We start from the raw sequence: 61,047 nt of genomic DNA, 5'->3' as shown, positions 1-61,047 counted from the left end.
CTTCCTACTACTCGTTCCTACTGTGTTCAGAATTTGGTGTTCACACTCACCACTACCAGCCAGGTCAACATTTTCACCGCATAGGATGACCTTAAATAGGCTACTAGAGAAAACAGGTGTTGCTACCAGAAAGTTGACATGAATCACTGTCTTTCTTTCAACCTTTATTTGAAACATGTCACACAAGTCACATTAGAATAATCTTTTACTCTATCTTGACACCAACGTGAAAAGCTGGAGTTTGTTATGATTAGTCGAGTTGCCCTATTTTTCATTCTGACGCCGCCTTACCAGAATGACGTTCAGAGGTGAAAGTTGAAACATTATATGAAGGGAGGGGTCCACAGATCCCTTTGTACAAACAGACAGCATCAAACATCGGGTCACTTTTCATTGGAATAATTCTCCACGTTCTCTTAACAGAAGGATGGAATTAAGCGTCATTTTGTCACAGATCGAAAATGAGAATGAGAACGATGAAGAAATAGAGAGGCTTTTACATGAATACAACACAGAGGTAACGTGATATTGTCGCCCTGCCATAGCCTGCTCGGCTAACCGCTAGCAAAACATCTCCTGTATAACCGAGCTGCATTCGATTTGCAGCAGCAACATTATGTGATTAGTCCTTAACAGCTTAGGGCATACCGCGGTTTAAACTCTTTAACATTGTTAACGTTACCGACGTTCTCGTAAGACGTTGCAAATTCTGGCAACCTAATGTCAAGTTAGCTTGCACGCTAGGTTAAGAAATTGCAGGAAGTAACATTAATGTAGTCAGTCAGTGTAGAATGACAGTTCGCCTTAGCATGGATGGAGGTATGATTTTAAGTTTATGTGTAGATAACGTTAAACGACTGGCATTAGACCGCAGTTATGGTTATATGGACATTGACACTGAAACATTGCATTTGTGATCAAACCGATAAGTAACGTTACAGTGTGTGGTATCGCTTTTAGCATGCTAACAGTCCACTAGCATCGTCACATTGCAGTCTTCGCTAAATGTTGCACAGTGGCACAAGTTAAATCGCCAAGACGTAACATATAGGCTACAGGAACAGCTCCAGGACCAGTTGTCTTTCCGAGTATCACTTTGTGTTCAAGTGTTATTGTGCAAGGTGGGTTCCCTAGAGAGTGTCTGCCAAACCACCATCATGACCTCAATAGCTGTACTGTACTTGCTGGACCAGAGGAAATGGGAAATTTCAAGTGTTTTTCTCTATCTTGATACAGGCTGATGTTTGTCAACTTCATAGAAGTGAGGCAAGCCAAGCCACTCCAGGGTTTGGAACATAGCCAATAATGCTCAAAGTTTGACGTCAATGGTGACGATGATTAGGGAGAGTAGGGGGTTTTCCTGGACCAAAAACACTAGATCATCATTTTGAAGTGTAGTTATAGACACCGTAAGTAAAAATTTTGTCTTTTGTGTATAACAAGCTTCTTTTTATTTTTCAGAACTGTCGCACATTTAGTTTTGATAAGAAGGAAGAGGATGCACGTATAGTAAGTCCACACTTTCTTCAAATATTCAAACCAATTTTGTGTAAAACGCTTAAACCATGATCCACTGGCCTGGTGCCCTGGAAACGTATTGAAAACATAAATGTAGGTCTCGAATTTGTGCTCACTTTCTCCATGTTTCTCTCTCTTTCTCTAGCGGCTGTGCCGGGCTCTGCTGGGGGTCCTGGGTCGGGTGGCACAGCCCAGGTGCCAAAGCACGTGTCTGGAGACGCTGCGCATCCTCTCTCGGGACAAGCGCGTGCTGGGGCCAGTGAGCACCCGCGAGGGCATCCTAACCCTTGCAGCGCTGGCACGAGTTGGCCCCGACGCGCCCCGGGGCACCGGCGGAGAGCAGCAGGACGAGGACGAGGAGGAGCGCGTGGTGGTGGAGGCGCTCAAGTGCCTGTGTAATGTGGTGTTCAACAGCACACAGGCTCAGCAGGTGGGCGCGGACGTGCAGCTGGCGCAGGGCCTCTGTGCCAGTCTGCACGCGGCCGGGGCAGGGGCGGCGCCGCACGAGGTGGGCCTCTTCTCGCTGCGCCTGCTCTTCCTGCTGTCGGCGCTGCGCTCGGACGTGCGGAGCGTCCTCCGCAAGGAGCCGCGCGCCTTGGCGCTGCTCACCGACGTGCTGGAGCGCGCCCTGGATGTGCACTGGGCCGGGCCCTACAAGGTGGCCCCGCTGGATCCCCAGGCACCCCCCATCCCCTCACAGGAGAATGAGCGAGCCATGGAGGCCCTCAAGGCCCTCTTCAACATCACCCTGTCCGACTCCAGTGATGAGGTGAGCATTGAGTGTGAATTCACCTCAGTTGGCACATCTCCTACATCTGTTTCCTTTGAAAACCTTTGCCATAGTCCTGTATGAGTGATGATCAGACCTTTGTTGATGAAAGATCATTATTTCCATCTCTGTGTTCAGTCAGTGTCCGTATATGTTCAAAGTCAAGTGTGGTCATCCATCTGCCATCACCAGTCAGTAAGAGAGAAATCGTTGCAGCTGTGTCTTGAGAACCTCTGTGTGCAAGGTGTTGGGACCCCCCCAAAAACCCCCCCCCCCCCCCCCCCCCCCCGACCACTGCACGTAGAAGTTTGACTCAGCTGTGGTGAACCTGTGTCATCCAGCCTGTGCCGATCTGCCATCAGCAGCCCATTTTCCCAGTGTGAAATCAAATGGCCCAGAAGCTCGTTAATCACCTGGCAACCTGCGGACTTCAACCTGCGGCTTCTGATTAACGTCGGTGGCGACGGTGTCGGGCAACACTGCGCCTTGCACTCGGCTCCTCAGCAGATCAGCGCTCCAAGCGCGCTTAATCAGGGATCAGCCTGAGAGGTTTAAGGCTGAGTTGATCTCTTATCCGGCCCCTCTGAAGCTCATCCCTCACCTTCAGATGAGGATCAGGCCAGGGCCTGGTTATAGAAGAAAGGCGTTAGTTAGGAAAACAGCCGGGTGTGTTAGTGAAAGGTGTTAGTGAAACAGCTGGGTGTGTTAGTGAAACAGCCAGGTGTCTTCCTCATTATTGCTAATCTGCTGTGTCTCCTGTGTCAGCTTCACATGGTCTTCACATTGGTGTCCTCTGTAATAGTAATAGTAATACCTTACTATCACCTTACTAAATGGGATTGATCATTTTTAATGGGTATCACTTGCCCTCTAGCCACTTGGTGCCCACAGAGCAGGATCACCGAATCATTGATAATTTGATAATTGATAATTTGTCTGCTTTGGTTTGCATAACAAGTGCAGTTAGGGTCTATGATATTTTCTATTGAGCCGATAGCATTTTCTACTGCCTGTAGTTTCAGGCCGTAGTTGTCATGCCTGAGCTCCCTTTCTCCAGCCATGCCTCTCACTCAGTTGGCCTGGCCCCTAGAGGAAGTGAACGGGAGTCCTTCCAATCCCAGAAAATACCACATCGCTCTTTTCAGGAGTCATAAATTCCTGTTGTGTGTCGAAGGTCACAGGCACAGGCCTCACACCTCTCCTCCCATGCCAGCTAGTTGACTACCCTGCACCCCAAGCCAGATACACACGACTGTGCACCTTAGATTGGTGTTCTCACTAGGACACTATGTTTAGGCAGGTTCAGATGCTGATATTCAGGTTTGAGCGATTTCTGATAATTTTTTTTTTATCATATTGTTATGTTTGCATAATAATTTATTTGATTGCTAATCGACTCTCATCATTGTCATCATAATTGTTGTTACCTTGCCCTCACATGCTTGATGAAAAGTACCCTACACACCTACGTTGTTTACAATTTCAAATACATTTTCCTCGAAATTTCCCCCAAACTTGAAGATTTTGTGTATCGTCACCAAAAATTCCTACAATACTCACTGATTGGCCCATTATTTGGCCAGAATGGAGTCTTTGCGACTTAACAGTGGTACGTGAGCGCAGGGTAAGCTTGAGTGTGTTGGGTGCCCACGGCGATGGCGTGTTGGTGACCCTGCTGACTCTCTCAGTCTCTGACCGGTCAGGACGCTGAGCACCAGTTGCGACTCCTGGTGGCCATCATGAGACACCTGCTGCTGCTGCGCACCCACACGGAGGAGACGACTGAAGAGGCACACAGGTGGGTGGCCTGAACGCTCCTCTCACCCCCTCTCTTCTCTTCCTCCCTTCGTTCTCTCCTCTCCTCTGTTCTTTTTTCTTCCCCCGTCTCTTCTTACGTCTTACTCTTTCTTTCCATCTCTCTTTCATGCTCCCTTCTTCTCCCATGCTCAACTTCCTCTTGTTTCCTCTCCTTGACTCCAGTTCATTCTCACTAGTAGCACTTCATGTCATTTTGACTCTCACTCTTGTTACACTGCTTTCTCATCTCCTCCACCCCCTCCTCATGTCCAGCGACACCCCCCCCCCCTCTCCTCTGTCCTCTCCTCTGCCCCCTGTCCTCTCCTCTCCCCTCTGTCCTCTCTCCACAACTAGTTCTCCTCAGCTGCCCTCACATGATGCATTAGTGAAGTTTAGTGAAGACTTTCCCTCCCACATTCAAAGAGATGTCCTCCCCACAATGTTCTCTCATGTTCTAGTGTGTTGGGATTCTGTTCTGCTGCTTGTGATGGTTGTTGTGATGTTGTAATGTAACAATGTGTAGCAGCAGGTGTAGAGTAATGCTATTGACTTCACACAGACTGAAGTGAGACTGAATGTTCAGTTTGCACAAATCTATCTTCTGCTCACTTTAATGTTTACCTCTCCTATGACGGACTTTGTTTTTTTTGTTTGAATAAAAGCACAGTATGGTGTTATCTGTACGGTCCCCAACCCCCTGGTGGTGACGTATCCATCGTCATAACAAAGTGATTTGTCCTCATTTGACTCAATACTGTATTAATAAGAGGCATTTGACTTTTTCCCTTGTGGTGAAAGTTATTTGTATCTGTTAGCCTTTGACGCACACACCAGCTTGTGGTTGTGGTTTTGGGGGTTTCACTCCTTGCCCTTGTGTGAGCTTGTGCATATTAACCAATCAGTGGGTGCTTTGATTTCCATGCTGACACTAAACAACCACCCAAAGGCCCAAGCCGAGTTGACCATTAATTAATCTATGCCAGTTGATGTCATAGTGGTCTGACAGAGGTCATAGGGGTTTCATACAGTGTGTAGGGATGGGGGGGGGGGGGGGGGTCAACATTCCAGCGGTACCAAGCACAGAAGAAAGGCTGAAGCGTGTGGTGGGCGTGAGTGACAGTCTGTCACCCAGTGCTGATTAATGACCCCTGTGTGCCCCATCATGAGGCACGTCGCGGTCTCCTCCGTGCTCTCCCCCACGCTCTGGCCAGCTGACGTAGGCTGGTGTTTTGTGGCACCCCCTTAACCCCCCTCCCATCCCTACCTCTCTAGAATGTCCTCAGTCCACAAAGCAAACCCCCCCCCCGCCCCCGTCCGGGTCTCCCAGTTGGGAGACAGAATGTGCTGAGATGGACCCTGGCCAGGTCAGGGCTCTGGCCTGCTTTGTCCTCCTGATGGACCCCACTGCTGTCTAGCTGGGGATCTGCTTTTGTTTTGGACGCCTTGTAAGCGGCGCCTGGTGAGCGAGTGAGTGTAGAGGCATGACATTCTTTTTTTCTCTCTCTTTTCTTTTGGTCTGACGTCAGAGATGTGCACCACAGCTGCTGGGTGTAGCCACCACTGTGTGCCTAATGCAAATATATGTTTGCCCTTTGCATGCTGGGCCAGCTAAGAGATTTACATGACTTTTGCCACAGTGTGCATTTGTGAGAAGTCATTGAGAGCATCGTCATTAAGAAGTCATTAAGTTGTGTTTATAATTACCACCCATTCTGGTACGGCAGCACACAGAAACGTCTGATTCTGCCATCACGTTGTGTTTGGATTGTGTGAAGACTGCGATGTAGAAAGTTCTTCCACAATCTCAAGGTATTTCATGACATCCAGTGTGAGATGAGATCTAAGCAGGCGAATGCTGCTTCATATCAGTCCTGCATAGTGGACATCCAGCTACACTGGCTGCCCGCATCAAATTCAAGGCTCTAACGCTTGCCTACAAAGTAGTCTCCGGTTCTGCTTCCACCTACTTGAATGCCCTCATACAGACGTACGCTACCTCCAGACCGCTGCGCTCCTCAGACAAACGACGTCTAGCTCTACCACCGGTACGCTCAGGCCAATCCAAACTTTTCTCATCTGTTGTTCCTCGTTGGTGGAACACACTGCCAGTTCCTACAAGGGCAGGGACATCCCTCCATTTTCAAAAAACTCCTGAAGACCCAGCTCTTTAGAGAACATCTCCTCTCATAGCACCACTTACAACAAGTCTTGCTGATGCTAGCACTTACCAGCCGTCTTGAACTGACACTCAACTGTTTAAAAACAGCACTCACTGATGCACTTACTGTACTCTACCGTTTTTAAATTGTCCTAAAATTGTTGAGAGAATTGCTTTAAAACTTAACTGTTACCATGTTGTTAGTCGCTTTGGTTAAAAATGCGTCAGCCAAATGTAATGTAATGTAATGTAACATGAGGGATTAACATCACACTGATCCTGTGCTGTAGTAGTTTTGCACTGGAGCGCCTGGAAGCTTCATAATGCTCCTCTGTTGTCCTCATGACAGCCATGCTGTTAACCTTCTGAGCAACATTCCCTCGTCGTGCCTGGACGTCCTCATCGACATTCCCGTGCAGCTCGGACAGGAGGAGGATGGCGGGAAGAACATGGCCGCCATTCAGGTGCTACTGGACTTCATGGAGAAGCGCGTTGACCGGGTAAGACGCTATGATGACTGCAGTGAGTTGTGCTACAGGTCCCCCGACCCCTTCCTGTCATGTTTCTGAGACTCAGGAGTTTCTCTCTGCACACAGGGCTCCAACTACAAAGAGGGCCTGACGCCAGTGCTCAGCCTGCTGGCGGAAAGTTCCAGATACCACCGAGAAATCCGCAGATACATCAAGGCCAGGGTAAGGATGGGAGGGTCCAAAAAGCACTCATGTAGGAAACTAAACACGGTTTTCTCATACACTGCTGGAGAAGGGTCCCACCTGTACCTGAGGTATAGCTGCAGCCTTCAAAGACAGCAGTATAGATGAAGAAAAGTGACTGAATTAATGCAATAAGAAGCAACAACTTAAGGTCCCCTAAGATATTTTCTGCAAATCTGTGTCAATTAGGAACAGATAGACATGCTATATTGACTTTCATGGGCCATGTTTTGCCGTGTCACAATCCCATTGTTACAGTTACAGTTGGCGTCTGCAAGGTGATTGGTGGTGACTGTGTGTGTGTGTGTGTGTGTGTGTGTGTGTGTGTGTGTTGTGTGTTGTGTGTTGTGTGTTGTGTGTGTGTGTGTGTGTGTGTGTGTGTGTGTGTGTGTGTGTGTGTGTGTGTGTGTGTGTGTGTGTGTGTGTGTGTGTGTGTGTGTGTGTGTGTGTGTGTGTGTGTGTGTGTGTGTGTGTGGTGGGGTTGGTCCGCAGGTGCTGCCTCCGCTGAAGGATGTGTCGAGCCGGCCGGAGGTGGGCACCACCATCCGCAACAAGCTGGTGCGTCTGATGACCCACGTGGACATGGGCGTGAAGCAGAGCGCCGCCGAGTTCCTCTTCGTCCTCTGCAAAGAGAGCGGTAAGAGAGAGGGATGAAGGGAGAGAGGGAGAGAAGAGGGGATGGTGGGATGATTGATGGAGGGGAAAAGGAGAGAGCAAGTATATGATACCAGAAGGTGGAGGGGGACAACAGGATGGAGAGAGAGAGAGAGAGAGAGATAGAGAGAGATAGAGAGATGGACAACAGATGCAGACAGAAGATGGGGAGAGAGATGGAGCTATGTTTTGCTAAAGAAATCAGGAGGTTGGCATGTGCACTTTTGAAGTGGCAGTGAAAGAGAAGAGTTCACTGTTTGAGTTACACAGACTGTAGAACTAATCTAGTCCACATTTCATGCATCGTTTATTTGAGAGAGTGAAGACACACTGCACATAATGTTCCCATAAACTCTAGAGCTGTAGATAATCGTGTGTGTGTTTTGTGTGTGTGTGTGTGTGTGTGCGTGTGTGTGTGCGTGCGTGCGGGGCCCTGTATGAAGTGGATAACTTGGTGAAGTACACAGGCTATGGCAGTGCTGCAGGCTTGCTGCTGTCTCGCGGGCTGTTGGCGGGAGGCCGAGGGGAGACTCAGTACTCAGAAGACGAAGACTCTGACACGGACGAGTACAAGGAGGCCAAACCATAGTAAGTGTTTCCATGTGAGTAAAGTGGACAAAAATAATGAAAAGATAATTTGTTTTCTTTTGGCAGTGAACTTCAAACAGTTCATGTAACCCAAAATAAAGTGTTCAAACGGTTTAAACATTAGTCATTAGAGTATAAGGTCACCTCCTGTAGAATGGAGCCAAGGTTCTCGGCTGAATGTCCAAGTGGTGCTTAAATGTTCACCAGTCAACATTCCAGCCCCCTCTCTTAATATGATAAACACCCCCTAAAACGGCTGGACGATTAAGACAGCTGGTCCATCCTTTGCTGTGCTGGTGTTTATTCAGTACTGTGTATTCCAATTGGAAACAAAGTCTTGTGATGTCTTCTGGCTGACTGTCTGCCGGTTGCTGTCTAACCCACTCCTCCTCCTCTTCGTCTTCCTCCTCCTCCTCCTCCTCCTCAGCATCAACCCCATCACGGGCCACGTAGAGGAGCTGGGGGCCAACCCCATGGATGAGATGACCGAGGAGCAAAAGGAGTACGAGGCCCAGAAGCTCGTCAACATGATCGACCAGCTGTCCAGGTAATGTCCCCGCCACCTGAAAACATCACCAGAGGACTGCGTAGCCAGGTGGGGTTGGGGTCAAAACTGTGTCAGTGTCACGGTCAGTTCATTTGATGTAGCTTGAAACATCTCGGAAGAGCTGTGGGGGGTCATTCACACCCTATGTTGTGCAGATGTATGTAAGCATGGTTTTGATATGCTCCCACTGACTCAGTTTGCTGTTGACAGTCAGAGGATGGAAGCGTTCTGAGTCAGTGAGTACAAATCCACCATCAGGTTCCTGTAGGCGTGCAGCCTCTCCAACATCAGTCTTGCACTGACCCCTGCTCCCCTCAAAGACAGTCAAGATTCTGAGAGCTGTCCTTTCTGTTGTGACCGTTCTTGTCTGTGCACACACACACACACACACACACACACACACACAGGTGAGGAGACGCAGGCCTGCGCTGAGAGAGACGGAGCAAGCGAGTGCTCCCTGTCAACGGTTTCATTAGAGCAGGAATCTGCAGCGCCGGCTGCCGTCTCATTCAGGCCGCTTGCTCTCGTTAGCCGCCGCCACGCTAATTATCGGCTAATTGGCTGCTGGGGAGTGGTGGCCGGCCCGGCGGCATTATGGGCTACATTCAGCGCCTAATCACATACGTGTCCTCTTTCACACTGGCCTCCATTCAGCACACACGGGCCCAAACATCGGCCCATTGGAGCAGGGCTCGAGTGAGACATAGGCTCAATTAAGGTGTGTGTGTGTGTGTCTCTCTCTCTCTGTGTCTCTGTTTGTGTCTGTGTGTGCGTGTGGTGTAGTTGTAATGAGGAGCGTGTGCCCAGAAGAGGCAGATTCCTCTCAGCGAAAGATCATCTCCTTCCTTTCACCTTGTCTATTCTTTGCCACTGTGAAAGAGTTGTTAGAGGGAGGTAGAGGATGGGGCTGGGGGGAGGGGGGGGGGGGGGAGAGACAGAGAGAGAGAGAAAGAGTGTGAGGTTGAGAAGGAGAGAGATAGAGAGATGAGGCTGCTAACAGAGCTCCTCGCTGTGGGCTCTTGGGTGATGGTCAAGGCCCTCAAAGAATGTGCTTCCCCCTGCTGCTTAACTCGCCGTCCAATTAGCACTGACTCCCAACAAACCATTGAGAGACACACACACACACACACACACACACACACACACACACACACACCAACAAACCCTTGAGACACACACACACTTACACACACAGAGAATCACTTTCTAGAGCGGTGTCAAGGAGTCTTGTTTTGTCTGCGGTTGGTGGTTTTTGCTCATGGAGGTTGTTATCTGTCCCTCATCTCCTGACCCTCCTTCCACCACTCTGAGTGCTGGATAGATCCTAGAAAGGCATTCAGTAAAGAGGAGTTGACCAAACTGTGCTTGTGTGTCTTTCAAATCTGAGCAGTTGGTCTACTATGCTAAGCAGGGTTGTGCAAAATTCGAATTGCTTCCTGTTTGCTACCTCAATTGAAATGCAAGTGAAATACAAGAATTGAATTGGAATTTAAGAGCCAGTTTCAGTTCTGGAATTTTGCACAACCCTGATGCTAAGATGCTCTGGACATAAATGAGTGGTCAGAGAAATCAATTTGACAACCGTCAGTATTGCAGAAAGTGCAGTTGAGAGGCATATACTGTAAGCAACTAATCGGAAAGGGTACCAAAATATTGCCTTGTTTTGAACAACCGTTTTCAGTCAGTTACTGCACACGCTAGTATTGAAGTAAATACTTGTAAGGAAGTTGGCAGTTACTTGAAACCGCCTGAAGGTGTTGACATGCTTAACATGATCCCTAGACACAGGCCCGAGATTTCCTCAGTAAAAGTGCATCAGCATCAGCAAATTACAAGTGTATTTGTATCCTGGGTCCCTGTGTGCGGCCTGCAAATAAATGCAAACGAGCCTCTCTTTGGTGATGCTTTGGATTGGATAATGCACAGATAAATCATCTTAGGGAGTGCTTTGATTGGATAATGCTGGACTGAATCATCTGAGGGTGCGCAGGAGCCACCCGGTGCAGATCTAATTGGATTAGCGGCGAGGGGAGGCCCAGCCTTTGAGGAGATTAGAATGGGCACTGATCCCGTAATTAAACTGATGGGGGGAGGAGAGGTGTGTGTGTGTGGGGGTGTTAGAAGGATAGTGAGGGATTGGCCGTCTCCTGGAAAAAAAGGTTAGGTGTGTGTGTGTGAGAGTGTGCGCATGAACGCAGGGGTGGACAGGAGAAGCAAAGCTGTTTAACACTGCGCTTGGCTAGGCCTCTTCAGAGAGAGAGAGAGAGAGAGAGTGGAGGCTTGAGTGGGCAGTGTGCAGTGGCCACGCGGTGGGCAGCTGGAGCTGGCCGAGAGAATAAGTAGCCCAGGCAGTCCAGACACAAAGGCCCAGGAGCTCCATGAGCTAAAGGGATGATGTTAGCGTTCCCCTCAGACTTGTTTACTCCCCTCCTAGCTGGACAATCGGCATGCTCTTTGGATTAAGCATTCTCCAAATTAGAAACTCGTCCGTAAACATACTTCAGTCCAACTTCCAAAAGTCCAGAACCTTCCAAGGTGGTGAAGCCATCAAACAATAGTGTCTGGCACTAATGAGGTATTGGAGGGCTGATGATTGCTCAAATGACGCATTTAGACAAACAAATGTCCTTACTGAAGTCACTCCTTAGAAAAAGGAAAACAAAAACCAGTAAAAGCACACTGTTTGCTGGTCGGTCGTGATGTAGTTGCACAGCTGCGATCCACTCTTGTGTTCTTCTGTTCCTTAATGAAAAATGCTAAACGCTGGATTTTGATTTGCTTTGGGACCGTTGGCTGGTTATTTTGTTGATAAGACGTCTGGCTTAAGGCTAACAGTCACTTCCCAAAGTATGTCTTTGTCCTTTCATCCGAGCCTCCACCACAAGCGGTGGAGTCAAGTTCTGTCAATTTTGGCCCTCGGAGAAAGAACATTGGCTGCTTCTCAAACGTCTCATGTGATATCATGGGTAGCAAGTTGGCCATTGTCTGTCTATGTCAGATATGTCTCTGACATTTTTTTTTTAAATGGGAAAGGTCAAAGGTACTCATCTGGTCTTGAATGTATTTTCGTTATTGGTGTTGGCTGATTACAAAGGCAGCATGCAGTTTACACACTTATATGTTTTTTTCCCCAAAGGAAACTTTTCCTGGAAACCAATCATTGTCTTGGTGAATGTTGTGAGTGTGTGGTAGTAATATTCAGGACAATAGTGTATCCAGATAGCAATCTCTGAAACATTATGAAGTTTTGATCTAAAACTGGTGAGCTGCCCAGGTGAACCATCCAGACATCACAAACAGCCTATTTTTCACTAACAAAAGCTTACCTACAGTATATGCTAAATGTTGTCGTTTAAAAATATAGTTGACGGTCATGCTGTGAAGGACTTTCCTTACACTTACATAGAACAAAGCCTGTACAGCTAGTAGAAATAACAGGGCTATAACATGGCTATATTCCATCAAAATAAATTTGAGGATGATACCAAAAGTAGACTGAATTATATTCGCACAGGGAAACATTACTATTATACGTTATTATATTGTACATGCTGTCTGACTGTCTACGGCTCTGTGCGGCGTGTTCTCTGTGCAGGCAGCAGCTGATCAAGCCCATGGGCGTGAGGAAGGACGGCACACTGGCGCCCCTCGAGGAGACCGTAAGGGCCTGCGCTGACAACAGCAGTGACTCAGACTCAGACTGACCGCTGCCTCACCCCTCACTCCGTCTTCCTGTCTCACACTTCTGCTGCGCCACTGCCTGCATGGCCCCCGCCTGCCTGCCACACACACACACGTGCGCACACACACTCAGGCAGGCTCACACCTTATCCAGGCTGCACACACAGAAGGAGCAGACTCATCTCTCTCAAGTTGATATCAGTCACATTTAAATCAAAGCTCTCGCCCTTTTTTTGCCAAGTTGTCAATACTGAGCTGGCTTAACTGATGGGAAACAAAACCCAACCAACAGAAACAGCCAGCAGCACCTCACAGCTGACAAGTCAGGATTTGACCAAAGACTAGAGTACTGAACTAGAAGAGGAGAGAAATCAGTCTGCTTTACACTACTATGTACTATGAGTACTATGGTTACATTCCCAAAACAAGTTGTAAACACAAGCTTTCTGTACATGACATGTGTCTGAACATATATCAGTGTTGGTTTATGTATGGCTTATTCAGGATTTGCGTATTGAAGACTTACATAGGAATTGTTATTAAAGATGTATTGGGCACTGTGCCTTTTTAATGCCTGGTGGGTGTAGTGAAGACTGATTGTTGGAGCCATAGAGAACGATTTGTGGCTCAAGCTTGTTTTTTCCCCCTCTCTTTTGTTCCACACTTCAAACCAGAAAATGCATGGTGTTGGAATCCAACTTTCTTGTATGATTTTGTTGTTAATAGTGGGCTGTTAAACAAAAATTTCCATAACAATTGATCGTTTTATGATAAAAGCATCAAATGGTAGGAAACCCTAATCAGACAAAACCCATATTTGTTGGCCATTTTGAAAAAGAAAAAGAAAAAAGTGGCTGAATTTGAAGCACCTATAGTTTTGGATCTGATCGGACCTCATTTAATGTCTATGGATCAGAATCCCTTTGTGCGTTTTTGTACCAACTATGATGCTTTTATCAACATACCTGCAAACTAGTGGCTTTTCGGCGACATTCACGTTTTTTATTTTATTTGTGAGACTGATTCAGATTTCATGCGAGAGTGATAGGGAGAGAAGGAGACAAGACAGACAGATAATTGACAGGCATGGTTGGCTTTTCTTTGTGCTATTTTTGCAGACCTACCTATCAGTTGTTTCTGAGGGCGGGCTTTATCTCTCACTTTCTGTTACGCATAGCCTGCCTGCAGCACTTTATGCCCCATGCTGCACTAAAGTGTATCTGACTATAGACTCGAGGTAAAACATCTGATTGTTAGGCTACTTTTCTTCTGCCCTCGCTGGGAATCTAGTCCTAAATTCTTCAGCCTCGTGCTTAACAAGTCAAAGTAGCATTCCCGCAGCTGGACGTTTTCAATTCCTTTGCAAAATAAAAATAATCTGCACTAAGTGCGATTGTGAATTTACCTCGGCCTATTAGTTTAATTTTGTCCTGGAAAGGTACTGCTTGTTCATGAGTTATTTAATTTCAGTTAGCATTATATTTCCCATGTGTCGCTGATGGTTGAGTTCTCAGGGAGCGCAGACCTTTCCAAGGCCAAATGTAGCTATTTGCAACAAATCTGAAAGTGGACATAGCAAAATATTTCGAGCTGCTCAATGATAGGTGTTTTATTTGATTTTCTTTGTAGCATACAGACCATAATTCTTGATTATTAGCGCAGAAAGACACCGACATGACATAACATCTTCACAAAAGGAATATCAAATAATAATGTATTGAAAAGAGATAATTATAGACCTGACATGATAGAATAAAGACCAGAAATCGTTCTCGTTAATATGAATGACGACGTCCACAAATAAACTATAACGATAACATGAAGAACGATATCGTTGGGGATCACTTTCAGAGCGATTTTCACAACGATAAAATGCCTATAGCCAATCAGAACCCATCGAATTTTAGCCGTCACATTCATTAACACAAGGAGATACTTTGTTTATCGTTGTTCAGTGTGAACGCTTTTATCGTTATGGTTATAGTTATCGTTATCGTTCTTGGTGTGTGAATGGGCCTTTAGGCTTTAAAACAGATTGGCAACATTGGTGTGTTTTTTTTCTTTTGGATGCATAGCTGCTGAAGGCCAACGTGATAGGCCTACATTTATTTTCCTGATTTGAGGTAGTACTCAAGAAATGTCTTCAATGGTGGCAGGTCTGAAAATGTATTCTCCATAATCAAGATATTTATTAGGCTAAGCATAGCCTTAATTAAAAAAACAGTTGGTAGGCCTACTGTAGGCCTATGCCGTTTTAATCTGTAAAAATGTCAAATGCATACTTAAATGTTGCTTACTGCACGTTTATTATAATTTAATAATAATATTCAATATGCATTATTGAATGCTTCGAATATCTACCTATGGGTATGTAATGTTAATGTTGGCTTTTCCCGTTATTTTCTTCTCAGAGTACAGCAGAATGCTTTGTTTACGTGTTAAAATCTAAAAAAGAATCTTCAACATGGATTTAGTTCCAAATATGTCACCTTTTTCAGCCCTTCTGAGTTTGCAGGTATGTATCATAAAGTGACAATTGTTTATGCTAAACTGCCCCACTAAATTAGCTGTATTCCAACGTATGGTACATATTTTGCCCCTTCTGTTTTTTGAATACCTTATTGTACAGCCTATCTCAGTTAGGAGACCTAGTTTCTTTTCTAAAGCTCTCCTGCGGTGAACTGTTAAACTGATGTAGACTGGTCTGAATGGTGAATGAATAGCCTTTCTCTCCCAAGAGTATTACTTGTTGCTCTGATGTGGTGCCCAGGTGACTGATGAAGTCTGGTCTTGGAACTGTAATGAGCTAGCTAGTAGGGTCCTGGAAAATAAGTTATCCTGCAAGGATGTTGGCATTTCTGACCATATATGAGCACATCTTTATTGAAAAGAACAGAAGCTATTGTTTGTGTGTGTGTATATTTTGTATATAATTGCAAATGAGTTAATGCCTCACCTTAGACTTGCATCATGTACACAGCCACTAGAGATGACATATTCAAGAGAAGAAAAAAAAAAATCAAAAACCATCCACCAGTCTCCTAAAGAATTTGCTCTTCTGGTCAGTCTTTATGACAATCCGTTTTGTCCCTTCTCTCTTTTTTTGTGAGACTGCTGGTCTTAGCACCCAGGTGCCCCTCTGCCCCTATAACTCCCCCAGTGGAAGTGACCATTCCTCCCCCAGACGGACTCTTCACTGGGCCTACTTGATCTCGCTCCCTCCCTTCTCCAGGGAGCTCTGAATGTCCTCTGTATAAATGTGTATGTGGGTGCTTTTGTAATTATTTTTCTCTCTTAAAATGTACTCTAATTCTACACAACCTGAAATGATTTTTTTTTTATACGTATATTGTTTGCTAAACCGACAATGAAGAAACTAGAGAATAAATGACATTTCTGTGACTTTTGTGCTCAGTTGTTTGTTAAGAGACTACAGAACTGTTAAAAGACCATTAGTACTACTTCCCTAATGCCTTTGTACACTGCATGCTCTATTTCTGGTGTTCTAAGTAGAGGTGTTCTTTTTTTGTGTTGTTTCTGCTCTTGCTCTGTTTGACAGGTATGTAGATAACAAGAGTGCATTCACCAAATGGAGAAACATCCCACTTCCACTTTATTTATTCCACTTTATGTTATCAAATGAAAAGTAGCCCTTCCCTTTGACTACCCTTTTGAATAATGCTCAAATGTCAACTCTATGCTCAAATGTTAAGAACACAATTTATTTTCACATACCACACAAAAGCAAATGTTATTACAAACCTACGTCCCATGACTAGCCCCATACCATTGTATCGGTAAATTCAATTGCTGGTGGGATTCTTTCACACAATTTTACATTTATGAAGACAGGTCACTGCTCTAAAAGTAGCTTCTATTGTGCAGTATTGTATTACGCAAACAACATGACACACATTCACAGTTCTCATGAAAACTTTATTTCTTTTTATTAAACTGTGAAACTTCAATACAAATACATAACATACACAACATAAAGACTGCTACTCGTGCTTGTATACCTTTAACAGCTGAATCATTACACTTGTAAAAATTGTACATGCAAAAGTTTTACAGTGATTTAAGCAGCTTGTCCATAAATGTAGACACAGAGTGAAGGGATGGAGAAGCCACTGTTTTCGGAGGAGTTCTGTCCAGCCCAACCCATGTCTAAATGCAGTGTACCACTGGAATGCACAGCGAGGCCACTTAGTGTGTTTTTAACCCTAAAACTCTACAGAATACTATGTACACACAAAATTGAATAATTGCATTCTTTAATGACAAACCATGCAAAAAAGTCTCCTCTCTAAAAACACACACACACACACCACACACACACAGCAGGATATTGGGGTTCTTTGTTGCACTGTGGAGACATTTATTAGCGTAGGAGGGAACCCCTCTGCCTGGCCTCCTCAGTGCCCCTGTAAGGAGTGTGCGCACACACATACACACATTCAGGGGCTCTTGCCCCCCATACTAATTTAGCATGGTTTGCTCAGAGCTGGATTTAGCTCCCCATTTCAGCCTCTCCCCAAGTCAAACTCAACACACAACCCCACACACACACACACAAAACCCCAATGTCTCACAGGAGGAGAAATGGCTTAAGCCCAAAAGAGAAAAGTTGGTCTCTGTGTGGATGGATGCGGTTCATTATTGCAATGGCTTAGCAAACACATGGAAGAAACTAAGTGAACACATGACTTACAATAAAAACAGATAAAAAACCGCTGGACTCTGACAACATAAAGAGTAGATTGAACAATGCTAAGTAAGTGCCATGTTTTTGTTTACCTTCCAAACATGTTATCATTTTCCTTCCCCGCATGTCACGCTCCAGAACCTTTTGTGACAGCAGAGATGTGGAGGGATATCAGCAACACACATGTGATAAGAACTACGCACACAAAACAGGACACTGGATGAAAACTGGCGTGTGTATCTGTGTGTATGCATTTATGTGTGTTTATATGTGTATGTGGCGTGCGTGCGTGTGTTTGTTAGTTACTAGGCCCAGAGGACTCCGTACTCATACTGTCCGTCTCGGAGGCGTCGGACTCCTCGCTGCCCGAGCGGGCCCCACTGGAGGTTTTGGGCCATCTGCCGGGGGGGCCGTCCACTTCTCTCCTCCCCTGCGCTGCCTGCTGCTCCATGGCATTGGTCACCCGCTGGGGAGCACACTGCAAGAGAGGGGTCAGGGGTCATAAGTGAATCACTGTGGTTCTGGACCTGTAGGTGGACTAAGGGCCAATCTCAATTCTCTATTTTACCCCTTCCCCTTAGTTTTGCGCGTGCACGTGAGACGAAGGGCTATCTCAATTCTCATTTCGATCGAGGGGTAGGGATAAGGGCAAGGGGTAGATACCCCTTTTAAACCAAGCAAGATCGGGAGCTTACTTGAAACCGAGGGGTAAGAGAAATACCCAACATACACCGCTCACACCGGAAAAACAAGCACACCGAGATTCATTGACATGAAATGTTGGCATTAATAAGGATTATAAAATTAAAATTGTAATTGTTTTATGTTGCATTCAATCTTGTGACCATATATTGAAGGTCCTATTCTTCATGAGGAAGTTTTCAAAAATCGCTGTTTTGTGAATGTTAACAGCACATCATCATTTGCGGGAATGTCTCGCATTTTACATATTTCCATGTCTGATATAGCCTACCCCGCGAATTGGCAGCATACCATGTCAGAAATGTAAGTCCAACAGCAGCTAAATTCGCTGAACTTTTTTACCGCTCGTCTGATATGAATGCTGCATAGGCCTACTGCTGCCGACTCCTCGCATAGGCTATAGAAATATTACTTTCATTCTCTCTTCAAGTCAGTGCCCCCCCCTTTTCAGTTGCGATGCTGGATGCTGGCTGTTTCACCATTCAGTTGGATACAATTAGCATTTCAGGGCAACTTCGTTTTGTTGTAGCAGCTGTATGTTACATTTGAGCATGTCTTTACAGATCGGCAGTATTAATTCTCCATTCTATTAGCGGAGAAGGGTCATCATGGCATGCAATACTATAAGAGCAAGTCAGGCAGTGGATGGGGACATACCCGGTTCTCCTGACTCCACATGAGCTCCTGGATCTCCTGGTGCCAGCCCAGGACCTGGGCCAGCTTGCTGACCGACTCGCTCAGATCTCCGAGCTCCATGTAGTCTCCCCGGCGCAGCGGCCGGCGCTCAAATGGCCCCACCGCGTTCCGGTTCAGCAGCAGCCGCGGCACTGTCGAACGCACCGTATTCACCAGGCTGGCAAACGGCTCAATCTACACACACAATGACACAGGAGTCATTCTCTCATAGATTAGTCATGCATATGTGTGACTAAAGCACCACTTATAGTATGATCTAATTTAACACTTAGAACGGGAGATTCGAAGTCTGTTCTGTTACTAACACTGAAGGAAGTTAAAGACCTGGTCTGCTGTAAAAGCGTTGTTTTAGCCATGTTGCTTTCAATTTTAATTGCACTCAGAATCACTTTCTATTTCCAAATTGCATCCTTGGATATGAATAACAGTACTGCTGCCTGTGGTGCCAGTACACAAGCAGTCTCGGTAAATATGAAGAACAATTTCTGAACTTCCAAACCCTCACCTGTAAAGACGTGCCCATGATCATGAGGAGGTCCGCCTTGGGGAAGTCGGTGGTGTGCTGGAAGTACTTTTGTGGCAGATCCTCCCCAAAGAACACAACGTCAGGTTTAACCGTGGCCTGGCAAAATGAGCACGTTGGGACGCTGCCACACATGATGGCTCTCTGGAAATGAGGAGTGTAGAGAGATCAGCATCCGCAGTAACGTATGAAGTGTTTCAGTGCATGCGCTAGTTCCCACGGGCTGAAGGCCAGGGAGGACGTACCTTGGCCTCCTCCGATGGATACGGCGTGTAGCACAAATGGCACGACGCCGTGTCGAAACTGCCATGGGCCTCCACAAGCTTGTCCTCTGGGATGCCACACACTACGGACACACATCATTAGGCATAATTATACACCAACATTAGCTTATTTGTTGCACATGCCTGCATTGCGAATCAAACTGAATTGTGGGTGAAATGCACTGTATGATTTCTGCAGTGCACAGTAACGTCTTCAGACCCCCTATTGGAATTCCTCCCCAAGGCTAATCAGCCTAAAGGGCCACAGTCTAGAGCAGCGGTTCCCAAACTTATTTTCCTGCATACCACCACCTACATCCTGACTCGGCTCACATACCCCCACCAACCGACGACACATAAAAACGTAACACATTCTATTGACGCATTTCAGGCATCATGTGTAATTAGCCGCACTACATGATAACAAATAGCAAAATCAAAATGTGCAACTGGTCTATGAGCTCTCACACTAAAAAAAACAGTGTGGAAAACAAAATTATGAAACACAAAGAACAAAGAGAACATATGCTTAAGATAAAAAAAAATTTAACACCATTTTTAATCCGACATTGCCTTTTCATCTCTCGTACCCCCTAGTAGAAGCTCGCGTACCACAGTTTGGGAACCGCTGGTCTAGACAACAGGACTGTAAAGGAGTAGATTTGGGTCCCACTCACTGCGCTCCAGGCCGTCGATGTTCTGTGTGTACAGGCGCAGCAGCAGGCCCTTCTGGTGCAGCATGTGGAGGAAGTAGTGCACGTAGTTGGGCCGGTGGTGGCCAGGGTACAGCTCCTTAGCCAGGGAGAAGAAGGGCCGCGGGTCATTGGAGAAGTAGTCGATGTTGAAGATGGCCTCTGGGTAAGGGATGTCATACTTTTCCAAGTTGGCGTACAGACCAGTCCCAGGTGTCCTGCAGGAACATGGGACACAAGGATGTTTCAGACGTTGGCAAGTGCTTTTCATCACGTTTCTATACCAGACAGAATAAATAACCAACCACTAGTCCGACAAACCAAAGTTTAATTTAAGCAAACCCCACCTGATTTCGGAAATCAGAAGGATACTCAATATATACCCAGTACTGGGATTAACCACAATATTACACTTTCCATTTAGCTGTCAACTACACTGAGAACCAGCTGGATTCTAGCACTCCAGGACTAACCAATAGCATTATTTAACTATGATGAGTAATATAATACATTGATTCACTCGTTTAAATCAGTGATCAGTTCCCCCACCTGAAGTCTGGGATCCCGCTGGCAGTGCTGATACCAGCCCCTGCGACCACCACTATGTTCTTCAGTCGGCCAAGCTTGATGAGACGGGCTATGGTGCCCAGGCCACTTTTTGGGGCTGAGGGAGGGACTGAGAGGGAGGCTTCGGGGTGGGCGCCAACGTCTGCTAGAATGCCACTGGTACCCGTTTTGGAGGGTCTCCCTCGGCTGAAACAAAACGCCAGAGATCGCATGGTCACTACTGACACTCATCTCTGCAGAGGTGGCAACGGACTTCATCAGGCAAAGGTCTTAGCGGGATTAACAAAGAAAATGTTAGATAATAAACAACAATATCTCATGGTATGCCTTATGTCTATTATATTAGACAACATAGATGTCTGACAATTCTAATAATGGACACTAGAGTGCCAGGGGATCCTCACCGAGCTACTGAGGCCTGCTGTTCACTGACACTCATCAAGCTGAGGTCCTGAACGAGGCCCGTGTCTGACTGTCTGCCACCTGGGTGGGCCTGGGGGCCTGAGCTGGTTCCAGAGGCCTGGGGCTGGAGTAAGTCTGCCTGCCTGGAATGGGTGGAGGAACTGCGGGTGACTCTGCTGAGAGCAGGCTGGGTGGATCTCTTGTCTCTGGATGACTTGGCCTTGCTCATATCTCCACCTGTTGGTACATTAGGAATACTGTGTACATTAGTGTCTATATACTTATAAAATACAATTCACGGATAAATGTATTGATTCACACTAGTGCAACAGTTCTTATTTCCATTGCTATGGAAAACATTACAAATGTTATATAATTCTTCTGAACAGGCAAATAAATAATAGAACACCTCTGCTCATGAATGCCTCTGAAACACACTGATTAATAAATAATGTTTCCAAAAATGAACGGATTCAAAGACCAAAATGATCATTCATAATTCAAGCTGTGCTGTGTATTCTCAAAACCATATCATTCAGTAATTCTCAGATCCTTTAAAATATTCTGTAATAGCTCCTAATTTTCTTTTTCTCAGCATGTCTGATTGACTCCCCTTTCATTATTTGCAGGCCTCCTTGGATCACTCAGCCGTTTCCCACCCTTTTCTTCTCCCGCCGCCTCCTCCTCCCCCATCCCTGAGCCCCGTCAGCCATATTTAAAAGCACTTACATTAAAATCATTGGGCCACTTCTTTGTGTCCTGTGGCTTTAGTCTGTGAGAAGCTGCGATGTTTTAAAACTGTCACCGAACAAACAAAAGCTAATGGTTGCAATATATTAGCGTTTGCGCAGACCCCCCCCCCCCCCCCTCACAGTCCCCTCCACACCCCACCCTGGCCACCTCCTCTTGGCCAGCTATGCTAATACTGCCCACAGCTGTGGCAGCTTTATGACCCAAAGGTGGTGGAGGGGGGTGAGGGCACGCTAGACTGACTGTGTGTCAACAAACCCAGCTGGAGCAGAAAGGAGGAAGCCCCCGAGATGGCCCCTGAAAAAGCAAAGGAGAAGTTGAGAGAAGAGAGGGAGGGAAAGGGAAGGAGAGAGAGATAGATAGAGAGAGAAAGTGAGGGAGGGAGGGAGAGAACAAGCAATGAAAAGGAAGAAGAAGAAGAAGATAGCGTGGGGGTGGGGAGTGAAGGATATAGCAGCAGAGTTCAATAAGAAAAGGGTGACAGTTGAGGAGGAGGAAAGAGGAGGGAAGTGGAGAGGCCTGGGCAGGCGAGAGCAGAAGAGAGGAGAGGATCAGGGAGAAGAGAGAGAGAGAGGGACAGGGAGTGAAGACAGAGAGAAAAGAGTAAGTGGGGCAGAGAGAGGGGAGAAGATAATGTTGTTCCACAGGGTTTCAAAGACTTCCGTCTACTGAATGCGAGAGAAAGAACACAGAAAAAAAAAAGAGAGAGAATTCTACAAGAAATGGAAGGAAAGAGTGGTGGAGGACTGAAAGACACTGAGCAACATAAGGAGGAGGGACCTGTGTGTGTAGAGGACAGACTCCCATAAAAACCCAGGCCAGCCCAGTGGCATATCAGGCCTATAAGCCATTCCCCTCAGAGCAGTTCCTCTTCAGCATGGAGCCCTGGGAGGCCAGTGGGGAGGAGTAGGGCCATAAAACCATTTAGAGACAGGCACCAGAGACGGCTTCCCATGGGCCTTAAACATGTACATTACGGTCACAACACTTTCAGAGAATATGGGATCAGGATCTTGATCACGACAATGTGCTATGTCCTGCTTGCTGCTTCTTAAGTGACAGGTAGGCAAATCTTTTAGTTCTGTATTGGTAAGTCGATTAAAAAATTGATTAGATTCTTCATTGACACTGGGCTTGAAGTCATGTAGCACTATTAAAAGATCATGGGGGGGGGGGGGGGTGAGTTGGGGGAGTTGTGCTCTTTGTGTCATCACTACTCTCAGGCACACTGCTGGGAACTGCCTATAAATCACAGCCTAGCTTATTAAGGCCTGGGCTGCCATGGGGGGGCCACGGCCCCACACTCACCCCTCCACCACACAACAACATGGGCATGGATCACAGATAAATACCACCTTGGTTCAGATGGACACCTGTGCTCAGTCTGTCTATATGGCATCACACACACACACACACACACACACACACACACACACACACACACACACACACACACACACACACACACACACACACACACACACACACACACACACACACACACACACACACACACACACACACACACACACACACACACACACACACACACACACAATATTGTGTACAAGATATTTGAACACACACAAACAACACACACACAAGATTCCACTTGTGGACAAATGATGGGACTCCCTGAGCCTGTTGTGATTGGAGATGATAAATTAAGTAATACAGACCCCTGGTCAACCAGGCAGGTTAATTACACACATTACTCACTGGCCCGCAAAGGCCAGCAGCTAAACCCCAATCATCTTCACACCACCACTGCTCACCCAGAAAGTGGGAGAACCTGGTTCTGTGAGGAATTTAATACAGGTGAATGCTGATCTGGATTGTTGGCTTTTCCAAAAACAACCTGTGGGCTGTAGATGGAGTTGAGTCTGAGGTTGTGACGGGGTGATGGGGGTGAGCTGGCCCTTGTCTGCTACTAAACAGAGACTTCACCAAATCTGCTGTGTAGACAGGGAAAAACCAACATGGTCACCGTGGGTTACAGAAACCATGGTGGCGGTGATGGTTGTTGGAGGAGGGGCAAAGCAACAGTGTGTGGGCAATGGAATGAGGGGCCGCTGGTCAGCTGGATCCTCCCCATCAGCACAGCTTAGCTTTCCCATTAGCAGCAATTAGCTGTGCTCAAGGCCACAGTCTCAAAGCTGGGAACGACGGCATGCTCTCAAAATTACATCAACAGACCAGTCAGATCAGTGAGAAGTCTCTTTTGAGGCAAATTCTAAGAAACTGAGTTTGTAAGTGTAACATTGCATCATGGGAAATCTGTGCAGTTAGTGTGAGGGTTGAGAGGGCCCTGGTCCGAGTCATTATTACCCAATCAGGATTGTCTAAGAGCCCTTTCCTCCTCATGGCATATCTTCAACTTCCCCTTAGCCCTCTCCGCCAGCCTAGAGTCCACCTCCACACCCACTACGTCCTCCCTCAGACCACCAGGAGTGCCACTGGCCCCTCTGGGGGGAGGCTACTGTAATCTAATTAGAGCTGCCTCACAATGCCGCGTGCCGCCTCACTGCTCTCCGTAGCCCACACCCACCACACACACACACACACACACACACACAGAAAGCTGCTTTAATCCCTTTGTGTGACATCTTTTCCAGCCAAACATCCCTCCCCGACCACAGACCCTCTCCAGCCAGCCAACCAACCGGGCCCAGATAGCTGACGGACGAAAGGGAGCCCAGCCTCGACCAGGCCTCTCAGCACTGCCTCCCGACTGGGGAGGGTGAGCAGCCAGACACCCTGCTGAGACCCAAGGCTCACGGGCCAAACAAAAGTGACGACGGACTCTCCAGCACTGATGCGACTGATGGAAAAAGACAAAGAATAAATAAATAAAGAGATGAAAGGAGGGGAGAAGAGTGGATGTTAACCATCTTTCTGCCCTCTCGCTCGTTTGTTCTAAGCGTACTCGGCTTTTGGACCGGCAGTACTCAGTGGGCCAGCCGTTCTTTGATCTCTGCTGCCCCCTGTGCAAGTTCTGGGCTCAGCATGCTGGTCGTCAAGGAGACCACTTCAGCACTTGTGGAGAGCCCAAAGGCCTGTTCCTCTGTCTCCTCCCCTCTACTAATGACATATCACTTAGTGTGGCATCTTTGTTGGATACAATTGATACAATGCAACTAATTTGTGATGAATATATTGTTTGTTCAAAGGGAAAGTGTGTGTGTGTGTGTGTGAGAGTCAGAGAGAGAGAACACATAGGCCTACTGCTGTTGCCAACAGCAACTAATAACTGTCCCCACAGTTGCTTCTCCCACACACATAGGGATTTATGTGTCCTCTGTTGTTTGGTGTGGAAAAGAGAAATGTTTGTTTAGGTTCAGGGGTCCTTTCAAGAATGGTAATCTCCGATTAAGACACATACAGCTATAAAAATAGATATTTTAAATGGCTTCAATGATGTTATCAACTAATGGTGTAAGAGAAATGTGAGATCAGTAGCATCTACAGATTTTTCAAACTTAAGATTTAAATGCAAAGTAGCAAAAATGTTGATACTATTAAATAGATTATAACATTATCACAATTTGTTCTGAGTGATGCATTATAATGACCTATCCTTTCAACAACCTGAGCCAGCTGCCTTGTAAAAAGATTATATATGGCCAGATACAATAGTTATCACACATGTAGTGGTACTAAACTTGCACTGAAGTGGAATTATACTGCTCCCTTGTGGGGAACATAGCACTATGATTCAGCTGAAATCCTACACTTGAGTTCTACAGAGACACAAATGTATTTGCTATCCCTACTCTGTGCAAAATCATATGTGGTGCGTAGCCTATTTGTTGAGATGACAGGAGTGGCAACCCAATGGGTCTGCCTTTTCAATGAACAGGCTATCCCTTTTCTGAAAAAAGACACTTAAAGGATACTCAATGCATAACGGGTCACTTCTCTGAACGCTATACCAAAGGTATGTAGTGCAATACCAGACATTCTGAAAATGGAGTGTGAAAATGGCTACATGGTTGCATTCTTCCTATTATGAGCGAGTGTACCATTGTCATGTGTGTGTCAAGTGTGTCATTATAATAAAGTGTTATACTTTAAAGTGTATAATAAACTGTTAACATAGTGTTGCTTTAAGTGGGCCCCAAGGCAACCCCAAAAGGGGACGGAGGGAGAAATAGGAAGGTAATACTGTTACGGATCAGGCAATGTTGTTAAAAAAAGAAATAAACACAGCACTATGGGAGGAAACTATAGACACAATACTGTCTCCTTCAAAACCATTAGAAAAAGTCTAGCCTATATTTGCTGTGTTCCATCAGTTGGTGTGTTGAATGAACCAGATAACTAAAAATGTAGTGAAGCATAGTAGGCATAGGCTTTAATTAACACAGAGCATGATTTGATACCTTACCTATAGTCAAACAAACCCTTCTATTCTTTCACACAAACATACGTAGGCGTGTTGGGGAGGTAACCAGGTACGCTATGCTATTGGAGGTGCAAACAAATGCCGAATCGCCATTGAGATCACATAGAAAGGAGCTGGCTCAAGGGTTGTACAAGTATTTTATCATGTTTATTTGTATAATGAAAGCATCGTTTTACATCCAGAGGGGTATTTCACAAAACCTAGATAGGGGGTTAAGATGGGATTTTTAGGTTATCCTGGATGAATTTAGCCTTGACTTGGTTTCACAAAAGAGATGGCACATAAGTTACCATGGGGATTTATTCTCTGCACCTAGCCTGGTCCCGTTAGTTAATTCTAATGGTAATTATGTCGTCTTATTGGTTCAGCTAGCTGTCATTCACATCAGACCTGCTAAGTGCTAATTTTTAAGGAGCTTTATTCCATTTATAAACTATTTGCTAAATGTATTTGCTCGCAAAACAAAACAGATTGTCTGCCTACTACCATATGGTTATTATTTTAATTGTGATAGCCTTATAATTATTAACATAGGCCTAGGTACTCATGTTTGCTTATTTTATCGATAGACGTTTGATGAATAGCCTACTGTAGTTGACTGGAAGTGGGGGGGCAAGTTTTCGAAGGTATTTTCAACTATAATATTAAGGTATATCATACTATGTTGTGCATCTTTGCAGTGACAAGCGCTTTCTTAATGACGTTGCGTACCGACACAAGGAAACTCTCACACGTGGGTTCATGGGTAAATTTGCATTCAGTTGGTCTACCACGCCTCCTGCTGTTTTACAGAAATAGCCATGATTCCCCATTCCAAAACGGACAACTTTACTTCATTGTTAGGGCTGAGCTACACCAGGCGCGTAACTGAAGCGTTCCGTTCGCGTTGCGTCTGTTGCAACATTAGCTTCCATTATAATCAATGGAAGGAGCTACATCAGACGTGACAGTGGGGCGTACGTTCGGAAAAAATAGACCATTCATCTAAAATGGATTTTACGCGTCGCGAACGGAACGCTTCAGTTACGCGCCTGATGTAGCTCATACCTTAGTCTATATCAAAAGCGGTTGTTCACAGTGTGAATGACGCTATTTTCAGCGTTTTTTTTATTCCAACCGTGGGCACTTTGGAGCAGAAACGAGAACGCGCACACATCCTGAATTAGGCCTAGGCCTACTTACACCTGGCTTCCTACTCATCCTGGCTTGGCATTAGTGAAACGAGTTGAGCTAGGATGACCAGACAACGCTATGTCAAACCTCGCTTTATCACTTATCTTGGATGTCTTAATTCTGCCTTTGTGAAATACCCCTCTGGTGTGTTCACTTCTGGCTCCTTGGCATTTTGGTAAAGACGAGATATTTGACGTCTCTAGAACACTAAACGTAGGTGCTAATGTTGAGTTACTCCCGTCTCCATTTTTTGACGTTTATTATGGAGTTACAAAATATTTTTCTGCGCTCAAATTGTGCTATTCCTCGCTCATAAAAGTGGAACAAATGTAACTCCATAGTTTATCGCCTATGAAATATTAGGCTAATAGTCTATTCAAAGTAGGTGCCTGTTTAAAATCAACCAAAACTCCGATATTGTTTGCACCTCCAAGTGGTCTGTGACGTAAGCTTGTGTAAAAGAATTTAACTTTTTCTTTAGCCAGAAACATTCAACCAAAAGATGCAGTTAGTCTCTCAATTAGTCACCTAATCACAAACCATATGCCACACATACTGATCATTCTACGAGATATGCATGCAAAATAACACTACCGAGTAAACAAATAGAACATTCAGTGACGGGAATATTCATACTGCCACCCTCTGGTCTCGCCGTATTTTACAGATGGATCGATAACAAAGCTACATTTTAAACGGTTCTCAATAACTGTACAGAGGTTGTTCAGTTAACAGTTGGCCCAGTCTATGTCATGTAGCTTAGGTCGCCCAATTGGCAGAAAACCCGTAGGGCTAGGCATGGTGCTATCCCATAAATTGCAGACCCCATCCCTTGCAATTATATCTTAGGTCCTCTTTATTAGCGATTGTTAGAGTAAAAACTGTAAGGGAGCAAATATATCATCATTAGTATGAAAGTCTATAAAGATACCTTCATTAGTATGAAAGTCTATGTTCTCGCAGAACTGCCTTTTTTCGCAGTTATCTACGGCATGAATTGATACAGGACACATTCTTTGGAAGTGCAGTCTACCAAATTCGCGTTCTTTTCACAGCATCCATAATCTGTAAAACGTGATGGTTTGGAGAGCGACAAAGTGGCGACATAGCCAGTACGTAGGCTACTACAAAGTAACCTAGGCTACGACAGTATTAAAAGATGATCGTTCACCTTACCTGCTACTACTTCAGGGACCCTGGATGTTGATAAAGTGCAACCGGGAGTGTCTCCGCTCAGCGAAGCAGGGCACTTGTGTTTTTACATCAAATATCGGATTGTGGCGCTTTCAGCAGTCACCACAGTGTTACTCCGCACACGAACATGACCAGATATTAAAAAGATACATTAAATCAGTTTCTATGTTAGCTTGTATCTCAGAGCAACATGTTACAGCCTCTAGCAGAGAGGAAGTACGTCACTTTGTCACTTTAGTGCGGGAAAATTCTTCCGTTCTTCTCGGTTGTCAACAGAATTCACCCAAGCCTACAGCAGCTGGTAGGCTGGTAGCCTACTCTCACTGATCCCGCCAAAATCTGCTGTCAGTCACTAACCTTGTCAGTGATTTATAGCCTAGTATCAATAATTAGGCCACCAAACAGAGTAGCCTAGCTGTCAATAGTGTGGCCTGGCTTGAACTAATTTGAACAACAACGAACCACCTGATCCAAAGCCGCTCCTCCACTCCCAGTAAGTAGCTAAGTTAGGCAGCTAGGCTATAATGATAGAATTAATTTCATGTTCCAGACTCTTGTAGGTTTTTGAACATTCTAAGTTCCGCAACAATTGAAGGTTCTAAAATTCTATGTTGAATTCAATGAACCCAGAGCCATAGAGAGAATTCTCTCTATGGCTCTGAATGAACCCAGATATTCTTTAGAACGTTCATTTCTTAACATTCCCGTCACACCGGTGTGACGGTACTCCTTTAAGGGAACATGTATTCAATTATTTTATAAATTAATCTAGGCTTGGTATGTCTTGTCATAATGTCAGCCCAAAACAGATTGTTGAAGTATTTGTTAAAAACTGATATCCCATTTACACAAGGCAATGCCAGTCTCAGGTCTTGGCTTTTGGAAATGATCTTTCCGTGCTTTGGCATTGGCACACCTTTTTTTTTGGAAGTTTCTCTCAGACTCCAGTGGGATTTTCCATTCTTAGATTATATCCTATCCTATCCTATCCTTATTTCCTTGAAAATGTCATCAGGTCAAGGAAAGATTGAAGAAGAATTCAGACTTTGGAAAAGACTAGAGCTAAGAGATTCTGATTCCACTTCACAGTTTTCCTAAAGCGACTCCCTGTGTTTTCTTTGAGTTATCCTCTTTGCCCCAGTTTTGGGTTGTCCTCTTTGCCTCAGGTTTTCACTCAGGATTGCTCATATTTTTCTGCAACCATCTGTTCATCTAGCCTGACAAGTCTCCCAGTTGCTTTTGCAGAACCCATAGACTGTATAGACTGTACAGTCTATGGAAGAACCTCCCCACAGTACAGTGCTGCCACCCTGTTGATTGCCTGGGACAGTATCAGTTGGCCGATGATGTCTGATTTCCTCAACACACATGCCACTGCGAATATCGGCCAAATAGTTAAATCTTCATCTTTGTTTCATCAAATAAAGGATTTAGCTCCTTGTGGTATGAGAGTCGTTCAGGTGCTTTTTTGTGGCAAACACAGTCATTACCTTTAAGGAATGTCTTCTGTTTGGCTGCAGCTCTACTAAAAGGCCTGGTTATGGTGGTCCTTCTGTAAGGTTCTTACATCTTCACAAAGGCACTGTTATTTCTTTCATAGTTGGCCTTGCGGTTACCTGTCTGGCCAAAGCTCTTCATCCCTGGCCTCATCAATCACTAAGGCTGGTTGGCCAGTTCTAAGCAGACTGATGTGTGCCTTTTCGTGAAACTCGATTGAGCACAGGAGGAACACATGACAGAAAGGCTACTTCAGTAAAGTTCTCCATATGCAGTTTTCACAAATTCAGAGAAATGTTATATTTACAGCACTCTCACCCCTTTTTAACCCTCTAATGGTTTGGCTAGGGCAGAGGTTCTCAAACTTTTTTCGCGATTCCCCACTTTGGAGGTGGGGAATTTTCAAGCCCCACCTGACCCCATCACCAAGCAAAATGGTAACGTTTAAAATATTATTGTCACATTTTGGTTCCACATTAAATATCTGGATCTGATGGTGCTTTAATTTATATGTAGGCCTGTTTATGACACCTATGTTTGGCTGTCACTGTATGATCTTCCTTGTCAAAAAAGAAAGGCATGAATGTAGATAGCTGTTATTATTATTTTGTCTGTTTGTCAGAGGCTAATTTGTTATGATGTTTTAAGATTAGATAAGAAGATAAGATAAGAAAATACTTTATTCACCCCTCAGGAATTTTGACTGTCACAACAACACTGTCCTGTGCATGAAAAATATGTAAAAGTCATTACATTGGCGAAGAGGTGAGGAGTTAAGTAGTTTGATGGCCACTGGAAGGACTTCTGTGTCTCCTTCAGAGGAACATTTGGGGGAAATTAGCATGCCACTAAAGGTACTCCAGCTCAAAAAGTCTATCATTTAAGGGATGAGAGGTGGTTTACAGGATGCTCATCAGCTTTTGGGCTTGTCATATGGGAAAACCTTGGTGTCAGCTCCCATCTAGTGGCTAGACTTTCACAAACACAATGTGTACGACTATTCTGTTAACTTACTCATCATACAGTGCACATTCTTACATTGAAAAATACATAATCCATCCATGCCATGCCTATGTCCGTCAAAAGTTTGGAATAACCTAATTGACTGACCTAACTAACTAACTTGTTTGTGATTTTTAATAATAGTTTTGCATGGTAGGAAATGTATTGAAATTCTGTTTGAGGGTCCCCACCACAGATTTGGTCCCCCCCAATGTTGACATCATGAATACGGCCTTGTTATAGCATATGACATATATGTATAACATGATTCAACATTTTAGAACAAAAAAGGATATGTCCATGTGTTCAAATGGTGCAGGAGTTCACCCCATTTACAAGCATGGCTGGTCTGACCAGAACATGGTCTGACCAGAACATGTTGAGGTTCCCTCTGTGGTCTTTGGTTGCTCGTTCGAAAAAGATGAAAAGCAACATGTTGCCTGTTATTTGAAGTGTGATTGTTGGCCTATCTATCTCTAAGTAGCATAAGCTAATGACTTTATTAAAATGTTTTTTTTTTTTAAATGTCACATTTAGTTTAACACCGTGTTGTCCAATGAACCATAGGCTGTTGAGACACAGGCGTTGACGCTAAACTTGTCGATGTGTAGGTAGCACCGGACTGACTGTAAAACGTCACTTCCTTTCTATCTTCGGGTACACGTTCAAAGGCGCAAAGTGGGACGCCACGTAGCCTACACATTACGCAGATCAAACTTTGGAAGAAAAATTCTCTGGGAAGACTTTCTCAGGTGACCTTTGTATCTGAAAGTTTTACAAAGATTGGATACATTTAAGGGGAGGGGAGATTAGCACTGATAGTTGTTAAAAGTTGTTCCAGCGGAAGACAAGGACCACGTCAGTCGAGCACAAAAGTTTTCGGATACAGTGGTAAGTAAATGCCTTTAAACTGCGAATTTCTACTGCAATCATTTTGCATCTGGAAAATCAAAATTGACCGAAGTGCTTTGATGAGATGGTTCTACGAGTGCTTCCGTGTCATCGAAAGCGCTCAACGCAAGCCTTCACACATTTTTGTTTTTATCAATGTTGCCGCCCTCTTATCGTGTTCTTTTCTTTAACGAGGATATTGGGGACATAGTAACCTAATGCACTAACGAACATAATGTTATTTCTTAGAAAGCGGGCCTGTGTAGGCCAGCATCATGCACAAATCCCAAGTGTGATTTTAAGCTGGGAAAGTTTTTCTACAAGCTCATGTTGTAGGCCTGTGCCATCGTTGCCTACGTAAGTAACGTGTCACTCTCACATCACCAGCATTTGCACTTTTGTCCATTGATCCCACTTAAACAAACGCGATGATAAGTATTTTTTTTTCTATCGCCAAGTTCTTTTTACCATGTAGACGGGTGTTTACCTAAGTCTTGCCACGTCATTTATGTTAAATGAAAGGCCACCAGGTGTATTTTGTTGGAATAGTCAAGACGATGTTTTGTCAGCAACATGTATGAAGTTGTCAGTGGGCTTTTAATCAGAAAAATGTTACATGCCAATATGACACGTCAATATCAGCTTCTCTTCTCTAGCTGTGATTCCGCTAGCCTCTGGCGATGTCACCACTATCTACGGGTTTGCTACGTGCAGTTAGTCATTCTTCTCTAATATTTCAAGTCTTCAACTGGAGTCCATACAAATCTGTAGGCCTAGTTGAGGTCTTCGGAGTAAACTAAATGACAAACTCCTCATATACTACTGAACCTATTCATGGAGTTTCATTATTAAATCACACATTATGAACTAATATTACTACTTAATATTTTCTATAGGAGCAGAATGTATTCAGGCGTGCTCCTGGTGACTTATAGTTAGTCCTAGTCATACCAAACCTGTCATTATTGTAGTGTTTTTAAAACACAAGAGGTATTATATTTATACACGTGTGGAGAACAAACTGGTCCACCTTGTTTGTGTTTGAGCATAGAGCACACCCTGGGCTTCTGTCCCAGCCTTGCCTCAGGGTGGAAAACCCAGGGCTTGACTCACCTTATTCCTGACCTTTCTTTGAAACACTCTCAGGTCACAGTAAAAAGCACAGTAAAAACCTTTTCATAATTTCAAGATGGTGTAAAATCCTGGTTTCAGGCATTTTCATGTAACTTACATGGTCGCTGTTTATTTGCAGAAGGAACATGAGCCAAACATCTGAACAGCAGCAGCAGCAGGATGAAGCTTACCTCCAAGGTGAACCTGGCGGTAAGTGTTGGTGTTTGGGACGATCTGATCTACTTTGCCAAAGGTTTGCTCTTATAGTTGGGGTGGTTCATTTGATGTGAAACATGGACCTCTAAATGTACAATGGATAGCTCCAACAAGAAGTGAAATGATTTATTCCGTTATATAATTTCTGTCTGTTGTTTAAACTGAAGGGCAGGCTTATAGCCTATCCAAGGCTATTCCACCCTTCCAAGTGGAACAGGAGAAGGTTGTGTGTTCAATCCCAGGAAGTACCAGCATGGTGCCCCTGAGCAAGGCACGTAACCCTGAGTTGCTCCAGGCAGACTGTTTGTACAGTTAGTTCACTGTATGTTCTGATTATGAGTATCATTTGAATGGCAGATAATGTAAAAATAAAGTAATGGTAATGTTTTCAGTGCAGACACCGATCACCATCAATAAAGGTGCTAATTAGCTGATGATTGGAGCTTACACTTATTTGCAATGAATACAATGACATTGCTTATCAAACATCCTATAGTTGTTCATACTGATTGGTCAGAACTGATTCCTTTTTTAGTCCTGTGCTCAGCCAATTAGTGTTGTAAACCTGTGGTCAAATAGCCAGTTTGTTATTTACCAGCAAGTGGTCAAATAGTCACAAATGATCAAGAAACAGGCTATAAAAGATGAGACATGATGCAGAGTTGCCACATGGTGGTGCTCCTTAGTTGCCTTGGGATTGTCAGTGGCCCACAGACATGTCTCTGCCTGTAACTTGTGGATAGCCATGTCATCAGAGGAATGACAGCTATGTGTGTCATCTTGGTTTGTTGAATTTTGGGTTTTGAACCACATTGCAAAAAGGTTGTAGAGTTCCCCTTGTTTTTTTGAAAAGAATGTGCTTTGGGATTGGTGGACTCACATTGGCAAGATTGTCTGCTGTTAGTGCAGTCCACAAAGCTTTTACAAGAATTTGGATATCCAGGTTGTGTTGTTTCATCAAGGTCTGCAGCATGATGGTGACTCCATTACCAATCAGAGACTGAAAACAGAATGATTTTCATTTCGCTTTGTTCTGAGCAAAAACATTCTTTTTTCGTTCCTATTCCAGTGTTCCAAGGCCACTCCTCTAAACAGTAACCGGTTAGAACAGTTAGTAAGGTTCCTTTAACAATTACATTGCTTATACAAATTGATTTATGGCAGGTGGCACAATAGCATTTAAGATTTTTTTTGTGCCCAACAGCCTTTTGATTCCGTGAGGGAAATTAGGTCTCTGCATTTAACCCAATCCTCTCTCTCTCTCTCTCTCTCTCATGTTCCGTTCATTCCCCAGATGCCACTAAGGACCACCCTCAGCCCCAGGCTGGCATGTTCTCGCGTGTAGCTGGCGGGTTATTCAGCGTCACCAAGGGTGCTGTCGGAGCAACGGTGGGAGGTGTTGCCTGGATCGGCGGCAAGAGCCTGGATCTGACCAAGACTGCGGTCACCTCTGTGGCAGCCGTCCCAGCCATGGGGGTGGGGCTCGTCAAAGGGGGTGTGTCTGCAGTTGCTGGGGGTGTGAGTGCCGTCGGCTCTGCTGTTGCCAGCAAAGTTCCTGGCGGAGGAGGGAAGAAGAAGGACAAGTCCGATTGAGCTGCCTGGCCATGGGCGGTGGAAAGGAGAATTTTGAGGAAACTGCAGGGCTTTGCTGTTTTGTTTTGTGGTGGGGTTTCCAATGACCTGGACCATGAGTGTGTGTGTGTGCACCTCAACTCCCAACACCATGTCTTTGTATAGGGGTCTTCTGTCCTACAGTGCAGGGGCCCCCTGTATTTGCCTGTAATAACCATCACCACAGACTGTTGGAGCATTACATTGAATGCTGTTTTATTTTAAGCCAAAGGGTTCTTTGGAAACAGTGCCATCTTCCAAACATTATTGTAAACAAGTATTGAATGAGCCTTTTGTTGTTGTTGTGGTTGTTGTGGTGGTTGAAGGTGATGATCTGCATCATTTCATTTGTGTGAAGAGTATCATACATATATATTTTTGGTCTCTCTCTTGATGTACGTTCTGTGGACTCCAGCTCAGCTGTCTCATGCCGTTGGCGTGTGCTCCAGGTGAGGGGTGGATCTCTGAAATCAGACCCAACTTTGCGCATCGCTCTTGGGAGCGAACTTGGGAGGCGGTTGCCAGGTGGGAGGTGATGGCCGCTCTCCATCTTCCTGATTGATTCTGTTGCGGAGATTGCTGACGGGGTGTCTGCCCGGCTCCCACGGAGTGCCCTGCTGCCCGCTCCCTCAGGGTGGGCAACCCCTCCGCGTGTCACCGCTCAAGTGCTGACAGACGGTGTCAAACTCTTGCCTTTTGTTGGCTCTTCTCTATAGCCACATTCACAGACATTCTGTACTAATGAATGAGTACTCCTTACTGTTTTCTTCCTACCAGAAATTGAGAAAAAGATTTTGGTCAGACAGTCCCTGTGCGAATGAGACTGTTATAAGTAGCCATGCTGAATATCTCCTTGTCCCCTGGGCTCTTGAACACAGCATTATGTTTGCTTAGACACTTAGACGTTACACAAGGGAGAGCTCTGTGCAAATTGTACTAATATTCTTGGCAGAGATGATAACAAGTTGGAAGTTCTGTAGTGACCTAAATGCTTTTCCAGTTAAATTAAGGATGAGACTGAGAAATATCAGAGCCTGGTCTTTGTCTGGATTCTATAAATAATTGTACACTTTTAAAAAAGCCGAAGAACATGATCGTTTAATCACATGAATCAAGAATACTGTTGTTGGCAGTTGAAATTACATATATTTTCATAATTTGAACACTGCCGGCAACACATTTGTATTTTGCTAGGAATTATATTTGGTTATATTTGGGTTTTTTTTTCCCCTCTGCATTTTGATGCCTGTATTCTTAAACCTTGAAGCATCTTCTTACAGTGGGAAAGAAATGACCTTTCAGTGAAGAAGAGGGATGTGTCTGATTGTGTACAGTGAAAGGAGGAGTGCACAGCCAATGGAAGCCGCTGTCCTCTGCAGCTGATGTACAACAGGGCTTTCATATGAAAATGTGAAAGGTGAAATCCCACGAAATATTGCTCCAGTGCCTGAGTGAAATAAAACATTGTAAAATGAAGCACACTATGTCAGCCTGTTTATCGTTGTCTTACATTTATCTTTTAGTCTTGTTTTATTTATCCCTTTATCTTTTATCAGATTTTTATTGGATGTGATTAATCCCAGATGATTTCTTGAGTGTTGTATTTAGAGGAATAATCTGCCTTGATGTAAATTACACCATTGGAACCAATGAAATGAGTCCGAAAAAAGGAGGCTCTGTCTTCCTTTTGTTTGTTTTTATGTTGGTTGGGAACCCTCAGTAAATAGTGGTGAGCGCACTGCGTGAGGCAGGGCTTGGTGCAGTAGCGGAGGAGGAGCGGGAGGTGTGGCAGTGTGCTGCTGATGGATGCCCGAGCTCCGGCGGGGCTACAGGCTTCAGTCACTCTCCATCAGCCTGAGCAGCACAAGGTCGGCCCCGGCCACTGGTGTCCAGGGGACGGGGTCCGCTTCAGTCTGTCACCTCCTGGAACAGCCTCATCCCTCACGCTGTCCGCAGCTGCGCTGCTCCAGGGGACATGGGACTCGGGCACAGGTGCTGGACGCATTGAGTGGAAGGATTGGTCGGCCACCTCGGTCAGGGGGTTCCAAACAACATTCTGACCTTTTATTTCTTAACCTTTATCAGTATCAGTGGCCATATCGAGAACCCCATCTATGGAAGAAATGTTTTTTGGGAGTGAGTGTGTGTGTGTCACCGTGTGTGTACGGTGGAGAGGGGTACAATTGTAATTGACGTACTTTTGTTCATTCACACTGAAGTGAACATGTCTAGTATTGATTGAGTTTGACAATGAGTGTAAGATTGGGGTACCTTGAGCAAGCACACTCAATGCAATCGCCCCATTCTTTGTCATTATCCGGAGGCCTTTTCATCTCCGCTTTGTGGCTGAGTGTGAGTCAGACAGCCATTAAGCCATTGGAAAACATTACCACACTACACTGACTCCCCTAGCACTCTGCTCTGCGCTGTTGCTTTGCACAGATGATGTGATTAAACAGCATGGCTGGCTATAGCTCGACTATGAGGTATTTTCCTCTATAAGTGGTTCCACTCACCAAATGCTGTATCTGGATCCTGGAGAAGAGAGAAGTTTGTTTCACCTGAGGACTACGGTAATGCTGTTCTTATTTTAGCAACAGGTACAGGATAGATATTTTTATTTGAGCAATTGGTACACGGCAGCTCTTTGCTCTGTATGGGTAAGATCATTATTCTGTGTAATAATGCTCTTACCCAAGTCATTTACATTAATCAGAAAGCCTCTTCTCTTGTTTGAATCTTGCCAGTGTAGACATCCCAAAGATGGATGAAAATAATGTGAATGCCAAATTGGCAAGGGCACACGTAATAAGGAGGAGGAAAAGACAGACTCCCAAGGTCCTCTGGAACAGTTAGTCCTCCAAATCTGCACCACACTGCGGCCAGAACGGTTCTGGAGTCAGTAGTTAGCTATGTCCAGCTGATTGACTGCCACAATCTCTGTAAACCTTCAGAGGGATTAGTAATGAGGCTACGACTCCATAGGGTTTAAGCTATTACTCTCTCTAAAGGGGTTACACGTCACACAGAAAAGCTCAACTAATAAATGCACAGAACACAGTAGCATGTTTAGAATTGGTCAGCTTTTCTAGCGGACTTATTGGCAAAAGTAGACATGCATGTCACAAGAACACACATTTATTAATGCAACTGGATGATTGTTAGAGTCCTCACAGGAGTTAAGAATGAAGGTCACATTGACTCTATCATGCCCCTACAGAGCATTGATTGCTGAAATTCAAATGAAGGTTGATACGCATAGCTTAATAATCATAAATAATCCATTACTGCCTGCGCTTCATAACACCATCTCCATAAGCCCAGGATGGTCACTATAAATACAGGTGCATGCAATTATATGTGTTCAAACATAGACACACACTCACATGGGGCAATTAGTTTCAGGTGCATTTTACATTCATGTCCTTGAGTTGGAGCAGTCTTGAGTTGTAAGAGCTTGTAACTGTTTGTCCTCCCATGTGGAAATGAGCTAGATGTTCTTTTGCGGGTGTGCGAATCACATTGCACTGGCAGCAAGCCCTTTGATTTTCAGTCAAGCTTGAGGGGAAGAAATGGCCCTACACAATACTGTTGCATTAGAAGGCAACACGTGGAAAGAAAATAGGAAAAATCTCATCTCTACTGGCCTGGGCACCACACAGAGCATAGGAAATGCCAAAACTGCACCAATGGACAAACAGAATGAGTGTTTTATTGTGTCGAAGCCTAATCATGACTGAACAGAAAGCCATATTCACTGAGCTAAAAGGATCCAATCTCGGTACCTACAGTCAACAGTCCCTAGATGTAGAAACAAAGATATGAACAAATCCTTGTTTTCTCCACTCAAATGGAAATGGGATTAAGACAGTGACGGAGGAGAGAGTTCAGAGGTGCAGCAGCAATATTCTTCAACAGCCCTCATAAATCCAAAACAACAAAGTCTTTTTTTTACTTTCTGCCTTCCTCCTACGAACCCATAAAAGATTCTGATGCTCACAACCCTCCTCTGACCTTGTTGTTATAAATGATCTGTACAGATGTGTGCGCACATCTGGACAGATATTTTATTAACTTTTTCAACAATCACAGACACATACAGTGGGCATCTAACCAGAAATATCAACCGTCTTCCACTGATATGACCAAGTGCCATCACACAAATGTTGTGCTGATTGGCAGGGTTCATTATGACACTTACGAAAATGCAGTCAGAAAAAAAGAGCAAGGTTGGGCTGTATTAGAAATGATCCCTCAAAATGTCACCATAACCTCTGGAAGTATCAGCTCCTCACTGAAAGTGGTGCTGTGTACCACCCTGTACCATCTGGTGTTCTTATGCTGTCTATGCGACCAGCCAGCCCCCGCCAGAACCCATGCCCAGAACTGGCTGGCATCATTACCTATCTGTTGCAATTCTCAGTGGATAATGAAGTCCAACTCTGTGCTCTGTAAGTCAAGAGAAAGACATCTCTCAACATTTAAAAAAATATATATTTTCAATAACTTTCAATAGTTGCTCACAAACCGATGAGCCAGTTCCTGGTGCTCATGTCCTGTACAAAAGGTACAGCTGCAGCATTTAAAGCTAATAATGAAAAACAAATACAGCCAACATTCTGAGGAGATCATCCCAACATTCCAGCTCAGTGATAACTCTTAGGTGCTTAGGTCATGCTGAGGTAAGGTGTAAGGTACCTAAAAGGACATGAAACTGACTAAGTCATATCCACACTGGTTTTGCAGCCCATTGAAACTGACATTGGCTAAGATTTATTTTAAGAAATATCATGTTATAAAAGGGCATATAAAATAAAGTAATGTATATGAACTCTTCACAAAAAGGTACACCAGTTCACAGACTGCATAAATTTGATCTTTCCTGGAAATACACAGTGCATACAAAAGACATTCAAATAAAGCAAGATCACACTAGCCCAGTGTTTCTCAAACTTTTTCAGACCAAGGACCACTTAACCAATAAATAAAAAAAAAAACTCACGGACCACCTAGCTAAAAAAAAGAGTAGACCTATTTCAAGTATATTACACAATAGGCCTACCTACAGAACCACTTTGCTTATTTTTTTTTTGCGGTGGTAATTGTGTCAGAGGATTCATATGATTTAAACTGGCGTAGCTTACATAGGCAGTGTTGCAGAACTGTTTGAATTTACAAGTTGGTTTCTTCTTTCTGACCATATCAGTGTTATGCTAATGCCCACATACAGACAAAGAGTGAAAGCAAACAAACCGGTTCACAAGCAGGTAAAAGTGTGGCCTGAGGGAGCCTCTGATGCTCTTCAAGACTGCTTTGACACAACAGACTGGGAAATCTTTAAAGGCCGTGTTGCAGGGTTCATTTTCCAACGAATTTGCACAATTTGCTTGTTGATAATAAACATTTAAACTGTTATCCATTGTATTTGATGTTGTTGGATATCACAAAACGGAATATAATAAGAAAAAGCAGCTACTATTTCACAGCGTTTGAAGTGATTCTCCTTTGCCCCACAATGCATTGCATTACGTCACCTTGGGGAGACTACAGACCAAAGCCCACCTTGAGACCCTTGAGAGTAACGAGAGAGGAGTAAAGAGAGACGAGTAAGGGATTGTTCAGCAGTAGATAGCGCAGATTATAGATAAATAGATAGGCTATAGATAGCCTAGATATGTATATAGACAGGTAGATAGAAAGCTAGATAGATCATGTCATATGCTGGTCACAGGGGAGCTCCTCGAGCAGCGGCCAAAATGCACTCGCTTCCCTAGTTACTGCAGCTCTCCACCACAGTTTCCATCGGGACGGCACAGCCCACACAAGCACCTGCAAAACTGCGACTTGCCCATATTATCTCCCTCTTTGGTAAGCCATACCCTGACGATGTCAATGGCAATCAATCACGAGCAGTAGTTTTCGAAAATATTCATGCTGAAGACACGACCAGCCTAATTGGCGGCGGCTAGAAGCTAAGTAACTGGGGTGGCTCACAGGTGGGACTAAAAAGTTAGCCCAGCTAGCTATCATGATGCTTCATATTCTGATCTTCTGACTAAGTTTTCCCGGTAGCCTACTTATCCTACTTATCTGAACTAACGACATGATCACTATCACTAGATATAAAGAAAATGTTGACTTTCATTCGGTGCTGTTCACTGACAGTAACAAAAAAAGTGTCGTAATGTTATAAGCATAATACATTGAACTGAATAGGTGCATTAAATGTAGCCTCATAACGAGGCCTCTCAAATTCAGAAAATTGCATTAAACTAAAATCAGAAGACATTGTTATCTTTGTTAGACCATAGGGTCGTTTTCATATAAATGCTGTAACGAAATTCGAAGTGTAAATATACAAACGTTATGTTGAAAGTGTAACCGCAACCGTTTCCCATAGGAATGAATGTAAAACATACCCTCCAAAACGAGACCTCCCGAAATTCAGAAAAATTACTAAATTGATATCAGGCACCGTTATTACCATTGGTAGATCATAGGGTAGCTGTGATATAAATGCTGTGACGAAATTCGAAGTGTAAATATACAAACTTTATGTTGAAAGTGTAACCGAGATCTCCATTGAAATGCATTGAAATGAATGAAGCGCAGATCAAGTAGTCCCCAAAGTGACGTCATCACCGAATTGCGTACAAAAAACCTGCTAATGCTAAAAACAACAAAAACTGGCATTTAACACCATTTGGAGACATTTTTAAAAATGATATACATAGATTGAGTGCTTTATGTACCCATTAATCAACAGTGGTGGTTAACCTGCAACACAGGCTTTAAGCAGGCAGCCTCTTACAACAACCAGACAGACATAGAGGAGTATACAGACACTGTAACCTCTTACATCACCAAGTGCATTAATGATGTGACCCACACAAAAGACATCATCACTCGGGCTAACTGGAAGCCATGGCTGACAGGGGATGTCCTCAGGCTGCTGAGGGCCAGAGACAAAGCCTACAGAGCTGGGGATGAAGCTGGCATGAGAACAGCGAGAGCCAACCTGTCCCGTGGCATCAAGGAAGCAAAGAAGGAATACACTCACAAGATAACCACTCACATCAAAGACAGCAGGAACGCACAAAGCCTATGGCAGGGCATTCAGGCCATCACGGACTACGAGCCCGCGCCACAGAGCTTTGAGAGCAACATCCCTCTGCTCAACAATCTGAACCGCTTCTTTGCTCGCTTTGAAGCACAAAACAGCACTTGCCCACAGAAGACCCCTCCCCCTCCACACGAGCAGCCCCTGTGCCTCTCTGCCGACAGCGTGAAAAGGACACTTGCTGCTATCAACACCCGAAAGGCAGCAGGCCCAGACAACATCCCAGGTCGTGCGCTGAAGGACTGCACTGAGGAGCTTAAGGATGTCTTCACAGACATCTTTAACACTTCCCTGAAGCAAGCCATCGTCCCATCATGTTTCAAAGCTGCCACCATCATACCTGTGCCGAAGAAAACTGCTCCATCCTGCTTCAATGACTACCGCCCCGTGGCACTGACACCCATCATCATGAAGTGCTTTGAGCAACTTGTCATGTCACACATCAAATCCATTCTCCCCCCCCCCACCCTGGACCCCTTCCAGTTTGCATACCGAGCCAAACGGTCCACAGAGGATGCAATCTGCTCTGCCCTCCACCCAGCCCTCACCCACCTGGAAAAAAGAGACTCATATGTGAGATTGCTGTTTATAGACTTCAGTTCTGCATTCAACACCATAATACCACAATAACTCATCTGCAAACTTGACAAACTGGGACTCAGTATCTACCTCTGCAACTGGCTACTGGACTTCCTCTGTCAGAGGCCTCAAGTAGTACGTGTTGGCAATAATATCTCAAGCAGCATCACACTGAGCACGGGGGCCCCTCAAGGTTGCGTGCTCAGTCCGCTGCTCTTCACCCTGCTGACGCATGACTGCACTGCAACCTACAGCAACAACCACATAGTGAAATTTGCTGACGACACAACTCTGGTAGGTCTCATCACCAAGGGCGACGAGAGTCAATACAGGTTGGAGGTCGACCTTCTGACCACGTGGTGCATGGACAACAACCTCCTGCTGAACGTCAGCAAGACCAAGGAGATTGTTGTTGACTTCCGGAGAGGTCACACCCAACACCTGCCACTAACCATCGACGGTGCTGTGGTGGAGAGAGTGAGCAGCACCAAATTCCTGGGGGTGCACATCAGTGAAGACCTCTCCTGGACCACCACCTCTCCTGGACCTCCTGCATCACTGGCGAAGAAAGCTCAGCGCCGCCTGTACTTCCTGCGGAAACTCAGGCGAGCAAGTGCTCCACCAGCCATCATGACCACATTCTACCGAGGCACCATTGAGAGCATCCTCTCCAGCTGTATCGCTGTGTGGGGCGGAAGCTGCACTGAATACAACAGGAAAGCCCTGCAGCGCATAGTGAACACAGCTGGAAGGATTATTGGACATTTACACCTTCCACCGCAAGGCGACCACAATTGTGAGTGATGGAAGTCACCCCGCTCACAATTTGTTTGATCAACTGCCCTCTGGGAAGAGGTACAGAAGCCTGCGCTCCCGCACCACCAGACTCACCAACAGCTTCATACACCAGGCTGTTAGGATGCTGAACTCTCTCCCCCCTCCACCCTCAGCTACATAACATCCTGGACTTTGGACCCACAATGGCTGCCTTGCACTACTCCACTTGCACTACTCCACTTGTACACTTGCACACTTTGCAACTTGTTGTTGTTGTCCTGTTGTCCTGAAAACACTTCTGAACACACTTCTGCTGCTCTTACATAACGTGCACCACTATGGCACTTGCATACTTAGGTCAAACAGAACTACCTCAGCCATTTATTGGCCTGACTTTTGCACTATTATATTGACTGTCTACTGTATGCACAATTGCACATTTTCAACTCAAATTTTGCTGCTCTTATTTTCTTCATTGTATGTGCCTTCTTATTTTTACTTTTTATATTGTTTACTTGAATGTTATGTTTGTCTGTGGACCTAATTGGTAAAATATGTCTTGTCTCCACCATGGGATAGTGGGAAACGTAATTTCAATCTCTTTGTATGTCTTGACATGTGAAGAAATTGACAATAAAGCAGACTTTGACTTTGGTTCAATATTGCAAACAACTCATCTATATTATATACCACTCTGCTCGTGGACCACTTGGGATAGCTTACGGACCACCAATGGTCCCTGGACCACACTTTGAGAAACACTGCACTAGCCAATGGTTCCCACATTTTGTAATGACAGGCTTCTCTTTAAAAGTGAGAAAAACGTTCCCCTAAGACACTGTTTCTGCATTAAACATTTTCAATTTAATTTCATTATTTGATAAAGCTAAAATAATGTCAATGTCAATCAGCATTTTTTTATTATGTAAATGTGTAGACAGCAGACCTGTGTGAACCCTGATGTAATAGATAGGAAGAAATTAAGATAGGGTGGACAGAATTCACAGAGTACTAGATGTATGGAACTGAAATATGTGCAATTAAACTAGACATACTGCATAGTGTTGCAGAATATGTGGCGCAAAATGAGAGAATGAGCACAAACTAAGTGAAATAACAAGATATTTTTTGTTCCAAGAAAAGCGGGTACATCTTGAGAGTGATTATGTGTGCAAATGTAAGGAATTATAGTTTATGGATGTAGCACACTGATGGGTTATGCTCTGCAATATTAAAACATGTCCAGTGAGGATGAATATGACTTACTGTATCAATTGGCTTCTTGTGCTACATTTGTGTACATGTCATGCACATGCACTATTCAAATGCAACAATATGACATTTTGTGTAAACTTGACCTTTATTTACAAAGTTTTTATTGTTATTTTTGAAAACATTACTAAATGTATAGTAGATGTTACAAATAGGCCTACAAGCATCAACATTTACATCAGGGCAGTAATGGTATACACTGTAAGTTTACATACAGCCGCAAGCAGCAATCATGGGGTCCAAGCAAAGAAAGGTTGTATGGTTTCATCACTTCAGAAGGTGAACAAGTAACATTAACATTTTAATCAGGGGGCCAATTCTGAAAAGGGCTTCTGTTCAGAGAATGTTTGGGTACCTATTTTTCTAGTTAGAAGGGACCCTTAGCTAAAGTTCTAGGGTAGTTGTCAAGTTGAAAATTTATTTTTGTGACTTTAACAAGCAATGTCAGGCCAATTTTCGGGTTACCTGCTCAACATGACATGCCCACAATAAATGTTGAATACCTCCACAACCAAAGGATTATATAAGCTCTCAAGTAAGAGGGTGCAGACCCAGCAATCACTTTGTATGCAAGCATTAGTGACTTGCAATTAATGCGGGTGGCTATAGCCTGACAAGACAGACCCACAGCAAGATGTTGGGTCTGGGAACACATCATTGGCAGGGCTCAATCCGAGGGCCGAGATAAACGGTTGTCTTTCGAATTCACTCTACACGCAATAGTATAGTGCTACAACCAATCTTTCTTTTTTAGGAATGACTCCAGTGCCATTCTTTGTTCTTTTCTCAAAAAAAAAGCTGAAAGGAGAATTCCGGTGTGAGAGAAAGTGGAATAGAACATTATGTCCAATATTCCAATATGTGGTTTAATGTTCTGCATTTCTCATTAGTGGGTCACTTTGATACTAAAAGTATGATTCTATGTAATGACTGTATGATATCTGTACTGTCCCTGTGTATATCTCTGTGTGACTGTATTTAGAGATAAGCAGGAATATTATGACTTTGCAGTGTTTTACTGTTCTGCATGGCTGTGTCAGTAGCTATCTGCTCCGGATTGCCAGGTTGCCACTAATCAGAGTCTGATTCAGTGTAGTCCGCGTGAGATGGGATGACCAACACCATCTCCTGTCAGCCTGGAAGGATACTTAAACCCTAACTATTTCCTTGTCTAGTTGGAGCAGCTGATTACGGTGGCGCATTGCATTCACATCACAAAAAAAATAATAATCAGGTTATCTCATATGAGATTGTAGAAAAGGCTCCTTGGACTAATACAGTTAATATTTGCATTATAACTATGGTCCCTAATTTATATTAATATGTTCATTTATTATGCGTAAGTCGTGTGACTATGTCTTTAATACGTAGCCATGACCGATTGGTAGATGCTGAGTCACATGTTCATTGCGCAGACAGTGAAGAAGAAGGGGAACGTTAGTTTGGTCAGTTTTATGCAGAGAAAGGTTACACAGAGAAGTTTCCTGCTTGTAATATTGAAGTTGCCACGAGTGCTAGTGCATGACATAATGTAAGTAATGAATGTTCTAAAGTGCTATTGTGAACGATGATGTTAACCGCGAGGTAAATGTGCAGGCAGTAATTTAATTATAATCGCGGAGGTTAGGGAGAAATGCGTGATTAACAGACGGAGATTAAATGCATAAAGCCGCGGGTTTTCTTGCAGTGTGTTGGCATCTCCTTTCTATTGTTGTCTGCTAGCGAAATTGTAGAGATATATTGTATAGTTTGGAACTGTATAATTGTTAGTTTAACCGTAATTTCTAAGTAGACATGTGATAGTACTTGCCCTTGCATATAGCAGCCATTACACTGTTTCATGGTTGTGTTTGAGCGACCAGTAGAGGGTGCTCTTAGTAAAGTCATTGGCTGTCTGCCATGTCAATTTTATGTTTGGTGTACAATGTGTATCCAATTTATGGTACATTGCCTTTGTATTTCATAACACCCTGATTGTAATTTGCCTTTTGGTTACTTTCTGTGTATTACAGACTACATTGCATTCGGAGGTAAAAGAAACGTAACTCCAAAATCCTGTCTCCTCATCAATTGTGTTTTGACTGACACACCGGAGTCTTTACAACCACATTTAGTCAGAGATACAGTCCTAATCCTTCCAAACATTGGTCCTTCGAGCCGGAGTGGTTGTATTGATTCCTGAAAAGATGGAACAGCACATGGAGACGGGTGCCCGGTCCAAGCGTCAGACACACCCACCTCCCAGATTCCAAGACTTTCACGTCGCCTATGTCGGTCATGGAGAGAGGGACCAGTCTAGGAGGCCAACATCACCGGAGAGTGATTGTCCACTCTCATAAGAGGGTGATACCAAGTTTTTCCCTCCTGACTTACCACAGATTGACCCAAGAAAGACCCATGGGGATGCTGCTCAGCATCACAGCTAGCCCCACCACGAGTTGGGAGAGATCCTGGTGAGTTTGCCACTGAGAATGCTTCATCACCCCAACTGGGGATGTATCCAGAGTATCACACACAAGACAGGGTCAGGGCCGTTCAACAAGAGAATGCTAGACTGCTACAAGCCCAGCATGCTCTGCAGGCTGACCTGATGGCACTTAGAGAAGTTCGTACAGAGATAAGAGAAATGATTGACGTGGCCCGTGCATTGAAGGTTGATATCAGTACTGGCTATTACCCAGACATGAGTCATAGCCCCTATGTGCCACAACAAGCATCCAGAGTACCTCCACCTTTCCCCTCAGCACAGGGTTATACGCAATCAAGGATAGCACCAAATGAGAGAGAGTATGTACTTGACACTCCACGTTATCCAAAGCCCGATGGGGGCTTTCATGTATACGGTCATAGTTTGGAGTTAGAGGACCAGGGAGCCGCCGCCAGGGACCACCCTCCATTAAGACATTTTCCTCAGCATTATAGGCCTCAGTCAGGGAACAATATTCCCCCTTATTCATCCACTACCCCAGCCCAAGGATATGCTGCACCACAACCTGTGTGGCCAAAGCCGGCCCAACGAGCTGCTGCACCACAGTTCCAGCTTCCAGCTGCTCCCCAGTTTTCATCTCCAAGCAGTGTCAGGCAGCAATTACCATCTCGTGTTCCTCAACCAGCATCTGTGAGACCAGATACGCATTCTCCGCCATTACCCTCACCTTATCTTAATCATACACCAGCTACTCTCACCTATAGAGGTCCTAAACCTACTATCCCAAAATTCATCCGACCAGACCCCAGTGAGTTCGCCCGGCTCCGGATAGCCCTGGAAAACCTGCTACCACCGGATGCGACTGAACTGTTCAAATATCAAATATTAGTGGACCATTTGAAGTTGGATGAGGCCCGGCTAATAGCGGATGCTTACTTGAATTCCCCAATGCCATACACAGACACTAAGGCTGCTCTTCATGAGAAATATGATCAGCCCCACCAGCTGGCCTTGAGGAAAATAGCAAGTGTCCTGGATGCACCCGATGTGAGACATGGGGACACTGCTGCATTTCAGAGGTATGCCCTGCAGGTTCAGTCACAGGTGGGCCTGTTAAAGACCTTGGGGCCAGAATGAGATGTCAAGTTGCAGTGCAGATCACATGTCGCATGGTTGTTGACCAAACTCCCATCAGAACACCGGGCAGACTTTCGCCGCTATACCCTGCAACATTCTGGAGCCACACCATCTTTGCACGAGTTATGTGAGATTGTACGAGATTGGCTGCACTATGAATCATGGTGCCAGAGTTTTGACCACCATGTCTCCGTCAAGGGCACTAAAGATAAACCGAGTAAGCAAGCTACTAATATACTGCTCGGAGCTGGTGCCTCTGCAGAAGACTCACATGATGAACAGCGGCCTGTGAAGCAAGGAACTGGGAAACTCAAAGCAAAGGCCTACTGTCCCTACTGTAATAATAATGTACAAACATTTCCTTGGCCAATGCAACGCCATAGCAAAGCTATCCACAGACCAGTTGAAGAAGTGGATTCAAGACAACAAGCGCTGCTGGCGTTGCACCAGATCCCATCAAGCTGCTCAGTGCAATCTTAAGAAACCACGCGGTCTCTGTCAGGGAAGGCATCTTCAGGCCCTCCATGAGATAAATGCCAGACTTGTAAAAGCAGCCGCAAACCCCAGAAGTAAAGAAGAGCAGTGCATTACTAGCCCTGCTTCCAGCACACTTTACTTGGACAGACCGGCCACTGGGAGTCCAGTCATGTTGAAAGTGGTGCCTGTTCTGGTGCATTATGGAAGCCAGACTTTGGATACTTATGCAGTACTTGATGATGGGTCAGAAAGGACCATGCTTCTACCAGCTGCAGCAAAGTCACTGGGTATCCAAGGGACCCCAGAAACCCTCCCCCTGCGCACAGTCCGGCAGGACATTCAATTACTGCATGGTTTCTCGGTGTCTTTCAGAGTTTCTCCACCAGCCAAACCTCAGCTGAGCTATTCAATAGCTAATGCCTTCACAGCTGAGCGCCTCATTTTAGCGCAACATTCTTACCCTTTAGAGCATCTATGGAAGAAATATAGGCACTTAACTGATCTCCCTATCCAACCTCTGAACGATGCTCAGCCACTACTCCTTATCGGATCTGACCAGCCTCATCTGATCACCCCTGTTGAGACAGTCAGACTTGGTCCACCAGGTGGGCCTGCCGCCATTCACACCAGACTGGGATGGGCTCTCCAGGGGCCTGTCAAGTTCATGGGGCGGCCAGTTCCCGCACAGCAATGTCTGTTCACTTCAGCCATGACCTAACAAGCTGATGAGTTGTTCAAACATGTTCAGAGACTTTGGCAGTTGGACACTGTGCCACATGGAAAGGAGAAAGAGGTGACCAGGTCCAAACAAGATCAAGAGGCGCTTAAACTGCTGGCCGCACACTGTTCGCGACAGTGGTTGAGGTTGAAGGTGTCCTTCGATATGCAACGCCTTTACTGCGTCACAGCAACATGCCGCATCTGAATGTCTCTAAGGAGTCAGTAATGCCTAACCTGCGCAGCACGTAAAGGCGTCTAATGAGGGATCCCCTGCGAGCTGAAGACTATAAGATGGAGATGGAGAAGCTAATAAAGGCAGGAATTGTGCAAGAAGTTCAAGAGGAGACAAACCCAGATGGTGAATGCTGGTATATTCCCCATCATCTTGTCAGCCATAACAACAAGTACCGCATCGTCTTTAATTGTTCCCACCAGATGCAAGGCCAGAGTTTAAACCAGTACCTCCTGCCAGGCCCTACACTGGGAGCCTCACTCCTGTTAAGATTTCGGGAACATCCAGTAGCGGTGAGTGGAGACATCAAAGGAATGTTTCACCAGGTGCGCCTGCTCCCAAGTGATTGTCCCCTATTGCGTTTCGTGTGGAGGTGGATCAATCCCCCAGAGTGTATGAATGGCTGGTGTTACCCTTTGGGACTACCTGTAGTCTGTGTTGCGCGACTTATGCTCTGCAGCGCCATGTTGTCGACCATACCCAAGAAGGTGATAGGGTGAGATTCTCAGTTGAGCAGTGTTTTTATGTCGACAACTGCCTGCACCTGTAGTCTGTGTTGCGCGACTTATGCTCTGCAGCGCCATGTTGTCGACCATACCCAAGAAGGTGATAGGGTGAGATTCTCAGTTGAGCAGTGTTTTTATGTCGACAACTGCCTGCAGAGTGTGCGAACACCAGAAGAAGCCAAAGCTCTTGTGGATGACCTGCGGAAGTTTCTGGCCTCTGCCGGCTTCGATATTCGCCAGTGGGCCTGTAACATCCCTGCTGTCGTAAATCACCTACCTCAGGAGGTTCGATCTGACAGTCTAGAGCTTTGGCTAGCTCAAGATAAAACAGATACTCTCGAATCCACTCTAGGACTCAGTTGGGACTGGCGAGCTGACACCCTGGGTTATAAGCATCGACCCGTGATCTATGAGGTACATACCTTGAGAAACATCTATAAGGTTGTGGCAACCCAGTATGACCCGTTGGGCTTCCTGTTACCTTACACCACCCGAGCGAAGATCATTATCAAACACCTGTGGGACTGTCAGCGGGGCTGGGATGACTCAAACTTGCCTCAGGATCTTCTACAGGCATGGCGCACATGGGAGGAAGAGCTACAGCTTCTATCTTGTGTCAACTTCCCCAGAGCTTATGTCCCAGCCACTGCAGAGTAAGATCAGCCGGGAGATCCACATATTCTCTGATGCATCTGAACAAGCATATGGAGCAGTGGCTTACCTAAGGTGCGTTGATCCTCATAGTCAAGCTTACCTGTCCTTCATAGTAGCGCGGTCTCGGGTGTCCCCTAAACGGCTCCATTCCATCCCCCAGTTGGAACTGTGTGGTGCTTTAGTTGCTGCTCAGCTTGCTGCGTAAATCAGACTTTTGTGGATCTGCCACAACTTCTTTAGTAGTTCCCAATCTGGACAGTCAGACCTATAACTCCTGGCAAGATCTCCTTGATACCAAGGCACAGGAGTTACAGGCACTCATAGACTCTAGCATTCCACCAAGTGCCGAGAGCTACAGCCAAGCAGAGACCCTTATACTAAAGCTTGCACAGCAGGATTCATTTTCAGAGGACTATCAGAACCTGATGGCTGGAAAACCAGTGTCCTCTAAGAGTTGACTGCTCACAATGTCGCCTGAAATGGATAAGACTGCTGAGCTGATTCGGGTTGGTGGTAGGCTGAGACGATCTGAAGTCCTGGACAACGCAACGGTACATCCTGTGGTCTTGGATGCCTCACACCCCACCACACGACTGGTCATTAGTGACTATGACAGTCGATTGCACCACCCAGGACCAGAACACGTCTTTGCTGAGATGCGCCGATCATTCTGGATTCTTCGTGGATGGGAAGCTATACGCAAGCATCAGTACAGCTACCCCGAGTGTCATCGTTGGAGAGCAAAGCCCACTAATCCCAAAATGGCTGACCTGCCATCTGCTCGCTTTCGTCTCTATAAGCCAGCATTCTATTCAACAGGAGTAGATTGTTTTGGCCCATTCTTAATTAAGATAAGTAGACGCACTGAGAAACGCTGGGGCATCATCTTTAAGTGTATGACCATGAGAGCTGTTCACCTGGATCTACTTAGTCACATAGATGCCGATTCCTTTCTCATGGCTTTGAGACGTTTCATAGCTCGCCGTGGCACGCCTGCTGAATTGTGGTCTGACCAAGGCACCAATTTCAAAGGTGGGGAACGGGAGCTGCGAGAGACCTGAAGGAATGGCCCCTGAGTTACAGAAACAGCTTGCCCGTCAGAAAATAGCTTTCAGGTTCAATCCCCCAGCTGACCCACATTTCGGTGGTGTGTGGGAAAGGGAGGTTCGCTCCGTCAAGTCTGCACTTCACGCCATTTTGGGGAATCAATCAGTACCAGAGGAAGTCCTACTAACGGTCCTTCTGGAAGTGGAGCTTATTCTCAATTCAAAACCATTAGGGTATGTCTCCGCTGACGTAGCTGACGCCGACCCAGCCTACTCATGGGGCGGCCAGATGGATCTCTACCACAGGTAGTTTGTCCTGAGACCGAACTACTGAGTCGGAGGCGATGGAGACATGCCCAAGTGAAAAAAAAAAAGGGTAACACTTTACTTGAAGGTATCTACATAAGAGACATGACACTGTTATAACCCTAACACTAACTTGTCATGACGGGGTCAAAAAGGGGTCAGCCCTATGTTCCCACAGCCCAATGTCCCACATTTCTAAGGTTAGGGTAAGGGAACATAGGGCTGTGGGAACATAGGCACGCTCCCGACAAAAGACAAATTACATTAACCCTAACTTGTCATGACAAAAACCGAATGACACTTGACAGAAGTGAGTGACAGAAGCGTTATGTCATAAATGTTTATGACTTGTTTATAATGATTATGACATGTTCATGACAGTGTCTCTTTTTTCACTCGAAATGATATGTTGTATGCTTAGGAGTTATGCCGCTCTATAGAGCTGCACAGTCCCACCCACAGCCAAAATGCGGTTAGGTGCCGGATGTAAGATTCCCATTCATTTGTCCCATTGACGTTTCGAAAAATCCGTATCTAAAGAGTTTTACAGCATGTCTTAGGCTAACCAGCTACGGCATAACTCATAACATTATACGATTAACATCATAACATATCATTTCGAGTGAAAAAACGAAGAGAAAATCCAAAAAAAGTCAAAGGTACAAGACTGTGTACATATTTTCATTTCCGAGCGAAGGAACTACTCATCCCATAAACCACCGCGCCTCACTGAATAATATAGGCAAAATCGGCGCGATTTATTTTGCCATTTAAATCATTTCCAACCGGCGACAGCACTCGAACCCTTTCCTCCAAACTGATTTTTATATAGTGAATGTGCAGTTAATAGCAGTTATTTCAGGAGTAATCGTGTAAATAATAGTGTTTTGATATTGAATTTTATATTTATCATCGTGTATTTTATATCGTGTGTGTGTGAAAGCGGTTAACGGCAGTGCTTCATAACATTACCTGACTCATCCTATGCTGTCATCACTGCTCAGTCGGGCTGAGTGTTTAAACTAACATTTACAGTGGTCTATTTGATAGTGTATTGGCCCTGACTCAGTTCGTGTGATGTATAAACCCCAATCCTTGTTGATACAAGTACCAATATTCGTCAAGAAAGTTTTTAATCACATTAAGATTTTCGCCATAGGCAGTAAAAAACTCCGCCATCTTTGTCAATATTTTTCGCAGAGAAAGTTTCAAACTATGACCATAACGGCCTTTCCACCAATCAGAGGCATCACTGTGGGATTGTTCAGGATTGTGGGTAATGAAGTACTTATCCAAGAGATCGCGAATAAAAGGCATTTATCTCAAAACAAGGTTAGTGCCCCATGAACTCTTGGTGTCTATAGGAGCATATACAATCGCTTAGTACAGCCGTAGCTGGTTTTAAGTCTACCACAATGGAGAAATTGCATTGAATTTTTACATCCGGCATCGGCTGTGGGCGGGACTGTGCAGCTCTATTAGGGGTTTGCACGGACGTCACGTTCTGGCCGGTAACCATGGTAACCCAGCACGCGCGGCCATATTGGCGATACTCGGTGAATGAAGTACAATGGAGTATTATGCACTTTGGATATCTTACGTGATTGTAGCCATCGATAGCCATGTCTAAACAACAAAAAAGCTCATCAAAATGCGGCTAAGATGCAAAGGCATATAGGGCAGGACTTGGACCACAAGAAAATGCGCAATGTTTCGAGAAATTACAGTTTATTGGCAGCGCAGATCCATATGAGTTGGGTGAGGGAGACGAAGTACCAAGTTCAACCACAAGCGCCCTCCTTCCTCTGATAACTTCTGGCATTATTCTCCTTTCTCCCTGGTTTTCTAATAACTTTTGGAAGTTGATACCTACACCAGATGTTTTTCTCAGTCTGACCTACAGTATTGGTACAACCTAAAACACGGCAATAATTAACCATTTTCCTTGACGATGTTAGGGATTTACTTCAGTGCCTAATGCTTTCTAATGAGGTGAGTATCTCCGATATGGCAACGTCCAAATCTGATGACACGCCGTGCAAACCCCTAATATTGGTGGTTGCATGTTAGATCTGAAGTGAAATGGTTTCGTGATGGTCTGTCATTTTTAAAAAGTGGGTCCCCAGAAAAAAAGTTTGGGAAACACTGGTCTACATGATTGCTCTTAAACAAAACATCGAAGGAAATAACTGAAATGTATTCTGTTGGTCTGCTTAGTTTTACAGTGAATCCTAAGTAAAGGTTTGAAAGGAACTTCAGCTTCAGACTTTCTCTTGGGAAACTTAGGTCTATCTTCTCTAATGTAGCTAGCTAGACCATGTCATTGCTACACACAAGTGGGGGCAGAATGGGAAATGTGTCATCATAATTATCTCGTAATTATCTCGTAATTATGAGATAATATTAGTGCTGCCACTAACGACTAATTTTCTAACGACTAATCTTTCGACTAATTTTTCGATTAGTCGACTAATCTAAACGACTATTTTTTTTTTAAATCAAGTGTTTGTTATTTTGTTGTGTACGTTTTATTTTGAACTCAACTAAAGGGAAAAGTAAAATATATATCACCCTACTTTTGTTAGAAGCTGTATTACTGTAATTAAACTGTTCAAAAACATTATGTATTAAAAAAAAACACCCATTTAAAATGCTACCTTCAGATCTACAGTAATGTCAGACCTTTGATAGACTTTATTTGTATGCCAGTGTTGCCATCGACATAGACAACTTCTTTGACCTGAGGCCCGGTCATGGCATACTTTGGGGTCATAGGGCCCACCTACATGAACCCACCCCCCTTCAAATTATCATTATATCACATCACAATTATTATTGTTATGCTATATTGTTATACATGCACTTCAAAGCAGCCAGTGTTTAAAGTGCTAACATTGTTCACAAAAAGTTTGAAAACATGCACATCAGAGGACTGCTTTACTAATGTAAAATATAATTAGAATAGTTCCATTGCTTTTGCATGGTTGCATGATAAATACTTCTCAAAACAACAGCAATTATATGGGTGTCATCGTTTTGGGATGTTTCCCTCATGCAAGCATCATATACTGGTAGGCAAATGGAAAGAATATTTACATATTTAATTATGCCACAAGCTTTTGGCCACGTTATTCAAATTGGACTATACAATACTCTAGATAGTATATTATAGTCTGTGCTCTGTTTTTATGGAAGTTGCATAAATCCACATTGTTCTATTAAATGTAGTTTCATAATTAAATAGCTTTCCAATAGGTTGAATTGGAGATTTGCTACCAACGTTATCAAATGGTTTCATTTTCTCTCGCGCATTGAATGAACGTTCATACCACCATTTAATTGTATGCCTCTATGTTTGATGACACCAAATTAGCAAGTAATTCATACTGATTGCATAAAAGTTTGTTTTCTTTTTCTGTTGGTCCGCGGTTCCTTGATCAATTGCGCAGCAAATTATCAGACGAAGCCCCGGGAATAATTTCACTCCGCGGCTCCGGACCAGCAATGTCCACGTTAAGGCCGGTGCTGGTCCGCGCGGCCCATAGTTTGAGAAACGCTGGACTTTGAAAGGCGACAGGAGTTGAGGACTTTGCAAATGAGCCTAACATCAGCATGTTCAAAACAAGTAGGCTACAGGCACTTTGCGCGTCTTACCACATAGGTTACTTCACTTTATCAGTTGGCTTGAACACTAAAAAAAATAAGCGTCGTGACTTATTGACCATGGGAAATGACGCGCACCTTGATTGTTGATATCACGGGCGGCGGCATGTTCGGTTTAACATTTTTTTGTATGAATGAATTACAGTAATGACACGCCGTTGCGTTGTCAACGTGAGACACTTCACTTCATTTATTTCAATTTCTATAGGCTACTATATTAGTCAGAGTCTGGACTAGCGTAACCTACTAGCTTAGCTCCCCCCACTTAGCTCTGCCTAATAATTAATTGCGCTGAAAACAGGCCAATAGGCAGGCACGCAGCTTTGCTGCTGGCATTAACACTTGCGTGCATAGTGGGGTTTAAAACATAGTCTTAAAGCCAAAGTCTTAGTAGCCTGTTTAACATCCAAAGACAGTCATTGTACTTTTCAAGAGTTAATAACATAGAGTTAATATAACATTACAGCCGTGTGAGACCAAAAATAAATAGGCGGTCAATAGTAAAACGACTCTTCGACTAAAAAATTTGCCGTCGACTAATTTTCACGGTCGATTTGGTCGACTAAGTCGACTAATCGCGGCAGCACTAGATATTTTTATCAATGACGACTTAATTCTTATGAACTTTATCAAAATTATGATATGTAACTATTTATTTATTTATTTTCTTAAGGTATTTATCATCTGGGTTACATTATCAACTAGAAATTCATTAAATAAAAGCAGAAGAGAAAAAACATTGACAAACATTGTGCTGTGTGATGCGCAGCAGCAATCATAATACTTTTTACTGGGTGAAAAAGTGTAGCCTGGCCTCTGCCTGCCTACTTACTTCCACTCGATTTCTTTTCCCTACAGTACTCCATCTGGAATAGGTCTCTGGAATAGATTCGCCCTCGTTTACTTTGGCAGTTGGGCAGCCAAACCAACCAGCAAACAGAGGGCATCCCTGAGAGCGAATATGTTACACAGCCATGGTACGAGTATTGAGAACATTGTTCGTGTACACATAGTTTGCTAAAAAGATTTTGGACAACTCACTCCTTGCAAGATGCTTAGATGGCAGCGAGCAGAAAAAACAAGTGAGTTGTTTTCCTTGTTGACCTTTCTTTTAGTAAACTCTGTGTACGGCAACAATTGTTCTCAATGCTCGAGTTCATGTGTAGGGACACTGATGATACTTCAAAGTGTCATGTTGTGTTGAGCCTTGTTAGTGCTAGTGAAAAATAGCGATTTTGACGCGATTGTATCAAAAAAGTAGTGGCCCTATATGATTCCCATTCAAAAGGTCATTTCACCCGCAAACGACAATGCATATACAAGCTTAAAAGTGGCGCTTTGGATGTACTGCATTTATATGAAAGTTTGACTTGGGTACATTCACAAAACACCATATGATGCATTTTGGCAAGAGTTACGCAGATGAAATGTGTGACTGTTTGCTGATAAGATGCACGCTTGCTTGTTATGGGCGTGATGCAGAGAAACGTCTCTGTATGACGAAACGCCGGTTGTTAGTGATTGGTTCAAAGCGGTTCAAAGGAACTCCAATGACTTTAAACCTCAAACTGTGCCCTCCCACCCGGAAATAAACGTTTGCCTATGGATCTAGGCCAGACTCTCTGCGAAGTCAGAGAGTCTGGTTTACAGGCTAGAAAAAGTGAACCAGAACCAGTGGATTTTGTGGAGGTTCACAAGCAGTTGACATTGGAGCTATACCAATTTCTTAACCCTGCTGAAGAGTAGCAGAAGCAAGCACTCAATACTCAAAGAAACACAAAGACATGGTTACACAAAGGGATCTCTTCTGATATGTCAGAGCTCTCTGTTTGCTGGGGCTTCATCAGACAGATCATAGAACAGCGCTGGGGGGCAGTGTTGTGGGAAAATTGGGGAGTTTATTTGGAGAACAGATACACACACATATACACACATGCACGCACACTTTTCAGCGTGTTTGATTAATGTTGCTTTAAACAATAAGCAGAGCCAGTTTTCCCTTGTACTGTAATAATTGCTGTTTTTTGACCTATGAGCAAGAGACAATCAAAGAGATGGTATGGCTTTGATCTAACAGAGTTGGGCTATAGCATGATTTTGTACTGCAGGCTGACTCTGACAGAGGGGGAGAGAGAGGGATGATTAAAGAACCCTGAGGAGAAACAAGATGATACATTTTAAATTAGAACCCTGTATGTTTAATTTGCAAACAACCCAGTCATACTTTTAATGAAATGCCATGTTTGTTTGCAGATGTAGCATGCAAATACACCAATTAAACACTTCAAACAGCAGGGTTCCTTGATCAGAAGTGTTCTTTCAGAACAATGTGTCATCTGCAAGCCATAGAATTCAATATCCCAAATGCTTTTCATCATTAACATTACATTACTAAAATAATTACCCTTATTTCCTGTAATGAACCATGTTTTCATAACAAGTCTTTATGTTGTTTTAATTCTTCACACGCAATGCAGGCACTGATGTCCGACATAATAGAAAACTGGTTAAATGGAAAATATGAAAATAGAAGACTTCTGCTTTCCCTTGTTTATCTGTAGGTGGATGAAAACTCGACCTTAAGTGTGTGTGTTGGATGTGAAGAGCTCCTTCAATACTAAGTTGTCTACTATGTCAGTCACCCTGAGGGTGTGTGAGCCTGTGAGTCTCTTAAGAGATCTGTGTTTTTTAGCCTTTGGCAATGGCCACACAGACAAAAGCTGACTGAAGCAAGTTGTCAATCAAAAACACAGAATCACTGAGGAATTGTCCTATTTAAATGAGAAAGACAAGGCAGAAAACAAAGAAAGGAAAAACATTTGGGTAGCACATTACAGTACGGACTCATGTACTGTTGTCCTTTAGGCAGACTGGGGTGAAACAGTGAGACGCGAAGAATTCACTGAGTATTTTCACCACAAGATCCAAGAGCCTTTGGTATTCAGTCAAACACGCAGGTCTCTGCCCTTTCCTGTCTCTGATGAGTCAACGAATGCTAAATTATGTATAAAGTACTCTTAGCAAGGCCAAACCCAAGAGCAGAAAAAATACGTTTTCAGAAACTGAGAAAAGGCAGATCTTTCTGTTGGTGAGTGGAACAAGCAGTATGACATATCAAGATGTTGAATCAGTGTAATGTGTGTGTGTGTGTGTGTGTGTGTGTGTGTCTAAGTGTGTGTCTATGTGTGTGTGTGTGTGTGTGTGTTTACTTAGGTGCACAGCAGCAAGCTGCTTCCCAGTGCTGCTTGTACTATCTGAAGAAAAAAGCACACTTCTTAATTATTCTCCATTTCCATCTCTTGCAACTCCTTAAACAGCATGTCTTAAATGCTATTCCCTTGGACAAGCCTGATAAAGTAGATCAAACAGATAAAATAGACTTTGGCGACTCCCATATTCATCTGTATCCACATTGCACAAGTCCCCAATTCTGATTTGCCTGGCCTTGTTGTTGAGTCAGTGAGTCTATAGGAGAAACCAGAGCCATATATGTTGATGTTGTTAACGTCTGTCCACTGGGAGCTTGCTATGGCTAGCTTTTGCCCTGGGCCTCTTACATCCTTCCCATCCATCTGTGAGCCGGTGCTGCACTTCACTGTCTGGTCGAGGGGATTTCTCGGGACAGCACCTGGAGCTACTCTGAGAAAGATCTGTTGAGGCCGCCGAGCTGTTTCTGACCAGTGAGCTGCCATGCCAACTGCCTGGAGTCTGGATTGAGCAGACTAACGTTAACGTTGAAGAACTCTGCATTACGGACCAACAAACGGTCGCTGTTAAAAGTCTACCGAGTTGCTGATCTACAAGATCGCCCATGACTTTGGACTGTTATGCTTCCAGTGATATCCAGACTATAACAAGCAGGGGCGTAGCCAGGATTATTTTATAGGGGGGGCCAGCTGGGTCCAGACTTTTTATTGGGGTGGCACTTGGGAATCAAAACTACTATTTAAAAACTACTCAAAAAGTTTTGAAGATTAGGATAGCCTATTTTAATAATGGTAATAAATTGTGTAAAGCCAACACTGATACACAGGTCAGTTTGTTGTCCACTCCAAATCATTTTCCATAAGCCAATGCTTTAAAAAAGTACATTATGATAATGCAAACGATAGTTGGTTTTTGTACATGATGTTATTTTGCAGTCACGTTGTCTGTTTTTATAGCCCAGAAGCATCGATATACTTGGTACCAATAGATAGCCCTGTGTCTCCTCTTTCTTCTGATATGCTTGCCATATCTATGCGATCACGGGTTCGCGAGTAATTCAAACGAGAGTAATGGGTGCGCAGGTAAACTATAAATATGAATCAATTTGATTTAATTTCATGATTTTTTTTTTCATACTTGATCGCACAGGCAAGAGTTTAGTCTCGTTGGAAAGCCCCACTTCTGCTCTGTCGCGCAATTAAAGTTTCATCTCGCTGCGATGAACAGTTCTGGAGCAATGTAACAAAGAACTCAGGCAAAGCAGCCTCTGCCTGACCAGCTATGGCAAGAACCACACGCAGTCAGCAAATTATGTTTTTTATATAAAGTAGCCTAGCCTAGGCCCTATTAGCCTACTTTTATTGGAGCCATGATATGTGCATAATATGCTTGCATTTCACCCAAATTTTATCGAAATATTTTTGTAACAGCGTTACCGCAGGCATCCGATTATTTCTGATCAGCCCCACACGTCAATGTCAGAGCCTACCTAAGGACAGCCCAACGCAGCTCACTTGGCTATGATTCGTGACACATTCTAACATCTTATTAGCATTAATGTTCCAACTCATCATCAACTCACCTGTTGTTACTGAGGTTAAGTAGGCTAGTAGTCTACTGTCAGTGTTTTTAACAGATGACTTGAATTGTCCCGCTGCTGCTGCTGCACTAGGCCTAGCCTACTCACGATTTGATCACAACCGTGGGCTACACTTCCTGACTGGGCCAATGGTCGTAGATAGAGTGCAGTAATTGGTTCAGTCCCTGCTTTGCAAAGTGTTGGCAAAGTGCCGTCGAAAACGGCAGCAATTATTTTTTTCTTTTTTACTTTTCACTGAACGGAGCTGGGGGGGCCAGCAGGGTGGCCAAGCTTTGACCAGTGGTGGCCGTGGCCCCCCCTGGCCACCACGTAGCTCCGCCCCTGATTGTATAACCATTTGTGTAAGCAGAAATATTGTTGTGCTGAGTTCTAAGAACAGAGAGTTCAAGTTAAATGTTGTTGTGCTGAGTTCTAAGAACAGAGAGTACAAGTTAAGTGTGCACCCAGACAGACAGGAACTGCACCCTGTCTGTGTGTGTGTGTGGGTGAGATAGTA

The 61,047-nt window shown here is 44.4% G+C and overlaps 3 protein-coding genes across 8 annotated transcripts; 2 read left to right on the top strand and 1 right to left on the bottom strand.

The window, feature by feature from the left end:
- The first annotated feature begins 323 nt into the window (after positions 1-323).
- Positions 324-15,827, top strand: ric8b (RIC8 guanine nucleotide exchange factor B). 5 transcript variants are annotated; one of them, XM_076265739.1, is made up of 12 exons: positions 324-517; positions 1,462-1,509; positions 1,664-2,287; positions 3,976-4,085; positions 6,592-6,742; positions 6,839-6,934; positions 7,448-7,592; positions 8,053-8,197; positions 8,625-8,744; positions 12,340-12,403; positions 14,837-14,940; positions 15,536-15,827. In XM_076265739.1, the coding sequence occupies exons 1-11, from the start codon at positions 428-430 to the stop codon at positions 14,897-14,899; spliced, it is 1,656 nt and encodes a 551-aa protein (XP_076121854.1). In that variant the 5' UTR covers positions 324-427; the 3' UTR covers positions 14,900-14,940; positions 15,536-15,827. The 5 variants fall into 5 exon arrangements, with proteins under 5 accessions (XP_076121854.1, XP_076121861.1, XP_076121849.1 ...); XM_076265746.1 differs by having other exon boundaries at positions 3,991-4,085; positions 14,837-15,827; XM_076265734.1 differs by having other exon boundaries at positions 14,837-15,827.
- Positions 15,828-16,340: 513 nt separating this feature from the next.
- LOC143102225 (NAD-dependent protein deacetylase sirtuin-3) lies at positions 16,341-28,701 on the bottom strand. Its single transcript, XM_076265701.1, has 8 exons — positions 28,480-28,701; positions 20,978-21,212; positions 20,556-20,759; positions 19,992-20,224; positions 19,297-19,397; positions 19,034-19,195; positions 18,490-18,702; positions 16,341-17,608 (listed from the first exon to the last, which is right to left on the bottom strand). The coding sequence occupies exons 2-8, from the start codon at positions 21,202-21,204 to the stop codon at positions 17,429-17,431; spliced, it is 1,320 nt and encodes a 439-aa protein (XP_076121816.1). The 5' UTR covers positions 21,205-21,212; positions 28,480-28,701; the 3' UTR covers positions 16,341-17,428.
- A 206-nt stretch (positions 28,702-28,907) lies between these two features.
- Positions 28,908-36,303, top strand: tmem263 (transmembrane protein 263). 2 transcript variants are annotated; one of them, XM_076265723.1, is made up of 3 exons: positions 28,908-28,990; positions 33,140-33,210; positions 34,511-36,303. In XM_076265723.1, exons 2-3 carry the CDS (start codon positions 33,147-33,149, stop codon positions 34,807-34,809), a joined length of 363 nt encoding a protein of 120 aa, XP_076121838.1. In that variant the 5' UTR covers positions 28,908-28,990; positions 33,140-33,146; the 3' UTR covers positions 34,810-36,303. The 2 variants fall into 2 exon arrangements, with proteins under 2 accessions (XP_076121838.1, XP_076121830.1); XM_076265715.1 differs by lacking the exon at positions 28,908-28,990 and adding an exon at positions 31,629-31,887.
- The last annotated feature ends 24,744 nt before the right edge of the window (positions 36,304-61,047 follow it).

Source organism: Alosa pseudoharengus, unplaced genomic scaffold, assembly GCF_046254945.1.
Source record: "Alosa pseudoharengus isolate Yale_2024_CS ecotype anadromous, Long Island Sound unplaced genomic scaffold, YU_APseudo_1.1 YU_APseudo_1.1_scf_10, whole genome shotgun sequence".
Classification (NCBI taxonomy): Eukaryota; Metazoa; Chordata; class Actinopteri; order Clupeiformes; family Clupeidae; genus Alosa; species Alosa pseudoharengus.
The sequence above is the reverse complement of the archived record's forward strand: the minus strand, read 5'-3'. Positions and strand labels throughout refer to the sequence as shown.

What these genes read in the sequence shown, in the direction of transcription:
- ric8b (XM_076265739.1), top strand. Translation starts at nt 428, where the DNA reads ATGGAATTAAGCGTCATTTTGTCACAGATCGAAAATGAGAATGAGAAC. An exon ending in TGGAGAAGCGCGTTGACCGG is followed by an intron (nt 6,743 to 6,838) that starts GTAAGACGCTAT and finishes CTCTGCACACAG; the next exon opens with GGCTCCAACTACAAAGAGGG. An exon ending in GCAGATACATCAAGGCCAGG is followed by an intron (nt 6,935 to 7,447) that starts GTAAGGATGGGA and finishes GTTGGTCCGCAG; the next exon opens with GTGCTGCCTCCGCTGAAGGA.
- LOC143102225 (XM_076265701.1), bottom strand. Translation starts at nt 21,204, where the DNA reads ATGAGCAAGGCCAAGTCATCCAGAGACAAGAGATCCACCCAGCCTGCT. An exon ending in CAGCAGGCCTCAGTAGCTCG is followed by an intron (nt 20,760 to 20,977) that starts GTGAGGATCCCC and finishes GTTTTGTTTCAG; the next exon opens with CCGAGGGAGACCCTCCAAAA. An exon ending in TGTGGAGTCAGGAGAACCGG is followed by an intron (nt 17,609 to 18,489) that starts GTATGTCCCCAT and finishes CCTCTCTTGCAG; the next exon opens with TGTGCTCCCCAGCGGGTGAC.
- tmem263 (XM_076265723.1), top strand. Translation starts at nt 33,147, where the DNA reads ATGAGCCAAACATCTGAACAGCAGCAGCAGCAGGATGAAGCTTACCTC. An exon ending in CCTCCAAGGTGAACCTGGCG is followed by an intron (nt 33,211 to 34,510) that starts GTAAGTGTTGGT and finishes TTCATTCCCCAG; the next exon opens with ATGCCACTAAGGACCACCCT.